At 33.6% G+C, this 70,545-nt stretch overlaps 1 pseudogene; it reads right to left on the bottom strand.

Moving 5' to 3' along the window:
* Positions 1–33,630: 33,630 nt before the first annotated feature.
* LOC120131937 lies at positions 33,631–51,259 on the bottom strand (annotated as a pseudogene).
* Between the last annotated feature and the right edge of the window lie 19,286 nt (positions 51,260–70,545).

Below are 70,545 nucleotides of genomic sequence, written 5' to 3'. Positions count from 1 at the left end.
TATTACCACTCTCATCAAGCTTATTCCTAAATACCCATCTAGTACCTACAGTAGATTTATTACTAGGCCTTTCAACTAATGTCCATACTTTACTTATCTCAAATTAATTTAACTCTTCTTGCATAGCCATAATCCATTGTTCATCATTTAATGCTTCTTTAATATTCTTAGGCTCTATGCAAGAGATAAATGCAACATAATTACAAATATTTCTAAGAGAAGATCGAGTTGTTACCCCTTTTGATGGATCACCTATAATTTCACCATCCTTGACATAGTTGTACTCTCTTGGATAAGATACTTCCCTTTCTTCAATGGTTGGATTCTCAAGAGGATCATGGGTTTCCTCATTTTTTGTTTCTTCCTTTGATGATGGTTCTCCAACTTTATGTCTAACGTCATTTGTATTTATAACACCTACATCATCATTCACGCAAGAATCATTCCTCGGAAGGGGATTATCATCGAAAACAACATGTATAGACTCTTCTACAACTAAAGTTCTTTTATTAAATACACGATAGGCTTTAGAATTTAAGGAATAACCCAGAAAAATTCCTTCATCACTTTTAGCATCAAATTTGCCAAGGTTTTCTTTACCGTTGTTTAAAACAAAACATTTACATCCAAAAGGATGAAAATAACTAATGTTAGGCTTTTTATTTTTGAAAATTTCATATGGAGTTTTCTTTAAAATTGGCCTAATCATTACTCGATTTACAACATAACAAGCGGTATTTGTGGCTTCCGCCCAAAAATATTTTGGCAAATTATTTTCACAAAGCATGGTTCTAGCCATTTCTTCTAAAGTTCGATTTTTCCTCTCAACAACTCCATTTTGTTGAGGGGTTCTAGGTGATGAAAAATTATGACTAATACCATTAGAATTACAAAATTCAATAAATCCAAGATTTTCAAATTCAGTGCCATGATCACTCCTAACACTAGTTATAGAGTAACCCTTTTCATTTTGGATTATTTTGAAAATGTGATGAACTGTTCTAATGCTTCATCTTTAGTACTTAAAATAGAACCCAAGTATATCTAGAATAGTCATCTACCAAGACAAATGCATATTGTTTTCCACCCAAGCTAGTAGTCCTAGTTGGCCCAAAAAGATCTACATGGATCAATTGTAATACTCTACTAGTTGATACGTCATTAATGGATTTAAAAGAAACACGCTTTTGTTTTCTTTTAGCACAAGCATCACAGATTTTATCATTATCAAATTTAAGCTTAGGCAACCCTCGAACTAAATCACCTTGAATTAGCCGTTGCAAAACACTCATACTAGCATGTCCTAGTCTCCTATGCCATAACCAACTATCATGTTCATCTTTAGCAACTAGGCATAAATTAGTCATATCAAAAGAATCTAAATGCACCATGTAAATGTTCCATATTCTATGACCAACAAGCATAATCCGATTAGATCCAATGTCAATGACTTTACAACCATTAATTTCAAATAAGACATTGAATCCTTTATCGTATAATTGACTAATACTCAATAGATTATGCTTTAATCCATTCACATATAAAACATTCTTAATTTGTATGGAAGAGGTATTACCTATTGTACCAATACCTTCAATGTGACCTTTTGAATTATCTCCAAAAGTCACTTCTCCTCCATTTATGGCGTTAAGCTCAATGAACCGGCTTTTGTTTCCGATCATATGTCTTGAGCCTCCACTATCAAGGTACCATGAATTTGAATTTGTTTCTCGTGCCTTGTAGCAATGCTCCTTTCCCTACAAACATAGATTAACTTTTGATTTTTGGTACCCAAATTCTTTTGGGTCCATATTCATTAGTTTCCAAAATCCTAGTCCCCTTAGGTATCAATTTGTGTAGGATATTTTTATCTTTAGTAGTAATGAGTTCTTTAGGAACCCACATACTTCTAACGATTTTTCCATTAGAGGTTCTTTGGGGACCTCTATGATTGTAGTTTCTAAAACTTTTTCTAAAAAAGTTGGATTTTGAATTTCCACCTTTTTCAAAATGTTTTGTTCCAACTTTATCAAAAGAAGTTTTAAGATCATCAATTTTCTTTTGATGATCATCATTGATCTTTGAAAGTAAATTTTGCAAATCTAAATTTTTCTTTTCAAACTCTTCTAGTTTGATTTGCAAGTCTTTGATTTTACTTTCAAGATCGTTGTTGGTTTTGGATATGAGTTTGTTTTCATTTTTCAATTTTGAAACATCATTTTTATATTTTAAAAATAATTTCTCATAATCCGAAGCCAACCCATTATTTTCCTCAAATAACTCATCATAAGATAAATCATCAAAATCGGATGAGTTAGATGCTACCTTAGAATCTTCCCCGAATGCTATCAAGCACAAGTTTGCTACTTCTTGTTCCTCTTCATCGGAACTTTCTTCATCGCTCCATGTAGCTACATGAGCCTTGTGTTTATTCTTTGATTGACCCTTTTTCTTCAATTGTGGGCAATCATATTTGACATGCCCTGGCTTTTTGCATTCATAGCAAATGATTGGGTCCTTCTCCTTTGGTTCATTTTTGAGGCCTTCGTTTCGTTTGAATTTTCTTCCTCGGTAAGGTCTCATCATTTTTCTGAACCGTTTGGAAAACAATGTCATTTCCTCGTCATCATCATCATTATTAGAATCACTCTCATCTTTTGTGGATTTGAGAGCAACTCCAATGTTTTTATTCTTCTCCTTTTCCTTTGGTGTTTCTTCAACTTTATCAAGGTCCACCTCATCTTCAAGCATCATCTCATGAGTGAGGAGTGAACCGATAAGTTCTTCAAGAGTTAAGGACGATAGGTCCTTAGACTCGATGATTGCTGTCTTCTTTGATTGCCATGATTTTGGGAGGGAGTAGACTAACTTCCTCACAAGCTTTTCATTTGAGATGATCTCTCCATATGATTTGAGACCATTGACAATCGTTGAAAATCTATCCGTCATAGCTTTGATGTCTTCATTTGGTTTTATCCTGAAATTTTCATAGCTATGCGTTATAATACTAATTTTTGATTTCTTTACCTCATCTGTACCTTCATGTGTGACTTGAAGCTTGTCCCATATTTCTTTGGCGGTTGTACACGATGAAACTCTTCCGTATTCATCTGGTCCAAGAGCACAAAAAATAATATGGATGGCTTTGGAGTTGAGCTGGAACATTCTTGTCTCTCCTTCACTCCACAACCTTGGATGAGTGATAGGCTTGATGTATTCTTTTTCTACGGCATTCCATGCTCCCATGTCACTTGCTTGAATGAAGTACATCATTCTATTCTTCCAATAGGCGTAATTAGCTCCATTGAAGAAAAGAGGCTTGTTGACGGGCATCAAATCAAGACCGGAGTCGTAATTTGAAGTGGAGGCCATTGATGACTTGGTAATCGATGTAACTCTTCCCGCATCGACTTAAGAGGCGATTAAACCTTCAAATGAGTGAGGCTCTGATACCAATTGTTGAGTTAATCGATCGACGGAATTACCCAAGAGGGGGATGAATTGGCAATTAAAAATTTGGTGGAAGCTTTTGCAGAAAATTGAAAAGATTTGCACAGCGATTTAGAGTGGTTCGACTTTCTCAATCAAAGTCTACGTCCACTACCTTAGCTATCCACACTAAGGATTTTCCAACAAATTCACTAATTTGTTCTTTCTTTTGAGGCCAAAGAGATAACCTTACAATACCCTCAAGAATATACCCCAATTCTTGAGAACACTCTTTTCCCAAAGAGAAGATTACAAATTTGCAAACTTACAAGGAAAACCTCACAAGGTAAGATGTTTGCACAATTCTAGAACAAGAAAAGAACACTTAAAGATAATTACAAATGACCACAAATGGTGTTCTTGAAAGCAAAATGAATATTGAAAGGAAAATTGGCTTGATTTGCACAAACTTGGTGTTTGATGCTTTCTCTCTTGTTTCTCTATAATTTCTTGTTGATCAAGGGCTTCAGAACTTGTTTAAATACACCTTGAATCACTTCTGAACGTTGGGGATGATTAGTGAAGATCATATAGCCGTTTAAGTGTGAAAGAAATTAATTTTTCTAGGTGGAGCGTCTCCTGCATCTATGCATGATCAAGGATGCATCGGTGCATTCGTGTAAAATTCAAATATTTTGACCGTTGGGACACTTAGTGCATCGGTGCACTAAGGATGCATCGGTGCATGCCTTTGAATAATTGATTGAAGGCTTGTTTTTGGTTCAAAATACTTTGTGAAAATTGTTTCAAAAATAGTTTAAGTACAAATCACAATTTTACACATTTAGTAAGGATTAAAATTGATCTTGAAAAACTTGGAGTAATAATTTGATATTCGGTTAATTGAATCGAATATAAATTTGTAAAATCATTTGTAAAATCTTAAAATTCATTTAACTTAATTTATTATATCGAAATATCAAAAATGTTTTCAACAAAATTAATCTTCAATATCAAAAACATAAAAATCCTTAATCAATTCTTCAAAACCACAAAACCTTATATAAACCCTAACTTTCAATCTCAACATATAAGCATCTTCACCATGAAATATTGGTCCCAAATGATAGAGAATTTCATGTAGATTAATTCTCTATCTATTAGCTTAATCCAACAACTAATCATGTAGCTTTAAAAATATAAATGAAATTTCTTGCCTTGGAACCATGTATGTTTCGGCCAAGAGAGAAGAATAAGCTGAAAAATGTTGATTCTTCTTCATTATTCTAGTATTTAATAACTTACACACTTGGCATTTTATAATACAATTCAATTTAAAATTCAATTAATGAAAATTTCCAAAAATATCATTAATGAACCTTGATAATTACCAAATGACATTGAATTTTCTTCCAACAAAATATTCCTTAGTCAAAGATGAAAATTGCCTTTTAGTGACTAAAATTCCACTATTCGATCAAATCTAAAAAAGTACACTATTCTGAGCTAATTTTTATCTGATCTAAAATATGAAAATAATATTTCTAACCATTTTCTAACATCCTTCAAATTTTCGAAAATTTCAGTTCAATCCGATTATCCAATTTCAATACTGAACTTTATTGTTTTATAGCTTTTAGCACAAATCCCATACCAAAAATCTAATTCCCACAAAAATCATTGTTTTAAGCCAAGTTGTTCATTTACAAGCTAAAATATATAATTTTTAAAAATTATAATTTTGGTCCCTAAACTTTTCAAACTTTATAATTTACCTATAAAACTTCCAAAACTTTTATTTTAGTCACTAGAAAAAATTTGAGGTATTACAAATTGGGAGTAAGGTATTTGTGCTTTAATTTTGAACATATGCTATAGCATAATACAATCTTTCTAACTTGACTAAGCATAGATTAGATACAATTATACACACACACTTGCAAAAGACCTTGTCCTAGAGTAGCATTATTGAAATCTTCACTTGTCTAGATGTTGAAACCAATGCACTTATAAGGGATGAAATTTAAACCATGCAATTTACTTGATCTTAAATTTGTTATAGCAATTTTTTGGTTGATTATTATTTATTGCTTGAGGACAAGCAAAAGCTTAAGTTTGGGTGTATGATAACCCTTTAAAAAGGATATATCACGTGTCTTTTCACTTAAGTTTATTGATTGTGTTATGGATCATTTAGATTCATATAGATGTATTTAGGATCATATCATTGCATGTGGTGGAGCTCTTTTTCCGTAACGTTTTATTTTGTAAACTAGTGCTGCTTAATGGGGAATGTTGTGTTTGTGTGTTGATTAGCAGATGAGTGAAAGCAAATGAGAGTAAGGAGATTCGCTGTAGCATTTTTGATTGATGAAATTGTGGAAGAATGTTGCAGTAGTCTGGACAACATTCCTGGGAGTAGAAAAGGACAAAAAAGATGAAGATATTTTTATTAAAAGAGCAGTTGTCCAGCTCATATTGGTCCTCTCCAGTCAACTAATGTGTGAGGACCACCACCATCTTTATACACCCCTTCACGTGATGGGAATGATACCTAGGGTATAAAAGGATTTTTGGCACAAAACTCTAGGACATTGTCATAGTATAAATAGGTAAGGATGCCCTAGAATTAAAGGGGAGTCTTTTTGGGAAAAAGGTGAGGTAGGAAAGAGTGAAAGGCGGCTACAAAGCTTTCATTTTTGTTCCCATGTTCATCTTCTTTATGCTGTCCTCCATAGCCAAGCTTCAAAAGGGTAGCAAATCTAGGCCTTCGAGAGAAGCTAGCTTGCTAAGGTGGTTCATGTTGGCTCAAGAAGCTCACGGCAACACACGTGTTGGGAGTTTCCTCTTACCTTGTGCTTTTATTTCATTTTTATTTTGTGGGTTGTTATGGACCAAATTATTTCTTTGGATGATTTGCACCCCCACCATGAACTAATCCTATTTGGATTAAGTTTACTATGGATGATTAAGGTTTTCTTTAATGAATGTTTCATATTTTTATGTTAATATTTTCTTTGCTCATTGTATTTATTTACTTAGGATTGTAAGAGCTTACGAGAGTGGGCTTTTCTTAAGTTTGATGGCTAGCATTCAAGTGAGCTAGGTTAGATTAACGTGAGCAACGGGGCTTAGCTGCTAACTATGTCCTAATCCATCTTATAGATAAGTATAGGATTTCAACGACTAAAACGGGTAGTACTTAATCGATAGGAAATTGCTACAATTCACGATGAGAGGTATTTCTGTAGCATTTTATTCTGTCAGGTTCCTTACTATAGATAGCCTAAGGACACTTTTAGAAAACTCTATCGAGCAAGTAGGCATAAAAGACTTGAACCATTCAAGAATGCAAGGCTTAAGATTCCTTAGTAAACCTACCAGTTATCCTTATTTTAGCTTGTTTGTGCGAGGTTGTCAACTAATTTACTCATTCCTAGATTCTAAATTTAATTTTCTTTAACATTTTTGAATTATTATATTTTAACTTTCCATAGCATTTCAAATTGTTACTTTGCCACATTGTCATTGCAATTCCATCTTTATACATTTCATTTTGCCATAGCATTCTCAATTGTCTATACCATCATATAGTCATATATTATTATATAGTTTAGTTCTTCAACTTAACTTGTGAATTCCTCATATCCTTGTGGAGTGGATACTCACTCACTCTATATTACTTGTTCGATTGTGTATAATTGTACATATTTTTTTCACGTAATTTATAGCACCCACACAATGTGAACAACAATGGTATAGGATCTCTTTTTGCTCTTCTTCGAAGACACATCTTCCAATCATTTGATGAGCACATTATTTGAAGAGTAGAGGTCATCCTAATAACAATAGAGAACATCATGCATGAGCTTATTCTTGCCCTAACTATTCAAATAAGGAAGCAAAATACCACTAACGAAAAAATTAACGTTATCAGCATACCACAAAATTATTGCAATTTCAAATTTATTCCTTAGTTCTTTTTATAATTTCAAGCTTAGAAAGATGGCCAACTACTTGGTTTTCAATGCATTTTAAATCAATAATGGTCCAACCTAAACCCTTTTTAAGTTAAGCTAAAATATAAATCAAACTACTCTCTTGCTTAGGCTTAAGATTACCAACATTAATAATAGGCAAAGTCTCATTGGAAAACAAATGAACATGCTTAAGTTGTGAAGGTAAGGGCTTTAATTCTAATGTGAATGGGTTTAAAATTGAGGGTTTGGGAGTAGCATAATCTATGAGTTCAATTTTCATACCTGATTTAGCTATTAATAAGCTAGAATGCTACAACTCCCTTGGATATTCCTTGTACTTCTCATCGTTTTCTTCATGAAGATTCAAATAATCATTAGCGAGCAAAAAATTGTTGCAGCAAAATTTTGCAGCTTCCTTTTCCATCATAGATTTCACATCTTGAAGCAATTGATACTCCCCATAATCATCAACATATTTAAGAGTGTTGAAGGCATTGATAGTTACCCTTTGGTCATCCACTCCTACTGGGTGGGGGTTTATCTTTTACTGTGGTAATATTTTACCTGCCTTTATTGGTCGAACTCTTCAAAACCTCATCCTTGTTCTCCATCAAATATGAGTCTACTTGTATCTCTGAATCTTCGTACACAATCTTATGGTCGGATTCTCCAAGTGTCTCGCCCAAACTTATTATCTTTTAGATCTGGGTGTCACTCCTTACGATGAATATAGTAAATTGCTCATTGCCATGAGCCTTAGTGACATCAATATCACTAGGTAAACTGCCATGTTGGCATGCATTCAATGCTGTAGCAATTTGAGCCACTTGAGTTTCTAAGGCTCTTAAAGACGGACTATGACTTTGCAATAATGATAATTGAATTTGTAATAAGACTCCTCATCTCTTAACAGATGCGATGTTGTCTTGCAATAGAACCTTTGTAGTCACTATAAAGTCTTGGAGAGTAGCTTCCAAAGAGTTGATGTTCGATGAAGATATTAAACCTTGTTGGTATTTTTCCACGACATATTTTGTTGAAAACTTATGGGTTCAATCATGCTATACAGCCTATTTAAGCTTCTTTCATTATTTATGCCTTGATTCCCCAAGAAATATTTGGATACTGACACCATCCTGGGTCGTAGGTTTTAGAGTAGGTGTTGTAGTTGCTCCGGTTGAAGTTCTCCACGTAATATCTAGACTCTTGGTTTTCATGGAACTCACTTACATGGTGATTTCCATAGCAAATTAGAAAAGAATAGCTTGCAACTTTGACGTCCTTCACTTTTCTAGGGCGTTGGAGATTTTTCAACATGTTGGTGGTAGCCAAAAGTTGGGCTAAAACGAGTCTTTAGTATCTAACTCGAATATCCCTTGAATTTTCCTCCTTATTCCTAGACTCGAATAAATGAATTGATAATTTTTGTTTGCTATCCTATCAAGGATATCAAATTCTTATTCGAGTGACTTGTCCAGCAAATTACCATTTGCTAAAGCATCCAACATCACTCTCATTGGAGCATTTACACCATGGTAGAACATGATAACTTATATCCAATCATGAAATATGTGGTTCATACAGTTACGTATGATTCCGTTGTATCTATCCCAACAATTATATACCGACTCATCATCATCTTGAAGAAAGATAACAATGCCATAACTTAGTTGAGTGTTTATGCCGGGTGGATTATGCCTTAGCAAAAACTTGTTGTATATATCTATCCATTATTTTATTGAGATAGATAGAACTCCTTTAAGCCACACCCTTACTTGAACTCTCAAGGTGTAACACCCAAACACAGATGCGGGTGACCCGATCCAATTCGAGGTGTCACATTAGGGCCATCAGAGTGATCCATTGTAAAAATCTCGAAAAAATTTAAAATTTCTGTTAAAATATGTAAAAATCATAAAATAAATTATAATTAAAATACAAGTTCAGAAAAAATTCATATCCTACAAACATAATTAAAATCATACACGTTTCAGACTCTAAATAAAAAATAGAACACAACCTACATGCCCCTAGTCACATGTACTGTACTTCGTAAGAACGCCGGTGGAACTCCAATAATGATGTCGATCGCTGCATAGGTTTGATTCTTTTAACCTAAAACAGTGAGTAATATAGTAAGTTTTGGGAAGCTGAGTAATACAGAACTACCAAGTGATGCTAAAAGACAAGAAAATAATAGAGAATCATAAATTTTCCTTGTCGATCCAGATGTTACAAGTTTTTAGCATGAGCTGAGTTTCTACTGATATTTATTCGAATAAAGAAATGAAGGTTACAGTTCCAAGGAAACGTTCAGAAAATCAGGTTCAGGAGATCAAAATAGGGTGTCCAGTGTGTTCCCACAAGACCAGTGAAAAGGTACAACTCTTTTTTTAAACAGTAACAATTTAAAAGGTATTTTTAAAACCATGGCAAAACCCTCCAACCGAATACCAATATGCAGTTCCCCAAAACTACATCCATAAGGACTTACCCTAGGCCCATTGGAGTTACCCTCAAGTCCATAAGGACTTACCCAAAGCACATAGTAGATATGGCACCCTAAGAGAGTACCTTAGGGTCCATAAGGTCTTATCACTAGGCCCATTAGGCATAGGAGCCCACCCAATGGTTACCTTAGATCCGTAAGTAATTACCAGCTCGATCGGTCTAAATCTATATAAGGAATTACCAGTTTAACCAAGCTGAACCTGCAGAAACTTATACAAGATCCCAGAGTACCCCGAAGAAATCAATTTTCAGACAATATATTACATTAACAGAGAAATTAGAGTTCAGACATATTATTTCAGTAGGAACAATATCCAAAGATCACGAATCAGACAGATAGACTTAAAACTTCAGTAACATATAATTCTCGGTAAAAAACATTTTAGAACATATAAAACCATCATATAACACATAGGGAACACAATAGAGGATCCAGTTATTTTCCGAAGGTACTTGGTATTTATCAGGTAGGGAGCCATGAAACTTCTATAAACTGATTAAATTCATAAATGAGATCCCTAAAAAAGGGTTTCGGACAGAATCTGCTGTCCTATTTTCTGACATATCACCGATTAAAAATTTATATTTTTTTTTACACCTCAAAATCAGTCACCGTCTATTTTACACAAAGCTAGATTGCTATATGAATATAGTAGTATAGAGAAGATCATCTTCTAATCAATTATGTATAATTTATGGTGAATTTTTAAACTCACTATTCGAATTCTAATTTCTAGGAAATTTCCTTAATTAGCATCCTTATCTTAATTTCATAGTTTTGTAAGATTAATAAATGAACCTTTAGGATAAAAACACAATTCACATAACATTAGGATTCACTTGTTATCGTAGTAACTCCGTCACTATCCCATCATAAGCCAATGTTTGTACGATAACACAAACACGAATTAAATGCACTCAACTTTGTCTTCCTGTCGAATCTCCTCCTCGATAATCTTCTCAATTTTCTGCACTTTTTCCTTCTTTTCAAGTTACTTGTATCACTAGATTTATCGAGGTATGACGACGTCATATATTAACATAAAATGTTCAAGGTTTATGTTAGTATTAAACTAACATAATCTAAGCATAAATATAAAATTCGATAGAAATAAAATCGATAATTATATCGATATAAAACTAAATTTTACTCCCATCAAAATTTCAAACTTCTCAAAATATTTCCTTAAATTCCAAAAATCTATATTTCCATTATCAACCTTTCAACTTTTAGTAATTGCACAATCAAACCACTAATTATGAATTCTTTCTAGAATTCACTTTAACTTCCCATTAAATTCATAATAGCCTTTCACTATTATGGTCTTGTCACATTAATCACATAAAAGTTCTAGCACCTTAATAAAATATTCAAATCAACACTTAAACATTCAAAAGCTTGCAAATTCATCCCAAACTTTCTTAAACTTTTCAATTTCAACCACCCAACTTGATAAACTTGGAATTCGATCCCAACTCAACATTTAAACTAAAACATCAACACATAAATAAAATTTTCAGCAATTTATTAGTTTACCCAAATGGTAATTTCACATTTAAAAACTTGAAATCAAGTCCCTATATTTCTTAGACTTTTCAAATTCCACCCCTAAATTTTACCTAACTTGCAATTTGGTTCCAACCAACTTTGTGACTTAATTTTCCATCATCTTAATGCTAAATATTATCATTGAATACTCTAAATCTCACATTCATGCTATAATATCCCATAATTCCTAGTACTTATAAATTAGCCCTTTTTCTATTTCAAGCTACCAAATTAATCCAAATTGATCTCCAAATCACATAGAACACTTCCAATAATTCTAAATCATAGAAAAATTTTCAATATTTTCCCCTTATATTATTTTTTATGAAAGAATACCCTTAGTAGACTAGGACTTGATTTTCATTCAATTTCAAGCATGAATTCAACTTCTTTACATCAAATTCATGCTATTCAAACCATAACAACATCAAATTAAACCAAATTCAACTAATATCCTAAAACCCTAGGTATGGCTTAATCATATACAAATCTATACACATAATTGTAAACATCACACATGCTTGAAAATTAATCTTCAACATCAAAAACATAAAAATCCTTAATCAATTCTTCAAAACCACAAAACCTTATATAAACCCTAACTTTCAATCTCAATATATAAGCATCTTCACCATGAAATATTGGTCCCAAATGATAGAGAATTTCATGTAGATTAATTATCTGTCTATTAGCTTAATCCAAAAACTAATCATGTAGCTTTAAAAATAAAAATGAAATTTCTTACCTTGGAACCATGTATGTTTCGGCCAAGAGAGAAGAATAAGCTGAAAATGTTGATTCTTCTTCATTATTCTAGTATTTAATAACTTATACACTTGGCATTTTATAATACAATTGAATTTAAAATTCAATTAATGAAAATTTCCAAAAATATCAATAATGAACCTTGATAATTACCAAATGCCATTGAATTTTCTTCCAATAAATTATTCCTTAGTCAAAGATGAAAATTGCCTTTTAGTGACTAAAATTCCACTATTCGATCAAATCTAAAAAAGTACACTGTTCTGAGCCAAATTTATCTGATCTGAAATATGAAAATAATATTTCTAACCATTTTCTAACATCCTTCAAATTTTCGAAAATTTCAGTTCAATCCGATTATCCAATTTCAATACTTAATATTATTGCTTTATAGCTTTTATCACAAATCCCATACCGAAAAATTAATTCCCACAAAAATCATTGTTTTAATCCAAGTTTTTCATTTACAAGCTAAAATATATAGTTTTTAAAAAATTACAATTTTGGTCCCTAAACTTTTCAAACTTTATAATTTACCTATAAAACTTCCAAAACATTTATTTTTATCACTAGAAAAAAATTGAGGTATTACAAATTGGGAGTAAGGTATTACAAATTGGGAGTAAGGTATTAGTGCTTTAATTTTGATAATATGCTATAGCATAATAGAATCTTTCTAACTTGACTAAGCATAGATTGGATACAATTATACACACACACTTGCAAAAGTTCTTGTCCTATAGTATGCACTTCTTGAAACCAAATCTTACTTGATCTTAAATTTGTTTATAGCAATTTTTTTGTTGATTATTATTTATTTCAATGCACTTCTAAGGGATGAAATTTAAACCATGCAATTTACTTGATCTTAAATTTGTTATAGCAATTTTTTTGTTGATTATTATTTATTTCTTGAGGATAAGGAATAGCTTAAGTTTGGGCATGTGATAACCCTTTAAAAAGGATATATCATGTTTCTTTTCACTTAAGTTATTGATTGTGTTATGGCTTATTTAAATTCATATAGATGTATTTAGGATCATATCATTGCATGTAGTGAAGTTATTTTGTCATAACGTTTTATTTTGTAAACTAGTACTGCTTAATGGGGAATGTTGTGTTTGTTTGTTGATGATTGAAAGAAAATGAGAGTAAGGAGATTAGCTATAGCATTTTTGATTGATGAAATTGTGGAAGAATGTTGCAGCAGTATGGACAACATTCCTGGAGCAGAAAAGGACAAAAAATATGAAGATATTTTTATTAAAGGAGCAGTTGTCCAGCTCACACTGGTCTCCTCCAGTCAACTATCGTGTTAGGACCACCACCATCTTTGTACACCCCTTCACGTGATGGGAATGATACCTAGGGTATAAAAAGGAATTTTGGCACAAAACTCTAGGATATTTTCCTAGTATAAATAGGTAAGGATGCCCTAGAATTAAAGGGGAGTCTTTTTGGGAAAAAGGTTAGGTAGGCAAGAGTGAAATACGGCTACAAAGCTTTCATTTTTGTTCTTATTTTCATCTTTTTTGTGCTGTCCTCCATAGACCAGCTTCAAGAGGGTAGCAATCTAGGCCTTCGAGAGAAGCTAGCTTGCTAAGGTGGTTCATGTTGCTCAAGAAGCTCACGCACACGTGTTGGGAGTTTCCTCTTACCTTGTGCTTTCATTTCATTTTTATTTTGTGGGATGTTATGGACCAAATTATTTCTTTGGATGATTTGCACCCTACCATGAACTAACCCTATTTGGATTAAGTTTACTATGGATGATTAAGTTTTTCTTTAATGAATGTTTCATATTTTTATGTTAAAATTTTCTTTCTCATTGTATTTATTTACCCTACCATGAACTAACCCTATTTGGATTAAGTTTACTATGGATGATTAAGTTTTTCTTTAATGAATGTTTCATATTTTTATGTTAAAATTTTCTTTTCTCATTGTATTTATTTACTTAAGATTGTAAGAGCTTACGACAGTGGTCTTTTCTTAAGTTTGATGGCTAGCATTCAAGTGAGCTAGGTGAGATCAACGTGAGAAACGTGGCTTAGCTGCTAACTAGGTCCTAATCCATCTTAGAGATAAGTATAGGATTTCAACGACTAAAACGGGTAGTACTTAATCGATAGGAAATTGCTACAATTCACGCTAAGAGGTATTTCTGTAGCATTTTATTTACTCATCTTGATTCTAATGTATTGCTTTAAACATTTTTGAATTATTATAGTTTAACTTTCCATAGCATTTCTAATTGTTACTTTGCCACATTGTCATTGCAATTCCATCTTCATACATTTCATTTTGCTATAGAATTCACAATTGTCTATACCATTAAATAGTCATATATTAGTATGTATAGTTTAGTTCTTCAACTTAACTTGTGAATTCCTCCTATCCTTGTGGAGAGGATACTCACTCACTCTATATTACTTGTTCGATTGTGTATAATTGTACATATTTTTTCACGTAATTTATAGCACCCACACAATGTGAACAACAACGGTATAGGATCTCTTCTTGCTCTTCTTGGAAGACACATCTTCCAATCATTTGGTGAGCACATTATTTGAAGAGTAGAGGTCATCCTAATAATAATATAGAACATCATGGATGAGCTTATTCTTTCCCTAACTATTCAAATAAGGAAGAAAATACACTAACGAAAAAATTAACGTTATCAGCATACCACAAAATTATTGCAATTTCAAATTTATTCCTTAGTTCTTTTTATAATTTCAAGCCTGGAAAGATGGCCAACTACTTGGTTTTCAATGCATTTTAATTCAATAATGGTCCAACCTAAATCCTTTTTAAGTTAATCTAAAATATAAATCAAACTACTCTCTTGCTTAGATTACCAACATTAATAGGCAAAGTCTCATTGGAAAACAAATGAACATGCTTAAGTTCTGAAGGTAAGGGCTTTAATTCTAAAGTGAATGGGTGTACAATTGAGGGTTTGGGAGTATCATAATCTATGAGTTCAATTTTCATACCTGGTTTAGCTATAAATAAGCTAGAATGCTACAACTCCCTTGGATATTCCTTGTACTTCTCATCGTTTTCTTCATGAAGCTTCAAATAATCATTAGCGAGCAAAACATTGTTGCAACAAAATTTTGCAGCTTCTTTTTCCATCATAGATTTCACATCTTGAAGCAATTGATACTCCCCATAATCATCAACATATTTAAGAGTGTTGAAGGCATTAATAGTTACCCTTTGGTCATCCACTCCTACTGGTGGGGGTTTATCTTTTACTGTGGTAATATTTTACCTGCCTTTATCGGTCGAACTCTTCAAAACCTCATCCTTGTTCTCCATTAAATGTGAGTCTACTTGTATCTCCGAATCTTCGTGCACTTTCTTATGGTCGGGTTCTCCAAGTGTCTCGCCCAAACTTATTATCTTTTAGATCTGGGTGTCACTCCTTACGGTGAATACAGTAAATTGCTCATTGCCATGAGCCTTAGTGACATCAATATCACTAGGTAAACTGCCATGTGGGCGTGCATTCAATGCTATTGCAATTTGACCCACTTGAGTTTCCAAGGCTCTTAAAAATGAACTATGACTTTGCAATAATGATCATTGAATTTGTAATAATACTCCTCATCTCTTAACATATGCGATGTTTTCTTGCAATAGAGCCTTCGTAGTCACTATAAAGTCTTGGAGAGTAGTTTCTAAAGAGTTGATGTTCGATGAAGATGTTAAACCTTGTTGGTATTTTTCCACGACATATTTTGTTGAAAACTTGTGGGTTCAATCATGCTATACAACCTTTTCAAGCTTCTTTCATTATTTATGCCTTGATTCCCCAAGAAATATTTAGATGCTGACATCATCCTAGGTCGTAGGTTTTAGAGTAGTGGTTGTTGTTGCTCCGGTTAAAGTTCCCCATGTAATTTCTAGACTCTTAGCTTTCAGGGAATTCGCTCACATGGTGATTGACATAGCAAAGTACAAAAGAATAGCTTGCAACCTTGACTTCCTTCACTTTTCTAGGGCGTTGGAGATTTTTCAACATGTTGGTGGTAGCCAAAAGTTGGGCTAAAACTGAGTCTTTAGTATCTAACTCGAATGTCCCTTGAGTTTTCCTCCCCATTCATAGTCTCGAAGAAGTGAATTGATAATTTTTGTTTTCTATATCAAATTCTTATTCGAGTGACTTGTCCAGCAAATTACCATTTGCTAAAGCATCCAACATCACTCTCATTGGAGCATTTACACCATGGTAGAACATGACAACTTACTTTCAATCATGAAATATGTGGTTCATACACTTACGTATGATTCCGTTGTATCTATCCCAATAATTATATACTGACTCATCATCATCTTGACGAAAGGTAGCAATGTCATATCTTAGTTGAGTGTTTATGTCGGGTGGATTATGCCGCAGCAAAAACTTGTTGTATAGATCTATCCATTATTTTTTTAAGACAAATGGAACTCCTTGAAGCCACACCCTTACTTGAACTCTCAAGGTGTAACACCCAAACATCGATGCGGGTGACCCAATCCGATTCGAGGTGTCATATTAGGGCCACCAGAGTGATCTATAGTAAACATCTCGAAAAAATTTAAAATTTCTGTTAAAATGTGTAAAAAATCATAAAATAAATTATAATTAAAATACAAGTTCATAAAACATTCATATGCTACAAATAGAATTAAAATCATACACGTTTTAGACTCTAAATAAAAAATCAAACACAACCTACATGCCCCTAGTCACATGCATTGTACTCCGCAAGAACGCCGGTGGAATTTCAATATTGATATCGATAACTGCACAGGTTCGATTCTTTTAACCTAAAACAGTGAGTAATATAGTAAGTTTTGGGAAGCTAAGTAATACAGAACTTCCAAGTGATGCTAAAAGATAAGAAAATAATAGGGAAGCATAAATTTTCCTTGTCGATCCAGACGTTATAGGTTTTCAGGATAAGTTGAGGTTCTACTAATATTTATTTGAATAAAGACATGAAGGTTATAGTTCCAAGGAAACGTTTAGCAAATCAGGTTTAGGAGATCAAAATAGGGTGTCTAGTATGTTCCCACAAGACCAGTGAAAAGGTACAACTCTTTTTTTAAACAAAAACAATTTAAAAGGTATTTTTAAAACCATGGCAAAACTCTCCAACCGAATGTCAATATGCAGTTCCCCAAAACTACATCTATAAGGACTTACCCTAGGCCCATTGGAGTTACTCTCAAGTCCATAAGGACATACCCAAAGCACATAGTAGATATGCCACCCTAAGAGAGTACCTTAGGGTCCATAAGGTCTTACCACTAGGCCCATTAGGCCTAGGAGCCCACCCAAGGGTTACCTTAGATCCGTAAGTAATTACCAGCTCGATCGGTCTAAACCTATATAAGGAATTACCAGTTTAACCAAGCTGAACCTGTAGAAACTTCGTACCAGATCCCAGAGTACCCCGAAGAAATCAATTTTCAGACAATATATTACAGTAACAGAGAAATTAGAGTTCAGACATATTATTTCAGTAGGAACAATATCCAGAGATCATGAATCAAACAGATAGACTTAAAACTTCAATAACTCATAATTCTCGGTAAAACACATTTCAGAACATATAAAACCATCATATAACACATAGGGAACACACTAGAGAATCCATTTATTTTTCGAATATACTTGGTATTTATCAGCTAGGGAGCCATGAAACTTCTATAAACTGATTAAATTCATAAATTAGATCCCTATAAAAGGGTTTCAGACAGAATCTGCTGTCCTATTTTTTGACCTATCACCGATTAAAAATTCATAAATTTTTTGTACACCTCGAAATCAGTCACCGTCTATTTTACACAAAGCTAGATTACTATACGAATCTAACAGTATAGAGAAGATCATCTTCTAATCAATTATGTATAATTTATGGCGAATTTTTAAACTCACTATTCGAATTCTAATTTCTAGGCAACTTTCCTTAATTAGAATCCTTATCTTAATTCGATCCCAACTTGATAAACATGGAATTCGATCCCAACTCAACATATAAACTAAAACATCAACACATAAATAAAAATTTCAGCAATGTATTATTTTACCCAAATGGTAATTTCACATTTAAAAACTTGAAATCAAGTCCCTATATTTCTTGGACTTTTCGAATTCCACCCATAAATTTTTACCTAACTTGCAATTTGGATCCAACCAACTTTGCGACTTAATTTTCCATCATCTTAATGCTAAATATTATCATTGAATACTCTAAATCTCACATTTAAGCTATAATGTCCCACAATTCCCAGTACTTATAAATTAGCCCTTTTTCTATTTCAAGCTACCAAATTAAACCAAATTGATCTCCAAATCACATAGAACACTTCCAATAATTCTAAATCATAGGAAAATTTTCAATATTTTCCCCTTATTTTCTTTTTTATGAAAGAATACCCTAGGGTATAAGAAGAATTTTGGCACAAAACTCTAGGACATTTCCCTAGTATAAATAGATAAGGATGCCCTAGAATTAAAGGGGAGTATTTTTGGGAAAAAGGTGAGGTAGGCAAGAGTGAAAGGCGGCTACAAAGCTTTCATTTTTGTTCCCATTTTCATCTTCTTTGTGTTGTCCTCCATAACCAAGCTTCAAGGGGGTAGCAATCTAGGCCTTCGAGAGAAGCTAGCTTGCTAAAGTGGTTCATGTTGGCTCATGAAGCTCACGGCAGCACACGTGTTGGGAATTTCCTCTTACCTTGTACTTTCATTTCATTTTTATTTTGTGGGTTGTTATGGACCAAATTCTTTCTTTGGATGATTTGTACCCCACAATAAACTAACCCTATTTGGATTAAGTTTACTTTGGATGATTAAGTTTTTCTTTAATGAATGTTTCATATTTTTATGTTAATATTTTCTTTGTTCATTGTATTTATTAATTTAAGATTGTAAGAGCTTACGAGAGTGGTCTTTTCTTAAGTTTGATGGCTAGCATTCAAGTGAGCTAGGTGAGATCAACGTGAGCAACGTGGCTTAGCTGCTAACTAGGTTGTGGGCGAGTGACCCAACCTTCTGTTTTTTTAGGATCTAACATTAGAGCGAGATCCACTTGCACTATATGTCCATTCGTCTACTTCTCATAAGGATCCAGTTACGCCATTGAGATATCCTCTTGTCTTTGAGCCTAAGTATACTAGATTAGGGTTTCATTAATAGGGTTGTTTATCGTATGTTTTAGAGAGATGCCAGAGCTCTAGCTAATATGTCTGATGTGGATATATCTACATCTCTTATAGCTACTAGAGTAGATCTATTTAAGGGAATATATGGGGGAGCTCCAAAGGATGGGGAGCTCCAAAGGATGTCGAGCATTGGTTGGATGACATCAAGAAGATTATGGATGATATGGATCTAAGAACCGAGTAGAAGTTGATGGAAGCACTAGATTTTCTTAATATAGAAACATTAAGATGGTGATGTTCGATTGCCAATAGTGTCCTGGTGGATCAATTAACTTGGTATCTTTTCAAGGTACGTTTTCAGAGTCATTACATCGGGGAGAGATACTTAGAGGAGTAACGTCAAGAGTTTCAGAGTTTGGAGTAGATTGACATGTCTGTTATGGATTATGAGATTGAGTTCATCAGGCTAAGTCGTTATACTCCATGGTTGGCGGACACCGAGGTGGATTCGTGCTTAAGGTTCAAAAATGGACTGAGGTATGAGATCAAGGATCCGGTTACTACCCACCAGGAGAGGAAATTTGATACCTTAGTAGAGATAACTAAGACTGCTAAGGAGATTAAGCGAGTGGGTATGGAGCATAGGAGAGACCGAGATAAAGGTAAAGACTGATTTAGGAGACCTTATGGATATAGTGATGTTTCTACGCATCCCCTCAAGAGAGGTAGGGGTGAGTCTTCTTAGAGAGGTGGTACGAGTTTGAGGCCTACAACGTCAGTCACTCCAACTGTTCCAACTTCTAGTCATAGTGGTTCTTCAGGAGTACCGTATATGCCCACTTTTGAGTAGTATGTGAGACTTTATTTTGGAGAGTGTGAGAAGAGGATGGGGATTTGTATCAGGTGTGGGTCTGATGACCATTTCTTGAGGGATTGTCTAGAGGCAGCTCCCGCCTCTCAGACATTAGTTCAGACTCATGCTTGTACTCAGAGTACAATACAGACTCTAGCTGGGACTTATAGTCAAATATCTGGGTCTGCTAGTAGATGATGGCCTTCTTAGAGTAGGGATATAACTTTAACTGAAGCTAAACAGGTTTTGTTAGTGTATGCTACTAGAAGTTGACAAGATCACAATGAGCCTGATTGTAGGTATTGTTGCTATTTATTCAGTTCCACACTTTGCTTTATTTGATCCTGGATCTACATGTTCCTATGTATCGTATTCTATATCTGGGGTCTTGACATTACGGTTGGTAATAGCGAGAGTCATGTGATAGTTCTGAGCCTTATAGGTTAGCTCATTTACATATACCAAACTTTTAGAGGGTTCCCTATAGAGATCCATGGGGAGGTCTTTTTGGCGAATCTGATGGAGTTGGCATTAGAAGAGTTCAACTTGATTCTTAGCATAGATTGGCTGGATGAGCATCGAGTTAATCTCCATTGTGAGACCAAGAGAGTTATTCTGAAGACTCTTGATAATAAGAGGATAATGATGATCGAGGAACGTCGTGGATTCATGATGAATGTCCTATCTTCCTTGGTAGCTGAAAGGATGATCAGGATGGGTTTTTCTATTAGACTTAGAAAGAATCCGTAACATTAAAGAATTTCCTAATATCTTCCCCTACTAGTTTCTTGGATTGTCATCGGATAGAGAAATTGAGTTTGAGATTGGATTCTATTCTAGTTTGACTCAAGTTCGATGGCTTCTTACCATATGGCCCCTAAGGAGCTTAACGAACAAAAAGTCTAACTCCAGGAGTTATTGGATAGGGGATTCATTCGTCCTAACGTTTCACCGTGGGGTGCTTTGGTTCTCTTTGTCAAGAAAGAAGATAGGACATTGAGACTATATATTGATTACAAGAAGCTGAACAAGCTCAGGATTAAACAAAATACCCTCTGCCCAAGATTAATGATTTGTTTGACCAGTTCCGAGGAGTTACTATCTTTTCAAAGATATACTTGAGATATGGTTATTACCAACTCAAGGTGAAAGATTGTGATGCCCCCAAGACCGTTTTCCATACTCGATACATGCATTATGAGTTCTTGGTGATGTCATTCGGGTTAACCAATGCCTTTGTTGCTTTTATGGATTTGATGAATTCGGTGTTTCAACCTTATCTGGACTAGTTTTTGTTTGTGTTCATTGATGACATATTGGTGTATCCCCGGACTAAAGTAGAGCATGATGAGCATTTGAGGATTGTTTTGCATACCTTGAGGGAGCATAAGTTGTTGGCCAAGTTGAGCAAGTGTAAGTCCTGTCTCAGCAATGTGGCTTTTCTAGTACATATCGTATTTGCTGAGGGTATTTGAGTGGACTCAAGTAAAGTAGAGGCTATTACGAGTTAGAAGCAACCAAAGAACGTCTCAAAGATTCATAGCTTATCCGGTTTAGCTCGTTATTACCATCGTTTTGTCGAGGGTTTCTCCATCATTACAGCTCATTTGACAAAGCTGTTGAAGAAGGATGTCCCATTTGTCTGGTTCAATGCTCAGCAGTCTAGCTTTGAGAAACTGAAGATGGTTATGACTGAAGACCCAATGTTAATTTAGCCTGAGTCTTGGAAAGATTTTTTAGTTTACATTGATGCTTCTCACTCTGGACTTGGATGTGTTCTGATGCAGGATGAGAAGGTTGTAGCTTATACGTCTTTACTCTGAAGATTTGGAGACACTATCTTTATGGAGAGAAATGTTATATATATATTGACCATAAGAGTCTAAAGTATCTACTTGCTTAGAAAGAGTTGAATCTGAGGTAGCATCGCAGGTTGGAGCTCCTGAAGGATTATGATTATGAGATAGAGTATCATCTGGGCAAGGCCAATGTGGTGGCCGATACCTTGAGTCGTAATGAAGTATCTGATCTTAGAGCTTTGTTTTCCATATGATGATGGCAGTCTATTAGCAGAGTTGCAAGAAGTGAAGTTGCTTAGCATGATAGCTCTTTGCTTTCTATTATCGAGCAAGGTGAACATGGATCGAGTTTCGAGCAAGTTGAGCAGGGATCAAGTTTAGAGTATACTTTTAGTCATGATGGTATTCTATGCTTTCATGGTCTTTATTGTGTTCCTAAGGATGATGAGTTAAGATAGACCATTCTTCAAAAGGCTCATAACAGCCTTTATACTATGCATCCTGGTGCAGTCTTTATTGTGTTCCTAACGAAGAGCATCAGTTTCTGTCTGGTCTGTTGTAGCCCATTATTATACCAGAGTGGAAATGGGAGCACATCACGATGGATTTTTTGACTGGGTTACCTTTAACTCCTTTTAAAAAGGATTTTGTGTGGGTGATTGTTGATCGGCGCACCAAGTTAGCTCACTTTATTCTTGTTTGGGTTAATTATTCCTTGGTCAAGCTATCTAGGTATTATATCTCTGAGATTGTCAGACTCTATAGTGTTCTGTTGTCTATCATTTATGATCGATACCAAGATTTAATTCTAGATTCTGGAAGGCTCTACATGAGGCTTTGGGCATTCATCTGAACTTCATTACAACTTTTTATCCATATACTGATGGTCAGTCTGAGAAAGATATTCAGGTTCTTGAGGATATGCTACGGTGTTGTGTGATTAACTTCCATGGTAGTTGGGAGGACTTTCTATTGTTAGTCAAGTTTGCTTACAACAATAGTTACCAGGCTAGTATCTATATGACATCGTATGAGGCTCTATATGGACGTAAATTTTGCACTTCTATCTGTTGGAATAAGTTACGTGATAGGAGGATTTTGGGTCCAGAGTTAGTCCAAGAGACTGAGGATACTATCAGATTGATCCGTGATCGCTTGAGAGAAGCCTTTGATAGATATAAATCTTATGCTGACCAGAGGATAAAGGATATCAAGTTTGAATTTGGGGATCATGTATTTATAAAAAGTATATCTATCGAAGAAGGTGCTGAGATTTGGACGCAATGGCAAGTTGAGTCCGAGATTCATTGGGTCTTACTGTATTCTGAAGAGAGTCGATCTTATTGCTTATCAAATTGAGTTGCCTCTCTATCTTAGTTGAATTCATGATCTTTTCCATCTATCTATGTTGAGACGGTATCATCCAGATCCGAGCCATGTTATTTAGATCGGGGATGTAGAGTTGAGACCTTATTTGTCCTATGAGTAGGAGCCCATTAATATGTTGGATTAGAATGAGAGAGTTTTTCGGGACAAACGTATCCAAATGGTCAAAGTTCAGAGGAGCAATCGTGGTCCCAAAGAGGCTACATAGGAGACGTTGGAGTCGATGGAGGCTCAATTTTTGTATCTGTTTAGACAGGTAAATTTCGAGGATAAAATTTCTTTTGAGGGAGAAAGTTGCGTACCTCAAATTAAGGCTTAAAATTTTTCTTAATTTTAATTTCAATGACTAAATTGAAATTCAGTTAAATTTGAGGACCAATATGAATTTTTAAAATAATTTGGATCCAGATTAAGAAGCAACCAAAGTTGGAGGACCTATGGAATGATTTTGCCTTTCTTAAATTTTGGGTGCTTAAAATCACCCCAAAGCATCAAGTTTCCCTCTTTGGAAACTTGTTCTCTCGCTCTCTGCAACTTTACCTTTTAAGAAAACTTAAGCCAAAATTCTTTCAACGTCATTTTACGCCAATTAGTTCTCCATTTTCGACACCGCCCTCATCATCAATTTTCTTGCATTGTCCCGAGTCTAACAGTGTTCACCTTGTCGTCAAAATCGTCAGCGTGTGAAAGGGTAAGCATAAATAAGTTTCTGGTGAAGCGTATCGAGCTCTCCACCTTTCATCATTATGAACTGATTAAGGCAAGTGCCCTAAAACATTAGAATAATTTTTCAAAATTTTTAGAACTTTTCTCATTGCCAAACACCACCATGCGCACCCCTACCTGCTGCCGCTACATGTGGGGATAGTCCACCGCCTGGTGGACTGCCTGAAAGTGAATCAACCAGACCCGCTGTCCTGACTCGTACCTACCCACTCACCTGACACGTACCCAACCCATTACTCAATCTTTACCTAACCCATCTGGCCTAAGCCAAACTGAACCGAGCCATGTCGAGTCATCGCCGTTGATTGTTGACCATAGTTGACTATAACCGTTGACATGCGTTGACGTTTTTTTGAAAACCTATCTCTTTATGTTTTTCGACATCTTGTGTCATATTTTACGATCCGCTCCATCAAATTCTAACCTAAAATCCCCGAATCAAGCTCGTTAAACCTAAAATGCTCAGTGTTTTTATCATTTATACTTATTTATCTGGGATTTTATTATAGAATTGATATGGGTTTATTCGTAACCCCTAGACTTAGCCTATGTGTTATGACCAGATCCAACGGACTATGATAAAGCTTTCCAAAACATTTTCTATAATTTAAAATCATATTCCGAATAAACATCTTAAAAAATAAATTTGATAATATTAAAATTCAATTCCAGTAAATAAAAGTCATCGTAAGGACTAAATAAAAATAAAATATTCCAACATCAGTATCAAAGGCAATATAAATCATAAAACCAACATTTTCAAAATATAGGCACAAGTCACCCAAAATAAATACAACTCGGAAGATAAATACATTACAATAAATTGTCATTGTACTAATGTGTCGATCCTCTAAGTGCAAGACACGGTCGGCCTATCCAAAATATCTAAAAGAGAAATATTTAAGGAAATGAGCTAGAAAGCTCAATGTGTTCCAACATTGTAGAAATAAAACATACGATTTAGATTTCAAAACCAATTCATCAATAAAGTCATGAAACGTCGGTAGAGGTTTCAAAATCAGTTTAATTCCAAATTGTGAAAACGTTAATAATGGTTTTAGTTCACAATTTCATAATCACCCTCCAACCAAACACCATATGCAGATCTGGCAGTTCCCTAAAACTATATCCATAAGGACTTACCCTAGGCCCGAAGGGCATAGGTGCCAACCTAAGGGAGCACCTTGGATCCATAAGGTCTTACCCTAGCCGAAGCGTAGGTGCCCACCTGAGGGAAGTGCCCTCATGTCCATAAGGACTTACCCAATGCACACAGTAGAGGGGCCACCCTAAGGGAGTACCTTAAGGTCCATAAGGTCTTACCACTAGGCCTAGGAGCCCACCCAAGAGTCACCTTATGTCCATAAGGAACTACCAGCTCGATCAGTCTGAACCTATACAAGGAATTACCAATTTCACCAAGATGAACCTGTAGAGACTTCATACTAAATCCCAGAGTACCCCGAATAAAAATATTTTTCAAGCAGTAACCAGTGATAGTAGGAAATCATAGTTCAGACATATTTATTTATCAGTAAAAATAGTAACCAGAGAACAAGAATCAGACAATCAGGCTTAACCATTAGTAAATTATAAATAAGACTTTAAATCAGATAAATCATACGAAATCAAGTCAAACAGATAGTCACGTTGCAAATCAGATAAAACAGTCATGTGCACATGAAATTTCAAATAGGTATTTAAAACAGATATATAGCACACAAGGAACACACCTCGCGAAAAGAAACAGTCTGGTAGATCTAACGAGCACCAGTTTCGTTACGCTCTTTTGCTTAACGAGAACCTAGGTTATATCATAATAATAATATTATAATCATAGTAAAAATACTAAATTGAATATATAATAGGGTTACAAAACTATATGAATATTCACGAGCTCTCACGAATAATCGGATAGGGAGGAACCAGGTTGAGCAGGCGAACAGTCAGGTGATCCACGAGTACCTTAAATATTAGATAACATTAATTAGTCCTTGATCCTTCAGTAAAATTTGATGCATTGAAATAAATACTAAATTTACATATGCATATTTGGGTTTAAGGGTCAATTTGGAGGCTTTTGGGCTCAAATTTGGCAAAATAGACTTTAGATTCAGACTCAGAACGTCCAAAAACATAAAATATGACTTTTCAAAAAATTTAACTTTTTGGTCAAAGTCAACAGGTCATGTCAAAGTCAATGGGTCGGGTCAAAGTTAATGGGTCAGACCGGTTTGGGTTGACTTAGATCAGTTCGAGTTGACTCGGTTCGGTCCGAGTTGACTCTGACCAGTTTAAACTAGTTCGGGCCGGTTTGGTCCACTTGCACTGGTCTAGGAGAAACCAAAACTAGGGGCGAGCCCACGCGCACCCGTTGATGCGTGAACCAATCGAAAAGGGTCTGGTCGATAGTTGATTACTCCCACGAGCACTCACACTAGGGATGGAAAACAGGCGGGTCGGGTGCGGATACGCCCTCCCTATCCCCATACCCACCTAATATTTTCAAATTCACCACCCGCCCGCCACCCATGATGGGTAAAAAATTTCAAATCCACACCCGCCCACGTGGGTACATTCTCAAATCCATCCTCACACCCACTACCCAAATGGAGACGTACTCGACTAGACTCGCCTAACAACAACCTTAAGTTATACATAAGCAACAAACATAAAACAAACACGTCCATTAAGAAACATATAAAATAAACCAAGGATTATAAGTTATATCTTATACAATATTAAGATTAGTCTTTAAAATTATACCTAAATTCATAATAGTCCAAAATTTAATGGGTATTTAGTGGGCGGGCAGATGCGGGGCAGGTAAGGTCTCAAACCCATCACTTGCCCACTACCCGCGATGTGTACCACTTTCTAAATCCACACCGGCCCACTACCCACTAAAGTTATACCCCTCCCCACCCCAATTGGAGCGGGTACAGTACGAAATCCATGAAATTGTACTCATTTTTCATCCTTAACTCACACACCAATATTGACCCAACTCGACACACAATCAAGCCAAAATAATGCGAAAATCAATTAATAACGCCGGCCAGAGATTTACGCACGACCAACAGATGAAACGAAAACATCAACGCGACCCGTTGGCTAGGTTTTAGTCGCACAAAGCTGGGGAGTTCGGTGCTTGGGGTGGTGAGGCGAGTTGACGATCAAGGTGGCCGAAATCGAGTAAAACTGATACGACGGGATGAGGGTTTTGACGGACTTTCAACTCTTCGATTCGCGACGATCTTGACTGATTTTGGTGAGTGGAATGTCGGGGCTAAGTCATCGAAGGATTCTGGATCGATCGGTGGCGATGGAGCGCGGTAATGTCGGCCGGATCGGAGCGAAATGCAGATGAGAGGTGAAGGCTAAGGTAAATTTTAGGGAATTAGGGTTGATTCTCAAATAGGGAAAATAGGGTTCTAGTTATGGGTATTAAAACCCAAAAATAAAATAATTGAATTATATATTTATTATTTTAAACTCAAATAGTGACCTAGGTCGATCAATAGGGGCATGGCCGGCCATACCCTATGTCACGTGTTCAAGCCTGGCCAACCCCTATCTCCCTTTTTTTTTTACTGTCAAATGAGTATGGGTAAATTATATGTCTGGTCCATGAATTTCTTAAACTTTTGAATTTACCTCAGAAGTTTTTAAAAAATTTGTAGTTTAGTCCTAAAAACAATTAATTAATTTTAAATAAATTTTGGGGTGTGACAGTATTTACATGAAGGTACTTGTGAGTCCCCTGATCAAGGGTCGACTAGATCCAATGCTTCCCGCCCGGTTTCCTTTTTTGTTATATTTTGGTGACACTTATTTTACTACCGCTTATGTATTTGTATTACCGATATTTTGTTTTTCGATGTTGATATCCCTATATATTTATTGATTAGACTTTTCTAATCGTTATATCAACACTTAATTGTTTCTTGAATTTTATTTATTGAAATAGATTTGGATTGTGTTTTAAATATGAAATGGACTTATGTATATGACATGTGAGCGTCTAGATTCGGTTGAAACTCTTAGGCCAGGTCTAGGGGTTACATTACCAAAAGTTAGAGAAAAAACGTGCCACAAAGATAGAGAAATAAACATGCCACAAAGACAAAGATAAATGTGTCACAAAATTAAAATTATATTTATTTAAAAAATTTAAAAAAATAAATAGAACAAATAACTAGCAGTCGATAACTATCATCAAAATCAGTACCAACTAAACAAAATCAAAGGAAAAAAATTGATATGATCACCTTTTGGCCCCTTCTAAGTGTTAACCTTGAAAAGCATATTCATATTACCTTTTGGCCCCTTCTTAGTGTTAACCTTGAAAAGCATATTCATATTTTATAGGCATTAAGAAAGAATATAATTGATTAGCAATGAACCATACATGAGTCCACTCATGATCAGATGTTAAGTACTGAAACTTGTCTTTTCTTTAAATTAATTAATGGAAACACAAGAGATATATAAATTGATAATCTTGGCCTAAATTTTAAACTCCTTTTCGGTTAATATCTTTTTCACAAATTGCATGCTCACCTATACTTTATCAATCGTGGCCTCGATTGAGTTGTGTACCTGACACCAGCAAGAGTAGTGCATGCTTTCCTTTATTTTAGCTCCATCACGGTTGAATTATATATATATATATTAAACATAAAATAAGCGATTTTGATTATTAAAAAGATATTTGCTATATTTAGAGATTTTGAATTCAAATACGATATTTACACATATATTTTAAACGTTTATTATTAAATAATTGAAAATCTTTCGAAAAATATTATCTTTTAATCACTTATTGTCGGTGGTGGATGTACACGTGTGAGAATGAGCATGTTCCCAGCCTGAAATTCTATGGAGTTCGAATTGTTTCTTAAAATTCGAAGTTTTTTCTCTTAACATAAGCATGTGCCCACCCTGAAATTTTATCGTGCATACCCTGAAATTTTATCGTATCTATATAGAGATATAAAAAATTTATATTATCAATATACTTGTGTATATCCTTAAAAAAATTTAGATCCGCCACTACTTATTATATAGGTGAGAATGGGTAGATTAAATTGTATAGGATTTTATGTATCAATCAGGATAACGATCTGATTACTTGCTCATGGGCCATGCACCAAGGTGATATCATGATGAACAATTTGCCTCTTTAGCTGTTCACGCATGATGCTGTTGGCAGGCCATGCAATAACAATGAAACAGAAAACACAAAAGGGGTGATCGTGGCTAAATGGATAGACGAGTGAGCAAGATTGTCTTTGTATAAATTTTAATTTCTCAAATAATTTAGATATTTTTTAAAATTTTATTAATAATTTGTTTTTATTTTTTAAAATTTAATAAATATATTTATTAAAATTTTATAAATTAATCGATTTATATAAAATTATACGTCTGATTTTGAATGATTATATAAATGCATAATGATTGCACGACGTGGGACTCTCGTACCTGAGCTAATACACATTATTTGCTTGCTGCATATATTAGTGGCTAACTTTGCATTGTTAAGTCCCCCCCCACCCCAACAACAACCGGCATGGGACAACACGGTTGTGTAATCATTTATGCCCCCACTCCTCTTTCTCCTATCACACTCTCATAGTTGATTAGGTTCGGGAAAAATAATAGGATTTATAGTTTAAATTGACTCGACAATTTTATAAAATCTTATTAATAAATATTAGATTACTATAAGAAGGGAAAACTACATGTTTAGTACCTCAATTATCACTTTTATTTCATTTTAATCATCTAATTGTTCTTTTTCAAAATCACGCATAATTTTATGTTTTGGTATTTTGGTCACCTACCGTACAATAAAATTAACAGAACTATTGATGTGCTATTTTTTTATTTTTCTAATAATGATTTGATATTTTCTTATGGTGACACATTAATATCACCTTTGATTTTTTAATTATGGATGACCAAAATTAAACAAAATGTTAGGTAAAATTTTAAAAAATATAATTGAATGATCAAAGCAAAACAAAAATGATAATTAAGATACTAAACATATAATTTACCCTAAGAAATATTTACTCTGAACAAGAGTACAATATAAAATGATAATTATCCTATTCTCGAACTATGATCTCCTTGATACCTAAAAAAGTTATTCTTGTTCTGGAATATTAAAATCATTTTGTTTTTAATTTTTCTTCATTGAAAAGACCTTAGTGCTAAACTGATATATATTTAGAAAAAGCAAAGCCCATGCGAGTTTAGAATGAAGGGTTTTTATACTTTTTCCTTTTCTTGTCACTGAAAACATAAGCAATACCACATAGCTATAGATAGTGCAGAAAGTTGAGTTTCTTTCGTCGTCAAATAGTAAATAATTAATGGCCAAAAAATGTTATAAAATATGAATAAATAAAACAACAGTGATATGCATACTTCTCCTCCCCTTATTTGAATGGAAGATTAGTTTAAATGCAAAGATTGCTCCTAATCTTATATTTTAATCCCCAAACATGGCGGCTCATCTCTTTTTTTTACTGAATCCTTGCTTTTCATAATCATAACACAACTTATGCGCATTAGTAACATATCCATAAATTTAAGAATGAATCCAAAATTTTATTTTTTTTATATGGGTATGCAAAAAAGTTTTCTTTTTTTTTTTTTGATGCATTAAAGTTAAATTTAACAATTTTCCCAAAATATTAGGATGCACTTGGCCCCTATGGGGCTTAGTGCATCCGTCACTGATACATACGCACCTTATAGACATAGTTACTTAAACCCAAAACTTCTAGCGAGAACAACACACTCTTTTACTATTGAAACCACTCAAAGAGCTCAACCATGCATCTACCCTTAAATCTACTAGTTTATGATTGTAATCATATTATTAAAACATACAATAATACACAAACGTACTGTAAACATTTTTTTTATTAATTTAGGGTAAGTACAAAATAATGTCTGTTTAAAGATAAGTCTCGATCATTTTACTTGAATATTCACACCCTTGATAGAAATTGGAGCGTGTTACCTTAATAATCACGCGACGAAAAAAAAATTAGAGATTAGAGCGCGTTACCTTAATAATCACGTGACGAAGAAATAATCAGAGATTAGAGCGCGTTACCTTGATAATCATACATCCTAAAGAGATAATTCATGTATAGCAATAATAGTAATAAGAACTCATCAACTAGTATAAGTGATAAAAGGGAATGTTGTTCTTTTTAGAAATCTTAGATTCGAACAACTACTTCTACAAGGTGTGTGTTATCAATTGGGTGATAATGTTTTGAAAGATGTTATCTTGTAATCTCTCATACTCTTAAAAAAGGGTAAAATACATAAATAGTCCCCCGACTATAGGGCACTATTTTATTGAGTCCCTCGACTATAAAAGTTATAAGACGTTCACCCAACTATTTCATATGTTTGAACTTGTCATTTTCCATTAAAAATTTGGCGGTAATTTGGATGGTCGTTTTGTAACTTTTAATAGTTGACGGACTCAACAAAGCAATAACTTATAGTCAAAGGGCCATTTTATAACTTTTAATAGTCAGGGGACCATTTGTGTACTTTATCCAAAAAAAATGATTAGATTAATTTGAATTTTATAGAAGTATTTTTTTCATTTGATTTAAAATTTGATTGAGTTTTAAAAGTTTAATGAGTCTAGTGTGATTAAGAAATAATTGGATTTTAATTTTAATGAGTTTGAAGTTAAAAAATATATGTAATATACAATATATTAAATATTTAATTTTTTAGGTTAATTGAAATAATCTGATTAATCAATCGATTTCGAATGAAATTAATCGATAATCATATTATAATTGTTAATCGACCTAACACCAATTAATCAACTAAATTTCAATTTGGTCCGTTAAAACCGAACAAGGAATACCCTATCTGCCCGAGTTCACCATTACATATTTTTGTTCCTTTTCAAATGATCTCATAGGGGTTTCAACTATTTTTTTAGATAAAAAATTACCTAAATATATATTTTTAAATTTATAATTATTTACAGAGATAATATTCTACTGTATATATATGTATTAAAAAAATACATTGATACAAGATTATGAAACAGAAAAAAAAAATATTTATACTCATCAAATGATCTAAGATTAATGTATAAATTTTTAATTATATTTATTTTTTTAAAAAGAGAACAGCTTTTAACATGTCAACAATTTTTTTACATGTTTTATTTAGAAATTGCCAATTTTTATAATATTTTATAATGTATATTTTATTTAACTATATAAATACAAAAGATTATATAACTACTCAAGATAAATGGAATTTATCGTTTGCAATTTCTGTTTAAGGTTAAAATTTGAAATAAATTAAATTGGAAATAGTTGAAAAAGTGGGACTTAAAAGGTCGATACAAGAATTACATATTTTTCCTTATTGAAAAAATATATATTTTTAAAAAAAAATCATAAAACCTTAGTTTTTTCTTATTAGTGTACCGTCAGCATTCTTTATTTTTTTCATATTGTATCTTTATTTTCTTTTACTTTTTGATTTTCAATAAGTTTATCGGTATGATATGTTTTTATCTGTCAGTATGACACGTTTTCTTGTTTTTTTTTTGGCATGTCTTTCGGTTATTTAGTCTTTTTCATTTAACTTTTTCTAAGAGTTGATTTGACATTGCCACGATTGATCAGAATGTCAAAAAATATATTAAAAATATAAAATTCTTAGTATGAATTAGAACAAAATTGTACTGAACTCTTTATTTCCTCGTGACGAGTTTCAATTATTTATTATATTTTATTAAACTCGTCACTCCTTCGTGACAAGTTTCACGTGTATAGTAACAAATGGTCAAAATATCAAATTAATTCTCAAGCACTTTTTTTTTAAAGAATCTCGTCTGCATTATTTAACCAAAAGAGTCGAACAGTTTTAATTGTGAATTATTCATAAAATATATGAGAGAGAGAGAGAGAGCGAGCAACGGTGATTATAGTATAATAGTAGCAGAGAGATTAAGACATGAGGAGGGATTTTTAATATAATAGTCGGAAAAGAGCAGAAGTGATATGTTAGAAAAACATGGAAAACAGGTTAAGTGGGCAAAAATAAATAGAAAATGGTGAAGATGGGAATACATAAGATATGCACCACTATCCAAGTTTCCAATAATTGACCCATTATTACCACCTAAAAGTTTCCTAATGCCTAACCATATTTTCAATACTAAATTTACTAGGGGTACAAATGCCAGTCCCATAAGGCTTCAACTAGTCTACAACTTAGCTACACTAATCCCCACCCACAATCAATGGAAAACAAATACTACCTTATTCATGTTTGAATTACACCCACCAGCACAGGTAATGTCAAAATTTCATGAACTCTAGTTTTGTACCAAGTTTCAGAAAAGGCTTCAATTAATTGAATGGTAACAAGTTAGTCAAATCACTTTTGTCTGCCAAGTCCAGAAAGAGGTCACACCGAAGATGCAGAGCTCGTTGGTAACTACAGACACAGAAGTTGAGCTATATGATCAGTTTGCAAAGCTTCAGTAGAAAGTAGTGGTACCTTGAACCTGTCATCAGTTCAATACGGACTCTTTTACATAGGATCTGCCACCTGAACTGCACGAGTGAAAATCAAAATGTTGATGAGCCACCAACAGAAGGAAGGCTAAACCTTTAGCTTAGAAATAATATACTACTGTTACTCACGTGTACTTAAGATGAATATTCGTAAATCGACGGTTTTCTTTGCTTTGAGGTAGTGTTAGGGATCCTTCAATGATTTGATCTTGTTCCACCTCTATTGGGTCAAAAAAGTATATCATTGTCTGCAAAATTTACATACTAAACGTTAAAAAGATTACATTACAGAATAAAACGAGTACCTCCATGCAAGTTGCTAAATGTTAAAACTAGGAAACTCCATAGTTAAAAGTAAAGTTGACCACTTAGACTTTTATAATGCTCAGACCAAAATAGCGTACTTCCTAACAGAATCAAACCACTCTTATGTGCAGTTGTGTAAATGTCTGCAAACTCAGAATAAGCAAACTAAAATTAGTATGGTACCTGTTGCCAATGTGTTGGAGGATCTTCTGGTGCTGTTGAGAGTACAAGTGCTTCATTGGGATTGGAACGTTTCTTGCTTGGGATACCATCAACAGGACTATTACTTGATATGCCGATAAGTAGGGATTGGGTAGGATTATTTGCAGGAGAATTTGCTGGCCCACTGAATTCAACATCAAACCAAAATCCAAATCCATGCAGAGGAGCTGGGAATCAAGAAAGTATGAATACTACCCTTAAAATGAATAGACGCATAAAAACTGCAAGGACCAACTGTGTAAACAGCATGAAACAAAAGCCTACTTAAAATGATAAATGGTGTGTAACAACTATAAACCCAAAGATCTTGACAAGAGAAGATAATTTTGATTACATTATAGCATGGCATCTCAATTGTATGGTTGACAACACGCACACAATGTAAATCCTTTAACAAGCAGTGTGTGCACAGAAACAGAAAGAAGACAACATATGGCATCTATAAAAAGACAGATATCAATTGTAGGGTTTACCTCGCATCATTGACTGGAACTTATATGTTGTTGATACAGATTCTAACTCGTGGAGTTGGATCGTATAGCAGTCTACGTGCTTAACCTGTTAAGGATAATAAATTTTAATGCCACTTGATGAACAGTCTTTAGAAATATACAGTAACAAACAATCTATTAGAGCTCATAATTTGCTCATATAACCTGGACAAATGCTGCAGGTATAAAGAATGTCCCAAGCAACAGAATGTCAATATAATGAAGAAGCCATTAGTTTGCCACATAAAAACCATTGGTGCACTTGCGACTAATGCCTGGGTGTTAGGTAAAGAGGCATAACTGCCATGACACACATAACACTTGTTCAGAATGATTATTGCAGTGCCGAAGTTTTGGGATGCACCAGATGGAGAGAATATAATATTTTTTGGCTTGAGGGTCATTTTGTCCCCGTAGTAAACCTAAATCAGCAATTTTATATCAACTTTTTTTATAATATCAATTTTTCCCTCGAACACATTTTATTGCAACATTTTTTACAAGTGACCACCGTTCACCGTTATGATGCTGGTGTGGAAGTTAAGGATGTAGACGTGGCGGTCTACTATGCTGACCATGATGCTGACGTAACCTATGTTGCACCGATATAGATACGGGGACGAGAAATGGAAATTTCTAAAATTATAGGGTACGTGGACGATAAGGGTACAATACGATATATAAAAAAATTTAAAATTATAAATAGATGTAAGTAATCATAAATAAATTCAATATTTCTTATAAAATTGGTGTAACAACCTAATTTAAATCTAATTAAAATCCTAACATTTGAGAAATTTTTTCTAAATCCCTAAATTAATTTTGGTGGTCAATTTGAAAATAATGAAAAAATTGTTTCCATATTCAAAAGGCCTAGAAAGCTCATGGATCAACTGGCAATTAGACCAAAAATTATTTAAATACTATTATCACTCTTCTTCCCCCACCCCGAACTTCCTTTTCTTTCTTTTTCACAAAACCGCCCCGCTCATTCATTCCTCACCGCGCCGTCGCAGTTCGTAGCCTGTTGCAGTCAAAATTACTCCCGGGGACGTCCCCGAAACGTCCCCAAATAAGCTCTGACCGTCCCCGAATTCGATCAACCGTATCCAACTACCGTGGTACATCCCGGTACGTATCCCAACCGTCCTCCGTACTGTCCCCGTGCCGGAAACGTATCAGGTACTTGAAATGGGGCTCCTTTGCCGTCCCCGTGCTTTATAGGACGTAATAGTCCACGTATGAATGATGACATATCACAGAGGCTGAATTGATTTTTTTTAACGGAATTCAAATGCATAACTAAAAGCTTAAGGGGTAATTTTACCATGAAGTAAACTCAAATCAACAATATTGTGATTCATGGTGTTGATATGACAGCTTCTACCATGTCAGCATAGTGGACTACCATGTCCACACAGTTAATTGCCACATCATCATAACAATCAACGTCGGTCAATGGAAAAAATTGATGTAACTATATAATATCGAGGGAAAAATTTATTCTATTAAAAAGTAGGGACAACGTTGTTGATTTAGGTTTACTTTAGGGGCAAAAAGACCCCTTAAGCCTATAAAAAACCATAGGCAGGAACCAAATGTAATAAGGTACAACCGAGAAATTTAAAAAAAAAAATCATATATTTCTATTTACAAAAACTAAAATTTGGTCTTTCCGATTTCAGAAATAGATTGGGAAGCTAGAAGGCAATAAAGCAAGAGAACTAGAAGACTCACCACATGTGGCCATGTTATAACATTCTCCCCTGTTATTGTCTCCACACATGGCTCTTCAAATGCACACTGTTTTGCTAATTGTAACATTGCAGACATTGCAAGACAAAATGAAGTCATAATTCACAGTTCCACACAATCAACACAGAAGCAAGCTACGCGCAGAAGGCGTGAGAGCTGCAAGTTAAAAGCAGATCAGTAGAATTTAATTTCACATATACTGCATAAATACAGATTTAATTCAGCATCACACTCATTATCAATTCCATAGACATTGCGCCAAAACTCAATGCTGTCTTGGTATCTGACAGGATGTGTGATTGGTGCCATGTACAACTGCAAGCAGTAAAGAGTGAAATAAACACTAAAATAAATTTTCATCATGAGAAACAGATTCAGCAACACAATAAAACTTCATAGGACTCAAGATTCAAGAGAGCATGGAATAAACTACCAGGTTCAGCTTGTAGCAAAGTAAAATTGCACTAGACTAGCATTAAAATGGCACAAACCGTAGCATTGCAAGGAAGAATAAGGCCTCCACATTTTAGCCATCGATCTCTAGCTGTAATAACACTTCCCAGCATGCTCTGGAAAAATGTAATGTGGATGATCACAATATATATACTTGAAATGCAAGAAAAACAGAAGTAAAAAGAATAAGACATAAGAATCAATTGCATGAATAAAATATTAGTTCTCATATCAAAACCTAAAGGAGTTCCCGGATATCTCTTCAAATAATTTAGATATGATGAGGGATTTCAACAATCACCTCATAAAGCAGCATGTAGCCCATCCACTCTGAAACTATTACATCAACCTCTTCATCAATTTCAACATCAAGTAGAAACAATAACTAATATAAACTTCAAGAGGAGACAAATCAGTCCAAGGAAAGTAAACACATTTATAAGAACAGTGTGAAGCACATGGCTTTCCACCCCTCCCCAATCTCACTCACCATCAAGTATAAGTTTATTGCAGATCTAGTCTCTAAACATGAATGCAAAAAAGCCCTTTGATTCTTCGTATTAAATTACATAACTCGTACTTCTACACTTGTGTACTCTACAATAGCCACTGATTTACTATCTCATCCAAACAAAGATGCCAATAGCAGAAATATGCTGTCATTTTTCAAGAACTAATCCATGAATTTATAAACCTGGGTGTTGAAACCACGCCAATATGAAAGTGGGCAACACACAAAACAATGTGTGTCAGTTACAAATAGGTGCAAGCTTTCACCAATTATGATCTTATGATCACCATGACAATGAGTGGTGTGTATATCAAGTATGAAAAATATGTGACTATTTAAACAAATATATCTCTACAAAGGGTACTACAATTGTAGGCATTGGTTGTGGTCATCTATTAATGCTAGCATCCAGAAGTTGGTATGGCAATCATTTCTTCTAAGATCCACATTTACATAAAATTTTCCTCATTTTATAATGAGATTTAAACAAAATCACCAGTATCCAAGCTATGTTGCTTGGATATGGGGACATGAAATGGAAATTTCCAAAATTAGAGGGAATGGGTACGACAAATATAAAATAAATTCTAAAATGAAACATTCATGCTGATTTTTTCTACATTTTGTTTTAAATTTTAAAATTTATTTTATATTTGTTGTAGATTTGTCATATTCGTACTCTAAAATTTTGAAAATTATTGTTTTCTGTCCCCGTATTTATATCCATATACATGCAACATAGATTCTCACTAACTTTCACAAGTTAAAGAAAGAAAATCTAACCCTGAGTTGGCCTACAGGTCGCTAGTTATCCCTCCAATGAAAACTAAAGTTTAATAATTCAACTCTACTGCCCAAACCATTTGTGGTCATAGAATTCAATAAGCTTGGGAAGAATAAATCTACAAGTTTGAGAGGAAAAGCCTACCTCAACTCGTCCATGCAATACAAATGACCCTTTCAGCTAAGTTATTTGCTTTCACCACTTCATTGACATGCAATCAAACAACAAATATTAATATAAACCAAATAGCCAGTTTCATTCTAAACAAGAACGCAACCAAAGAAAGGTCCTGAGAAGTAAAGAATATATACAATTCCACAATATTGATTGAAAAATAGTATGCATGCTCTAATAGTTGTGTAGACAACTCATTTTCCACTTACTGCTCCACTATATTTCACACACTCCACCACCACTTGCCCATTTCTTTAATATACTCATGCTAGCGCTCAAGCTCCCACCATTCCACTTCAACGTCCACCATCTCCTATTCCACTTCAACACCACCATTTTTTTCTCGTGCCACTAAAAGGGATGGTGCAGATCCAAATAATCATCCAACTATTAGTAATATTTTATGTAAAAATTCGGCTATAAAACCGAATGAAATGTAAGAGCTCAAAGGGGGGAGCTCGGGGGGTAAATTTTGGAAATAGTTTACAAGGTAAGAAACCTTTTTTACTTTTCAAAAATTTCAATTTTCAAATTTGAATGAGAAACCTTTATCATATTTCGATAGACATGTGAAAACATCCTGTCCAAAGGTCTTATGGATGGTCCTAATGACTTATCATCTTGCTTGAAAGACTTACAGATGACCGGAAGGATTTAATCATCATGCTCGAAAGACTTAATGATGGCCCAAAGGACTTATAAATTTTTGGAAATATTTTACTAGGTAAGAAACCTTTCTTACTTTTCAAAAATTTCAATTTTCAAATTTGAATGAGAAACCTTTCTCATATTTTCGTTTGGAAGATCTGTAAAAATCAAATGTTTATGTGTGAAATGTGAATGCAATGCATTTTCTTTTATGTAAATGATATTTTCATGCATGTGTAAATGTTGATTCAGTTTTCCTTTATCTCCAAAGTGGGGAACCAGGCCTTCTTCCTCTTGATCATTCTTCTCTAGGGTTTATGCAAACATCGACGTAGCAGCTTGCAACTTTTGAAGATCTGCCCAATCATCTTGTGGTCTTTATTTTATGTCTTCATTTCTTGTTGCGGTCAGTAATATGATCTTGATGTCCCTTTTCGTCTTTGGCTCAAATGCACTATCAGAGTTGTTTTTCGAGACTCTTCCATTAATTGATGCTTGTTTGAATTACTTTACAAGGTAAGCTCTACTCATATCCAGGGTTTGCCCCTGACACTTCAAGTTGTGAGATACATTCTCAATTCTTCTTGGTCTGAATCTTGATCTGGGTTTCTGGTCATGCTCCAAAGTGGGCATTTTCATGGCTCCTCCCCACTTGGGTGCCAAAATTCATCCTTGACTGATCGCATTCTTGCATTTTTGTTATATGTTCCATTTTCAAACAAGGCGATCATTTGTTTCTTGATGGGTTACCGACAAAATCATGAGGAAATGTTATAAGTTCTATCCTCCATTCATTATGATCTCTTGGATCATTTGCTATCAAGATTGTGGAATACTTCATGTTATGGCATTGTTTATTCAATAGAGGTAGAATGGGCCTCACCTACTTCAAGGACATTTCGCATTTGAGACCATCCTGTTTGAAAATATTTTTCTCCTTGCTTTTTATTTTAGAAATGTGAAAAAATGTTGAATAAAATTAAAAAAATGTTGTCATTTTCTTCAACCTCACAATCAAAACAAATTGTAAAACAAGAGTTCACTGAATATCAAATAAGTCAAATTTTCTTTTAATCCTTCAAAAATTATATACATTTGAAAAATGTAAAGATTAATGCTGCTAAAAGGCTTAGGTTGACTTGGGAAGGTAATGTGTTTCAGGTTAGCTTCTTGCGTCCTTGATTCTGGCGTTTTATTGATCTGATGAGGCAACCATTATGCCTTTCTTCTGAAAATGTCCACTGGTTCTCATACCTCATAAGCTCCTTTAGATTATGCGATGCTTTATCCAGAGATGTATAAGATCACCCTTCTGTGCAGTGGTTGACAATCTTCATGTTCAAGTTATATTTTCAGGTTTCCAACTCGAATTCTCCTTTCGTTTCAGGACGTCATCTAAAATTTTACGTCTTGAACCCTCATTTTATTGTTTACTATCATGCATTAAAGATTTTTAAAAAAAAAACTATTTACAAATAAAATTAACCCTGAGGGGCGAAATGAAAACTTAAGATAGTCTATCCACTTAGAAATCCATGTATGATCAGAAAGGACTTTTCAGGTACGTAATATAGGCCAGGGCTCATGGTTATGAAAGAAAGGGATAAATAGGCACAAACAAGTGTTTAAGGGTGATCGAACCAAAGATCAATTCGTTCTGCTGTCTTCATCCTTCCTGCTTTACTTGACTTGGATCTGCTTTGCTACTTATATTTCACCATTTCTTTTTCTGGATCCCTCTAGACTGCCAATTTTTGGGTTCATTTCCATTTTCTTATATCTCCAACATTTCTTGCGCTTCTTGTTGAATATGAATCTTTGAACTTATTGCACTTGATCAACTTTGTAACTTGAGGTTCAATGAATCATCCATCTTAATTCAATTTCTGACCACAAGATGATTGGGCAGATCTTCAGAAGTTGCAAGCTGCTGCGTCGATGTTTACGTAAACCCTAGAGAAGAATGATCAAGAGAAAGAAGGCTTGGTTCCCCACTTTGGAGATAAAGGAAAACTGAATCAACATTTACACATGCATGAAAATATCATTTACATAAAAGAAAATGCATTGCATTGCATTTACATTTCATACATAAACATTTGATTTTATAGATCTTCCAAACAAAAAGATTCATGGTATTAAAATCACAACAAGTGAAAGCTAGAATTCAAACCTCAAAAACAGGGAATCATGTTTAAAGAGGCAGAACCTGAAGAACAAAGTGGGCCAATCCATATAGGAAACATTAATTTGAAGTGGGGCATATTGCCCAACCATTAAGTCATTTTATAAGTGAAAAAATTAGAAAGGTTTCTCATTTAAATTTGAAAATTGAAAATTTGAAAAGTAAGAAATGTTTCTTACCTAGTAAACTATTTCCAAAATTTATAAGTCCTTCGGGCCATCAGTAAGTCTTTATAGCATGATGTTTCGGGTCATCTATAAGCCTTTCGAGTAAGTTGATAAGTCATTCGGCCATCCATAAGACCTTTAGGCAGGATGTTTTCACAAGTCTGTTGAAAATGAGAAAGGTTTCTCATTTAAATTTGAAAATTTTGAAAATTAAGAAAGGTTTCTTACCTAGTAAACTATTTCCAAAATTCATAAGTCCTTCGGGCCATCAGTAAGTCTTTCGAGCATGATGATTAAATCCTACGGGTCATCTGTAAGTCTTTCAAGCAAGATGATAAGTCCTTCGGGTCATCCATAAGACCTTTGGGCAGGATGTTTTCACATGTCTATTGAAATATGAGAAAGGTTTCTTATTCAAAATTGAAAATTGAAATTTTTGAAAAGTAAGAAAGGTTTCTTACCTAGTAAAAAATTTCCAAAATTTATAAGTCATTCGGGCCATCAGTAGGTCTTTCGAGCATGATGATTAAATCCTTCTGGTCATCTGTAAGTCTTTCAAGCAAGATGATAAGTCTTTTGGGCCATCTATAAGACCTTTGGGCAGAATGTTTTCACATGTCTATTAAATATGAGAGGTTTCTCATTCAAATTTGAAAATTGAAATTTTTGAAAAGTAAGAAAGGTTTTTTACCTAGTAAACTATTTCCAAAATTTATAAGTCCTTCGAGCCATCAGTAAGTCTTCTGAGCATGATGCATAAATCCTTCTGGTCATCTGTAAGTATTTCGAGCAAGATGATAAATCCTTCGGGCCATCCATAAGTCCTTCGAGCAGGATGTTTTTCAAATGTCTATTAAAATATGAGAAATGTTTCTCATTTAAATCTGAGATTTAAAATTGTTGAAAAGTAAGAAAGGCTTCTTACGTAGTAAACTATTTCCAAAATTTATAAATCCTTCTGGTCGTCAGTAAGTCTTTCGAGCATGATGCATAAATCCTTCGGGTCATCTGTAAGCTTTTCGAGCAAGATGATAAGTCCTTTGGGCCATCCATAAGTCCTTTGGGCAGGATGTTTACGCATGATTTTCCAGAAAATGAGAAAAACAATTTCCAAAAGTTTCTCATTTAAATATTTTCTATAAAAAAGAGAAAATAAATTTTTTAAAAAAGTAACTGATTGAGCTCGGGATTGATCTCAGGTTCAGAGCTATGATATGCAACAATCCTATATAATTCCACAAAAGTGTAAGCATTAACCAGAGAGAAATGTGTTTTTTTCTTTTTTGAAATAACATAATGAACTGTAAATTAAATAAGATCGAACTTGTAATTTCCAAATAATAAATATAGGGTAACCAACTCGTGGCTTGACTCTCAATTTGTTTAAAAAAAAGTCCCCAGTGGAGTCGCCAAGCTGTCGACACCATTTTTCACCTGGGCGGGGAAATACTGATACCGACTCGGGGGTTTTCTCTTTGAAAATCATTTCGAAATGTGAGGAGTTGCCACCAATCATTTAAGGTGAGATTGGAACACCGTAAAAATCGGGTGATTTTAATAAAACCTTTTATTTTAATAAAATACCAAGTTTTAGGGTCTCTGAAAATCTAGAAATTAGGTTCGAGAGTCAGTTACGCGTGGGGAAGGATTAGCACCCCCACAAGCGCCCAAAAATTGGTACATAGTTGATTACCCTATATTTAAAATTGGAAATTTTGAGTTCGATCTTTATTTAATTTAAAAATCATTAAGGATGCAAAGTTGAAAAGGGTATTCGTTTATCGAGACCGATAGCATTCGCCCCCGAGCGTAAATACGGGAGATCAACTATTGTGCCTAATAACCGAATATTGCCTCATTTTTAGAAAACATGATGTGATTTTCTAAAGGATATCGACTTATTTAGGGAATTACCAGTAGTCACCCCTTGAGCACGATCGCGAAGGATATACTATTAACTCCTTAATAAGCGAACAGTGCCTTAAGTTTTAAAAATAATGCAATCAAACAAAATTTTATTTAATCCTAATTATACTAAAAATATATTAAGGTTTTTTCTAACCTACGGTGTAAAATTATGATAATTAAAGAACTTAGGGGCTCAAGCCTAAGAACGTAGGCTCTAGTATTAACCTATTTTTAATTTTAATTAATTATTGAATCGAATAACTGAAGTGGTCCCTCGAGCTTTTAAGTGAGAGCCACTTCGGATTATCCCCTAAATTAAGAGACTAATTTGAAATCTAAGCTAAAATGGAGGCTCTATTTAACCTATTTAATTATGTCAATATTTAAAGTCTAATCGAAGTTTGGGGATTAAAAGGGTAAAGTCCTAAAGGATCGAGTTCTAAAAGATTTAAAAGTCTAAGGACCTAAATAGGCATTTTCTAAAGCTAGGGAGTAATTAAAGCCTAATTATTATCTAAATTATTATACTAAAATTTTAAAAAATATTAATTATTAATTAATTTTAGAATCGAACAATCGATTAGAGTAATCGGGCGTATAATGTGAAAACTCAACTCAGATTGCTCCCTAATTAAACTAAAGTGTCGTCTTAATTTCTAAGTTTGATTCGAGTATTAATCTAATTTAAGAACTAACTCTAAAGGTTTAAACTACGAGATAATCAAACAATTAATAAGCCTAACTTAAAATTAATAAAAATAAAAATAAAAACAGTAAAAACAAAATAAAATAAAAAGTAAAATAAACACAAGTACAAGGATCTAATTGTATAAAATAAAATAAAAGTAACTAAAATGCAAGAAAATAAAAGTTAGTAGTTAAATCAGAAATAAATAGTGACCGGAATGCAAAAATTAAAATTGTAGTAGCTAAATAAAAAATTAACAATGACTAAAATGATAATAATCAAAACATACGACTAAATTAAGAAAAGAATGAAATAGAGTGCCCAAATCAAAATAAATAAAATTCGGTGATTAAAGTGTAAAATTATGCTAAACATACAGGGACCTGAAAGTAAATTTACCAACAAAAAAAAATAAAACATGAAATACATGAAATGTGATTAGACCTTTAATTTTGATGCCAAAACCATGAAATACAAAAGAACCGAGGGACCTATTTTCTAATTTACCCAAACGTAAAACAATTAACCCCTTTTATTACTCAAAAGCACGTGCAAAGCCATAATCATTCCCCCTTTTCTTTCATTCTTTTTTTTAGAATTAAACTTCATTCCCCACATCCATGGCTCTCACAAAATTTCAGCGCTTACCACCTGAAAATTGAGGCCGCTCTCTCCCTCAATTCCGACCGGTAAGTCCTAACTCTAATATGGTAACAAAAGACTCTTTTTTATGATATTTCCTTTCAAAATGAGAAGAGATATTTGAAAAATGGTTGCTGCTAAAAATGAAAAAAAAGAAACATTTTTCAGTATTCTCTTTGTATTTCTTTCGAATATAAAGGCTTACAATCTATTCTTTCTTCTGAATTCCCCTAAGGAGAAAAAGAAAATACCCCCTGTTACAAAGTTATCGAGAGAAAAAAATTCCCCCCAAGCTCCCCCCTTTGAGCTCTTACATTTCATTCGATTTTATAGCCGAATTTTTACATAAAATATTACTAATAGTGGGATGATTATTTGGATCTACACTCATCCCTTTTAGTGGCATGAGAAAAAATATGGTGGTGTTGAAGTGGAATAGGAAATGGTGGACGTTGAAGTGGAATGGTGGGAGCTTGAGCACTAGCATGGGCACTAACATGGGTATTTTAAAGAAATGGGCAAGTGGTGGTGGAGTGTGTTAAGTATAATGGAAATTTTGTTTAAAGTAGATTTGAAACCTTAAATACAGGGAATCATGTTTAAGAAGACAGAACCTGAAGAACAAAGTGGTCCCAATCTATAGAGGAAACATTACTTTGAAGTGGGGCAAGTTGCCCAACCATTAAGTCATTTTATAAGTGAAAAAATGAGAATGGTTTCTCATTTAAATTTGAAAATTGAAATTTTGAAAAGTAAGAAAGGTTTGTTACCTAGTAAACTATTTCCAAAATTTATAAGTCATTCGGGCCATCAGTAAGTCTTTCGAGCATGATGCCTCGGGTCATCTATAAGCCTTTCGAAACAGATGATAAGTCCTTCAGGCCATCTATAAGACCTTTGGGCAGGATGTTTTCACATGTCTGTTGGAAATGAGAAAGGTTTCTCATTTAAATTTTAAAATTGAAATTTTGAAAAGTAAGAAAGGTTTATTACCAAGTAAACTATTTCCAAAATTTATAAGTCCTTCGGGCCATCAGTAAGTCTTTCAAGCATGATGATTAAATCCTTCGGGTCATCTGTAAGTCTTTCAAGCAAGATGATAAGTCGTTCGGGCCATCTATAAGACCTTTGGGCAGGATGTTTTCACATGTCTATTGAAATACAAGAAAGGTTTCTCATTCAAATTTGAAAATTGAAATTTTTGAAAAGTAAGAAAGGTTTCTTACCTAGTAAAATATTTCCAAAATTTATAAGTCCTTCGGACCATCAATAAGTCTTTCGAGCACGATGATTAAATCCCTCCGGTTATCTGTAACTCTTTCAAGCAAGATGATAAGTCCTTCGGGTCATCCATAAGAGCTTTGGGCAGGATGTTTTTTCATGTCTATTAAATATGAGAAAGGTTTCTCATTCAAATTTAAAAATTGAAATTTTTGAAAAGTAAGAAAGGTTTCGTACCTAGTAAACTATTTCCAAAATTTATAAGTCCTTCGAGCCATCAGTAAGTCTTCCGAGCATGATGTATAAATCCTTCGGGTCATCTGTAAGTCTTTCGAGAAAAATGATAAATCCTTCGGGCCATCCATAAGTCCTTCGGGCAGGATGTTTGTCAAATGTCTATTAAAATATGAGAAAGGTTTCTCATTTAAATCTGAGATTTGAAATTGTTGAAAAGTAAGAAAGGCTTCTTACCTAATAAACTATTTCCAAAATTTATAAATCCTTCGGGTCGTCAGTAAGCCTTTCGAGCATGATACATAAATCTTTCGGGTCATCTGTAAGCTTTTCGAGCAAGATAATAAGTCCTTTGGGCCATCCATAAGTCTTTCGGGCAAGATGTTTACGCATGATTTTCCAGAAAATGATCCAAAAGTTTCTCATTTAAATATTTTCTATAAAAAAAGAACGGAAATTTTTTAAAAAAGTAATCGATTCAGAGTCCCAAAAAGTGAGAGATTCAACTAACACTCAAGTCTAGACAAATTATCATATTCGATGGATGCAAGACAAATTTACACAAAAAAACCAATCCAAATCTTCAAATGTGATCTTTCAAATTTTCAAACATATACTAACAAAGGTTAATGTTTAATTTTCAGGTTCGATCCCAATCAATGGATCAACTTTCCAAGATCTGATATTCCCTTAGAAGAAGCGGAACAAATCCCTCTCTTCCAAGATTTGATATTCCCTTAGTGACATCTGAACAAGTTTACCCTGATTCAATGGATCAACATTTCAAGATTTGATATTCCCTTAGAAGAAGCGGAACAGATCCCTCTCTTTCAAGATTTGATATTCTGTGAGTGACAGCAGAACAAGTCTACTCCGATTCAATGGATCAACTTTCCAAGAACTGATATTCCCTTAGAAGAAGCGGAACAAATCCCTCTCTTTCAAGATTTGATATTTCATGAGTGACAATGGAATAAGTCTGTCTCAATTCAATATTTCCTGGGTGACAAGGGAATGGATCAACATCTCCAGATTTGATATTCCCCGAGTGACAGTGGAACAGATCCTTTATCATATTTCAAACCATGAAGTTGACCGGGCAAAAATGTATTGTCTCTTCGTCTTTGCCCTATTCTTGATTGACACAAGAATGGGCAAAGAGGGGCAACTGTAGACAACTTATTTTTCCACTTACTACTCCACTATACTTAACACACTCCACCACCACTTGCCCATTTCTTTAATATACCCATGTTAGTGCCCATGCTAGTGTTTAAGCTCCCACCATTCCACTTCAACGTCCATCATCTCCTATTCCACTTCAACACCACCATTTCTTTCTCATGCCACTAAAAAGGATGAGTGTAGATCTAAATAATCATCCTACTATTAGTAATATTTTATGTGAAAATTCAGCTATAAAGCCGAATGAAATGTAAGAGCTCAAAGGGTCGAGCTCGGGGGGGATTTATTTCGATAACTTTGTAACACGGGTTTTTTCTTTTTCTCCTTAGGGGAATTCAGAAGAAAGAATAGATTGTAAGCCTTTATATTCGAAATAAATACAAAGAGAAGCTTGAAAAATGTTTCCTTTTTTTCATTTTGAGCAGGAACCATTTTTCCATATATATGTTCTCATTTTGAAAGGAAATAGCATAAAAAGAGTCTTTTGTTACCATAGTAGAGTTAGGATTTACAGGTCGGAATTGAGGGCGAGAGCAACCTCCATGTTCAGGTGGTAGGCGTTGAAATTTTGTAAGAGACATGGATGTGGGGAATGAAGTTTGATTCTGAAAAAAAAATGAAAGAAAAGGGGGAATGATTTTGGCTTTGCATGTGCTTTTGAATAATAAAAGGGGTTAGTTGTTTTACATTTGGGTAAATTAGAAAATAGATCCCTCAGTTCTTTTGTATTTCATGGTTTTGGCATCAAAATTAAAGTCTAATCACATTTCATGTATTCCATGTTTTATTTTTTTGTTAGTAAATTTACTTTCAGGTCCCTGTATTTTTAGCGTAATTTTACACTTTAGTCACCGAATTTTATTTATTCTGATTTTGGCACTCTATTCCATTCATTTCTTAATTTAGTCGTATGTTTTGATTATTATCATTTTAGTCACTGTTAATTTTTGATTTAGCTATATGATTTTAATTTTTGCATTCTGATCACTATTTATTTCTTATTTAACTACTAAATTTTATTTTCTTGCATTTTAGTTACTTTTATTTTATTTTATACAATTAGATCTTTGTACTTGTGTTTATTTTACTTTTTATTTTATTCTTTTTTACTATTTTTATTTTTTATTTTTATTATTGTTATTTTTAAGTTAGGTTTATTAATTGTTTGATTATCTCATAGTTTAAACCTTTAGACTTAGTTCTTAAATTCGATGAATACTCGAATCAAACTTAGAAATTAAGATGACACTTTAGTTTAATTAGGGAGCAATCCGAGTTGAGTTTTCGCATTATACGCCCGATTACTCTAATCGATTGTTCGATTCTAAAATTAATTAATAATTAATATTTTTTAAAAATTTTAGTGTAATAATTTAGATAATAATTAGGCTTTAATTACTCCCTAGCTTTAGAAAATGCCTATTTAGGTCCTTAGACTTTTAAATCTTTTAGAACTCGATCCTTTAGGCCTTGACCCTTTTAATCCCCAAACTTCGATTATACTTTAAATATTGACATAATTAAATAGGTTAAATAGAACCTCCATTTTAGCTTAGATTTCAAATTATTATCTTAATTTAGAAAATAATCTGAAGTGGCTCTCACTTAAAAGCTCGAGGGACCGCTTAAGTTATTCGATTCAATAATTAATTAAAATTAAAAATAGGTTAATATTAGAGCCTACATTCTTATGCTTGAGCCCCTAGGTTCTTTAATTTTCATAATTTTACACCGTAGGTTAGAAAAAGCCTTAATTTATTTTTAGTATAATTAGGATTAAATAAAATTTTGTTTGATTGCATTGTTTTTAAAACTTAAGTCATTGTTCACTTATTAAAGAGTTAATAGTATATCCTCTGCGATCGTGCTCAGGGAAGACTACTGATAATTCTCTAAATAAGTAGATATCATTTTCAAAACCACATCATGTTTTCTAAAAATGAGACAATATTCAGTTATTAGGCACAATAGCTTATCTCCCGCATTTACGCTCGGGAGCGAATGTTATCGGTCTCGATAAATGAATACCCTTTTCAACTTTGCGTCCTTAATGATTTTTAAATTAAATAAAGATCGAACTCAAAATTTCCAATTTTAAATATAGGGTAAGCAACTAGGTACCAATTTTTGGGAGCTTGTGGGGGTGCTAATCCTTCCCCACGCGTAACTGACTCTCGAACCTAATTTCTAGATTTTCAGAGACCCTAAAACTTGGTATTTTATTAAAATAAAAGGTATTATTAAAATCACCCGATTTTTACGGTGTTCCAATCTCACCTTAAATGATTGGTGGCGACTCCTCACATTTCGAAATGATTTTCAAAAAGAAAACCCCCGAGTCGATATCGGTATTTCCCCGCCCGGGCAAAAAATGGTGTCGACAAGTTGTGTTAACCAGATCTTATAATCTCATTGTGAAAATGGCAATAAGAGAAGGAAATATTAGCTAAACTATAGCATTCTCAAAAGAGGAGGTAAAAATTGCCTCGTGTAAGCATTTAAGCTCTAATGCAACAAAATACATGCACTGCAATATCACTGGCATCCACTGCATAAACCTGAAAATACATAATTACTTCAGATATTAGACAGTTGTGCTTAAATGAATCCATAACCATCACAAGAATATAAATTTGAGGCAGCAAGAGAATTCTAAAAAAAAAATACTAATGAACAAAATTGAAGTTCTATCTATAATTTCTCTTGGTCAATAGATCAATATAAGCCTACTGTCTTCTTTATGATAAAATTATAAATTTAACAAAGAAAACTAGTTTGAGAAAACCTAGAGGGAAGTAAAGGGGGGGGGGAAATAAAGTTAAACACAATTTAGCTTCTAGCAATCACCTGCACTTATTAAATAATGCAGTCTTCAGAAACCGGTTGAAGCCAGTATCACATTATATGCAAAACAATTGATATTTATTCAATCCTCAAATATATGTGCCATATAACATTGTTATAAATATGTTAATCATGCAATAAGAAGGTCAGAACATATACCCGTTTTGCACCAGCTTGAGCACAAAATATTGAAAGAATGACTGTGCCACATCCAACATCCATTACAACCTGTAAGCATGACCAAAAGTAATAATGAGGAAGAGGAACAAAATGACTAAATAGAATTTGAAACAATTCTTAAACCAACTAGGTTGTTTGAGAGCCAGCTACTTTATATATAATATGTCCCAATTAAACACAAATGCGTTTCACTTTGGCATGAGATTATAATCTGTAAGGTATAACATTGTGACTTATAAAACCTGGTATTACAAAGAAAGAGATCAAATATTCAGTGGTTTGTCATGCATTTCTATTATTATTAGTTTAAAGGCAAAAGGTTATCCAATCTTGCAACAGATACCGGCTAGCAACTTTGCCAAAATTATATACAATTTACCCAAACCTGGATAAAATGTACAATAATGCAATACTTTTGGTCACAAATGCAAGATTCAACCTTGCTTAAACGAAGTCAGCAAAGAAGCAAAGATAAATGATAAGTAGTATCATTTCTTTCAACAAAGAGAGTGAGGACATTTAAAAACAAAACAAGTAAAAAAAGCTCACACAATACATCAAGAAGTAACACCAAAACAAAAATGAACCCAGTTAAGGACTAATATTAAGATAGAGAAATAACAAGAAAAGAAAAGAAAAGACCTTGATCATTTCTTCGTGGATGCCAACGTGGGCATAAGAGTGAAAGTAGGCCTTGTCGAAGTTCGTACAAGGAGGATTGATTTTATGCTCTTTTTGATCGTCGTTGGTGGTGTTTTGGGGATTTTGGAATTCAAAAACCCTAAACCCATAGGGATTACATGGCCTACGACCTCCACTCCTCCAACGACCTCCACCTCGCCTCTCTTCTCCGCCCGATGGCTACTGATTGTTTTGGTGGTAAGCATTATTGAATCCCGTACTTCCGTACATGTTTCCTTCTCTTGATGGATCACCAGAGCGCAACAATTCAGGGGGCACGTTATGAGAAGGGATACAACTGCGAAGTTCTCGTTGGGGTTTTTGTCAAAAACCCGAGACAAGGAATTTGGATTTCATTACTATTTGTTGACGGACCAAATCAAGAAAAGGGTTACGGGCTTTCGCAGTGCGTCTGGAACAGTTGTTAATGAAATGATTAGAGCACTAAACTAATCCATTTTGATCCAAACCCAAAAAAAAATCATATGTTAACTTTTTTTACGCGCTCGAACAAAAATATATCGGGACAATATTCTTAAACAGTAAAAATAGTATATCCAAAAATATAAAGAAAAAGAAAAATATTTCTTTGAAAATAACATCTAAAAAATTTAGTAACCTTCATAGAAGTTATTTGTCTATGTCAAACTGGACATTTTGAGAAGTGATAAAGGAATGATGTGCGAACTTAACTATCTGACAAGCTGTTTTACAACACAATTCTGATTATATTTGCAAATAAAAATTTACCAAAGAAGATATGACTATATGTGACTACTGATAAACCAATAAAAAAATAAATGTCATGAAGGTCTATCAACAAACACCGAAATGACCAAAAGTCATAAGAATCGTAACAAAAGTTATAAGAAACATGTCAAGAGAGCAAAAAAATGTCACAAGAGCAGAAAAAGTATGTCACAATGACATAAATATTTATTTAAAATTGGAAGAAAAAACTAAAAAAAAGAACAAATGATATAATAAAAAATAAAAGAACTAATAATTATTGACGGTCGTTACCTATTATTAAGATGGATGTTGTTGTTGGTTAAAAAAAAGAATGTGACACTATATTGTTGAGAAAAACAATGTAAGCTAGAGAGTGGCACAGTGACTTAAATTTAATAAATTCAAATTAATCTCATTTAGTTAGAAAAGTCAATAACTAATCCAAACTCAAAAATGAATTAAGCTTGGCGCGAACCAAGCTTCCTCTATAGTCAAAGGGATGAATGTTGTATTTAGATATCTTAGATTCGAGCACCAGCACTTATATAGGTCTTTGAACGTTCATTGTCAAACGATTTAAAATATTTAGAATATATATTATTTTGTAATTTTAATATAATAAATAAATTAAACTTGAAATGGCATAAATAATATGAAATAATTTAAATTTTAAGACTTTTTTATATATATTACGTTTAAATTAAGGGTAAACTATGTATTTAGTCATCCACCAATTCTCATGGTCCATTTTGGTCACCTAATTTTTCTTTTTCAAAATCATATTTAACGTTATGCTTTGATTTCATTTTTGGTCATATGCCATTAAAAAAGTAATCATGACGCTTACGTGTCACTATAAGATAATATTATGTCATCATTAAAAAAATATTATATGTTTCAATCACTCTTGATGTGATTAAACACAAAATTTACCCTTAAATTAAATATGTTTCAATCACTCTTTATGTGAAAAAGCATTATTGCGTGCGCATATAATATGACTAAAATATTAATTATGTACTAAAAATATTATATGTATACGTCGAATGAGATAAAATTAAATCATAGATATGAAGAAAAAAAATTAAATTGACTAGATTTAAAAAAAGATTGAATACATTTGTCTTTTTTATCATCTAAATGGTATGCATATGGTTATATGATAGATTATATTGTTATTATGTCATGTTAGCAACATTAAACTCTATAAATTATCATCCTAATATCATAATGGTTAATGTCACGTTTGTTATTCAAAGGTTCAGATTGAGTTTTCCAGCATTCAATTTAAAAGTTATTTTTAGTATAAAATAAATTTGTTTTATTTTTCAAAAATTTAAGGGTTTTATGTACCTTTAAGTATTTTTTTAATTAGTAGGATTTAGGGATTATTATATCTTTTATGAGTGATCATGTTGTAATTTTATGTAATTTTTTTAGTATAAGATTAAATTTGTAAGATGATTAGAGATTTTAAAGCATCAAATTTGAAACTGTAAACACAAGATATAAAATTTAAGTTACAGTTTTTCTATTGAAAATTAGTTGAGAGGACTAAAGTTACAAAGATTCACTTAGGGTCATTTAAATTTAAAGTGATTTAGGAATTTATGTATTTAAAAAGTATATATGCATTGTTTTGTTCGTTTATAAAAGATATCGTTGGACTTTAATGAATGGCAGAATTAGGGAAATAATCCAAGCGGGCCTTTTATTTAGATCAATAGGGCATATTGGATTTTATTATAGGATTTATGGTAAATACTGCAGTGGACATGGAACTCTTCATGTCGGCGTGATGAGTTCCATGGGAAATATTTTTTAATGGGTTGTGGGTTCTACAGTCCGAATTATCTAATATATATTAAGGGACTCATCATGCCCGCGTGACGAAAATTAATAAAAAAAATTTTTTATTAAATTTTAAAAAAATTGTAAAAAAATATAATATTTTAATGGATAGGAAACTCGTCATGTCGATGTGACGAGTTTCAACGGGTATAAATTTGAAGTTTTGGACCGTTAGGGTGACCGTTGTTGAACGGATAATTTTTTTTTAAATTCAATGGAACTCGTCGCGTCGGTTTGACAAGTTCCAACAGGTAAAAAAATTTCATCTCTTAAAACAGTGTACATCATCTTCAATCTCTTACACAACACACTCATTTCATCTCTTACACAACACTCTCCTTTCATCTTCAATCTCTTACACAACACACTCCTTTCATCTTCAATCTCTTACACAACACACTCCTTTCATCTAATCAAATACATTTCAAACAATGAGCAACAAATTCTTCACAGTTGTCCATTATAATGGAAAAATTCTACAAACTGATGTTGGTGTTGTATTAAGTCACACAGACCCATCAATATGATGTTCCCTATAGATGTATCTCATCGCCAAAAGAAGCAAAAATTGAGAGAACTTGGAGCTTCTGTTTCATGTTTAAGTTATCAGTACCTAATCTCCTCAAATCTAAATACATATGGAAAAGTACAGCTTGATGATGATGATGATGACAATGTCATTGTTATGGTTGGACTTCATCAATCATCAAATAATAATATGGTGGAGATTTACGCTGAAACCATGATTGCAACTGATATTCCGACCCCATCAGTATTAGCTCGAAGAACAGAAGAAATAGGACCCTCTGAACCACATGCAAGTGATGCTGATGATAACCTTGTTGGACGGTTCAGTGAAAGTCTTACTGAATTTAGAGAGAATGATGAAGATATTGTTCCGTTTCTAGATGATGACGACACACCATTAGTTTATGATTATGATGTTTTTTAGGTTGCTTCAGAGGGATAAGGTTTGGATGTTAAGGTTGATGTATGGGAGGCAACTCTTTCATGATGTTAATGATTGCAGAATGCTCCACATGTTTGGGTAAAAACACACCCTCAACCTAAAATACGTCACCATGATTTGCCTCAATATCATCATCCAGTTACGATGCATGAATTAGCTACGATGCTATGTGGAATCCTGAAATATAAGATATGCTAGAGTTATGTGCTTCCCATTGGGGTTCTTCAGATGAACGTTCATCTGAGTTGGCCATTGGGTATCAATTTGAAATAAAAAAAGACACAACTAGCAATAAAGGAGTACTGCATCAAAGTTCATCTCCAATTCTATGTCGCGGAGTCTGATCAAAAGACTTATTTCGTAAGGTGTATACACCATGATGTTGGTTGTAAATGGAGGATACGAGTATCATACCTACAACGGAAGATGTTGTGGGAAGTCACATGGTTCAATGCACAACAAGCATGTACAATGACATCCTTGACACAAGACCACAAACATTTAGATTCGGATGTCATATGCTCCTATGTCAAGCTATTGGTGGAAAAAAATCCAAGAATACTTGTTTTTGTGTTAGTGGCATCCATTCGGAATACATTTGATTATATTCTGACTTATTACAAGGCATAGATGGCTAAACATAAAACAATGACCTTGTTGTTTGGTGATTAGGATCAGTCATATAATGAGTTACCACGTCTGCTGCAAGCAATGGAATTTTTCATCCCTGGAACCATTGTTAGGTACTATACTCTTCTTACAGTCATGTATCATGGAGACTTATCCCCGAGAAGATAATTTTTTGTGGCTTGTTCTGGGCGTCTAAGTCAGCTATTGAAGGGTTTAGATTTTGCAAACAAATGATTCAAGTCGATAGGACTTTTCTGTATGGGTTCTACAGACATGTCTTGATGGTATCCATTGCACAAGATGGAGACAAAAATATTTTCCCCATTGCCTTTGCCATTGTTAATAATGAATCAGAGAAAACTTGGAATTTCTTTCTCTCCAACTTGTATTCCTATGTTGTCACTCAATATGGGGTTTACATGATCTCAGATCAATCGCCTGGATTGTTAAGCACAATTACTATACCCGAAAGTAAATGGACGCCTCCCTACGTATATCTTGCATATTGTATACGTCATATTGCGTCGAATGCTATGAACAAGTTTAAGCAGAAAAAGATTAAAAAAAAAGAGATTATCAACATGGGTAAGTATTATATCATTTCTCATTAAATATTTTTATTTGATTTATGCTTTTTATTTTTCAATAACATTTAATTTAATTATTTTTAGGTTATGCTTTACTCCAACCAAACTTTTGTGCACAGCTTGAAAATTTGAGAAGATACAGTCACAAACATATGATGTTGAGGGTCGACGTTATGACCATATGACTACCAATCTTGCTGATTGTATCAACTTGGTGCTGAAAGGGACTCGACATCTCCCGATAGCAATTATTGTTAGGGATACTTACTTTAGGTTGGGTAGAGTATGAGAAAAAAATTGCACAAATTGGTGCCATGATCAGTGATGGGAGAAATTGGACTTCAAATTTAGAGAAGGCAATGCAAAAGAATCAAACATATGTGACATCAATGTTAGTCCATAATTTTGCCATACTTTATTCTAATTCCGTTATCCAAGCACTAGTTCGATCACATGAGGGAGGTAATTCTACAACATACACTGATAATATGAATAGAAGATGGTGTGATTGTGGTCGATTTCAAGCTTTTAGGTTCCCATGTGCTTACACTGTTGTTGCATGTATGCACCTCAATGTTAACCCATACTTATATTCTGATGACTATTATAGCTTGCACACTATGCGCAACATTTACAGTTGTGACTTCAAGTACCTCCCAAATGAAGCATACTGGCCTACATGCGTAATTTCTAAGGAATGGTTGCCAAATCCACAATTGAGTAGGAAGTTACAGGGTCAACCTGAATCTAGATGAATTCATACTGATATGGATGATTCTCTAAGAGAGCCAGGTCTACCCAAACTTTGTGACCACTACAGAGGTGAAGGTCATAACAGAAAACATTGTCCTCATCTTTTAAAATATCGAGTTGGACGCTAAAATAGGCGTTAAAAAATATTTTGTTATCCTTTTACTCTTTTAGCTATGTTTTTCACTTGGTTTTTAGTTTGTACTGTAAATATGTTTTTTTAAACTTGTACTATTTCCACTATATTTATGAGTTTTTTTTAGTTGAACATCATTGCTTCAACTTTTCACTTCAAATTTTATATAATTGCAAACTATTACTAAATAATTCATCCAATAGTTAGTTAATTAATAAAGACAACTTCATACATAAACTAAACCATACAAATCAATATTTGTACATATGTCATTTTCTATTTTTTTAGATCTCTCTACAATTCGTTCACTACTTCGGATTATGACACCATCTTATTTGTCTTTCTTCGTCTTCTTCTTCTCAATTTCCATACTAAAATTTTTAATTTTTTTCTTCCTTCTCAACGAGTCGTTTGCTACGACTCTTCAGTAAATTTTCCCATGACCAGATTATTTAATATTCTCAAATTTTTCTCACTTCTCATACATCATAACCTTCACCCTAAACCCCTATTTATACTAAAAGCACCAAAATAGCCGTTGGAACTCATCACACTGGCGTGACGAGTTCCACTGAATTTAAAAAAAAATTAACCATTCAACAACGGTTACCCAACGGTCCAAAACCTCAAATTTTATAAACTATACTAAATATTAATGACAAATTTTAAATATTTTTAAGGGTAAATGCATATATATTATTGATATGAATTTTTATACAATTAAATATCGAGTACAAAAACCTAAATAAACAAATTTATTACTTATATTTGCCTAATTCTTGTTGATGTTGAGGAGTGGTAGAATAGTAATGACGTGGTGCTCGTCAATTTCGTCGTGGTCATCCACCTTCGTCATTTTTGTCTTCTTCCAGTTTTGGGTTACTCAACATTACTCTACCACTTTGATTTACATCTTCGGGTGAAAATGATGGAGTATTCAAAGTATTTGGTGCCATCATTGACGTCATCGACTGAAATTGCACACTGAAATTGCTACGAGATTTACTATATTGAACAAGATAATCCAATGGACCTCTTTGTTCTGATTCTAAGGAAAATTGTTGTGAAGGTGACACTTGATCCCACGAACATCCTACCCACATCGCTTGACTCTCCATCGATAGTTGATATGGAGCATATCCACCATAACTTTATTGAGATGAATAATAATTGGTGGAAGCATAAGATGAAGATATTGATAAAAATTATGATTTTTTTGCATATTTTGCCTTAATTTCCTCTCAATCGGACCGATCTTCCGGCTTTGTCAAGTATGGTTTCCCATTTGCTTCATAATTTTTGAGGTAGGAAGAAACTGTGAAATCAAAATCTTCGGGTTGTACCTCGGAACGATTAGGCAAATGTAAATGTCTATTTTGCCATTGATGTATGAATATAAATGCTTCATCGGCCAATCTTCCCTATGCTTCCCACGCGCATCTATTTTATGAAATTTGTCCATATTATATATGAACATTTTCATAGGTTTGTGAAACTCAAATTGTCGCAAAACTCTATCAGTGACATGGATCTCAACCATTGCAAAGTGGAGCAATAGTGTTATGACACACCATGTCTCCACTCCTTGAAAGAAAAATGGCGACAGACACCGTTGGATCTCCGACTCACAATAACGCATCCAATTAATTTGTAAAACCTATTGTGTTAGTATAATTAAACAATTAATATTACAATTTTCAAAGTTAATGCACAAATTATTATTATTTATGTAACACCCCAACCCGTACCCGACCCAGATACGAGTCTGAGGTGTCACATTGACCTTTTAAAGCTCGTACATTTATAAAAACATAGTAAATTTAAATTTTTGTTAACACAAAAGCTATATTTACATAGTTAAGTTCAAAACATTACAAAACTTGATCAGAGCATTCGTAAATTACACTTTTTTGCATGCCAACACCTTTGACCCAACAAAATACATATTGTGAATTTACTTATGATCTGATCTTTGAGTGGAGATATGTTAATCTGCAAATTCCTATTCTTGATCCTCTTGCTCTTCAGAACCTACGTGTAAAAACGCTTACACGCTAAGTCATAGACTTAGTGAGGCATAATAAAATATATAATACACTTTATAACATGTAATAATGTATGCATACTATATTCTATCATGTTATCCAAACTCATTTCATTTCATCACATCATATAAAATCATCTCAAATTACATATCACGAAATAAATACCTATGCATAGATCATTATTAACCTCCTTATCTATTAACCACATATTTTTTTACCTTTTATAACATATTTCTAATAGTAACATATATTTATCATTATCTCTTTATTAATTCATGTGCATACGTGATTCAATACAAGAAATAGTAACATGATAACATACAATTATACTAACCCTTTTTCATGTCTTTTATAGGCCCATGTACATTACTGAGAACTTAAGGTATGCGAGTACATTGAGGTTGTGCACATATGTTGTCACCACAGCTCGTATAAGGGTCCCACTAGGGGCATGTGAAATCTTGTCCCGAAGGACCTATGAATATTCGAAGGATCTCTGTATGTCTCAAAAGAACTATGAACCCTGGACTCTTGGCATGCCAACTATACCTATGGTTCTCACATCACATAACATGGGCATTATTTTTATGTTTATCATTTATTTCTATCACATAGGCACATAACTCATAGCTCTTTATCACACATCATGTAATACTCTTATAGAGTTTCATATCTCCTTATCATATGTTTCATTTCACATGTTCTTGTTTCCATATGATCACATAGCTCATTTCACTTAATCTTTTATATTCACATATCACATTCATATCTCATAGTCATATAAGTTCATAAATTTATATACATATCTATATCATGTAACATTCACTATAACATATAAACACATATGCTCATACACCCATATGAATCATAACCAACAAATACTTCTATCTATGAATTCATGCATTTTATCATCGGAAATATACTTATCGCAAGTCTTATTTCCATTAAACATCATATGCTAAATAATATGCACTCAACTTAGCCTTGCTTGCTTTGATTCGATCCTAATTCTTTAATTGTTCCAGAACCAGATTATGTTCTATATCTACATAATAATACATTGGTATATATCAGTATTCTAATTAGTATGATATAATTTTTCATTTCTTAAACTAAAGGAAAGGCTATTTTCATTTCTTATTTAAGGTAGGTATTGGTACACTTTATAGTGTATCAGTACACTCCTTAACGTGTGTATCGATACACTACCTATGTATCGATACACAAATTACATTTGATGTTTTTCATTACAAGGGGTGTATCGATACACTTCCTATGTATCGGTACACTTTGAATATTTTTTTGCATTTTACGCTTTATGTATCGGTACCTGTTGAATATGTACTGATACATCCTGTCCAGAAATCACATTTTGAACATGAAAATCACTTCATTCTAGCTCAATTGTATCATATTTCAACTCCTTTCATATCCTTAACTTATCTACACCTACTTAAACAAATTAATACTCATCAAATACCTCTTTAACTTAAAAATCCAATCATCCCCATAGCATTCAAGAATCATACTCAAATTTCAACATGTTCTAAATCCACTTCTACACTTTATATTCCTTAATCAGGTTGATGACAAGTCAAATCCAACTTCCAATTCTAATTATGAACTCTATTCCAATATTTCATTAAATAGCTCCTAATCTTTAATCTCTCCTGTAAACACCAATTTTTATCCCCCGTGATGTGCCATTTCTCATACCCCACTCCATTATCAATCCATTGAAAATAAATCAGCCAAAGTCAAAAGAAGAAATTATATTACATACCCTAAACCTAAATATGTCATTATCTTACCAAACAACAAAGAAAAAATGCAAGATGATAAGGGGATTCGGTGGAGAAAAAAAAAAGAAATAAATTAGGGGGATTCATTCGAAGCACCAGGGGAAGGAACTATTTTTAGGGGAGAGATTCGAACGGTGGGGGTTCAACGAAGTAAAACAGAGAGATTATTAGGGGGCATTCAGTGTAAAGGGGGAAACATTCAAAATATAAAAAGAAAGAATAGAGGAGAGAACCGATTGGGTTCGTTGGAAGTTGTGGAGCGCCAAAAGTCATAGTTTTTCGATTCTGTCGAAAGATAAATCTATAGATCTGAGGTGTTCGGTTAAGTTTTAAGCTACAGGGAGGCTAGATCTAGGTTAAGGGTGATGAGAGGAATGTTTTGAGAGGTTTAAATTCCTCCGGCCGCCGCGAGCTCTGCCGGTGGCGGCCACCTCCTCTCTCTCCGACAAGAGAATTTATCTCTCTTTCTCTCTCCTCTGATTTTGGGTAAAATGAAACAAATGAAGTTTGGCCAAGTTTGGCCTTGTTTTGGGCCTTATATACTTCCCCCGAAATGACATAGTGTGAGGGGGACTAGTGTGCAATTTTACTTATGGTATAATATCATATTGAGTCATTACTTCTTTGTAACTTTGCTCGTTAGTCAATAATGAGATTTCATGATACTTTGTTCTAGGCATATATATTTTATTTGGTTATGTTTTAGTCTCGTTTTTTTACATATTATGCATTTTTTAATATTCAAATTTGGTCCTCAGATTTGTTTATCTTTTGCTTTGGTCATTGATTTGATATTAAATGTTTTAGTTTAATTATATTTTAATCATCTATGTTTCATGTGTATTTATTTTGATCACTGTAATTTATATATATTTAATTATTTCGATTTTTAGCATATAATTTTAGATATTTGTATTTTAGTCCTTTAAATTTCAATTTGTGTTATTTGATCTTTAAAATTTATGTAATTACTATTTTAGAACTTAAAATTTCTGTCTGTTCCATTTTAGTTCTTTAACTTGCTATTTTTTTATTTTTGATCCTTAAAGTTTTTGTTTTTATCTATTTTAGTCTTTATAAATTTAAATACTTATTTTTGTTATTTATATTTAGGTTTGTAATATTTATTTGTTTTCATTTCAGTCCTTTGAATTTCCTCCTTTAAATTAATTAATTCGAAGCAAATTAATGTTCAATAATTGGATCATATTTTAACTTTATATTTGATTCAGGATTTCCACCATTACGACAACGTGTAAGCGATACAGTACCAATTTTGGGCACTGAAGGAGTATTAATCCTTCCCCACGCGTAACCGACTCCTGAACCCGTTTTAATCGAATCTTTGGTAAACACAGATCAACTTTTTGTCTTTAAAAATGATTTTTCTTAAAATATTTTTAAAAAAAAATCTATTTTTAGGTATTCGATCTACCTAACTCAAAGGTCGATAACGACACTATCCAATTTAATTCAAAATCATCAATTTTCAAAATTAAAGTTATAATTGTTTTTAAAACAATAAATAATTGTTCCACCTAAAAAAACGGTTATGACAGGTTGGCGACTCTGTTGGGGACTTTTTAGAAAGTCAAGCTGTAAGTTGTTTACACATTGTCGTTGTGATAGAAATTATGAGTTCGAGTTTTTAGTTAATTTATGATTCATTTATTGAAGTTTTTAATTGCTTCATTTTTTTATACAAACATTTTGATTTTTGCTTTCAGATCTGTCCAAGTTTTTATTGAGTGGTTTCGTTTTCCTTGAGTCAAAGGGTTAAATGTTCCTCCTCACACACATCAGGGGCATTTGCATAACATAAGCTTTATACCCAAGCTCCGAACCCTTTTTAAGTAGGGGCAAAAGCAATACTTTTGTGAGAATTTATTCTCTGTATGGGCTTAGCAAGTAACCTTCGGGATTCATATACTTATGTCTTCGTGTGAATTTATTCTCTGCATGGGCATAAGGGAATATATCCTCTTGAATTGAACTCGATCCGCTTAAGCCTAAAATGGGTGAGGATTGAGGGTTTGGTAGCCCAAGGGGGCACCGACATCAAGGATAATTCGAGTACCTTTTCCTCGTTAGAGCCGAAACCATGTATATAGTGAACTGTAGAATAGTCACCATAGTTATAGTCATACGAACCTCTGTCCGTCGGTAGGTAGCCAAAGTAAGTGTACACAAAGGAGGAGCGTTTCTGAACCTTTCTTTTCCTTTTGCTTTAAATTATGTTGAATAACAACATGCAAACTAAATACCATGTGGTTAGGATTAATTTCTTGTAAATGCATCATTATAGGTAGAAAGCATGTCTGGGTAGGATTACTATCTAATAAAAGCATGTTCGGGTAGATATCATGATGGGGTAGGTGTTATATTCATCTTTGAATAGCATTTATCTGTACCGATTGTCTTACCTGTACAACTGATCTTTTTCTTTTTATTTATGTACACTAAATTATTTCTTTCGTTTGTGTCATTTTTCATCTTTCGTTGCATTGCACTACATCATTCAAAAAGAGGTGTTGATCCATAAAAACGTGTTCATTAAACATAAATAATTTGTATTAATGGACAAATGGGTTATAATACAAGAGATGAAAAACGTAGAGGACAATCTGCATGGTAACTATGTCTCATATTCAATTAAGAAGACATGATTCCCCTAATCAGAGCCTTAGTACAATTCTGGAATCCGGGGTATAGTTGTTTCACCTTTGACTAGTAGGACATGGTGCCAACAATTGAAGGGTATACCACTCTACTGCATGGTGAAGGACTCAGAATGGATCGGGTCTACATCAAGCACAACAAAAGTCAACGTTTCAAGAACGGACTGGAAAAGGCTGTAAGGGCAAGTTGAAGGTTATTAATCTGGAGAGTATATTCAAAGACAACAAGAACAAGATGGCAAAATGATAGATGAATTGGAGGACATTGTTGACAAATTCATGAAACAAGCAAATAAACTTCAAATAATCCCTTTGATGGAGGATTTCAATGGCGTTTCCGTTAGGGAATGGACTCAACAGATAGTGAACACCAGAGATGCAACCATTCGAGACTTCTTGGGACAAGTATAAAAAGTAGATTCGAAAGGCCGAAACGGTTCGACGGCTATTTAACCGGTGAAAAAAGAAGGCAAAAGACTAGTCAACATGTCAAAAGATGTCATGATGTTTTTGTCTCTTAAGAAATAACACTTTTGTCCTAATAAATTTTATTTTAAATAATATACATTTTTTCAGATCAATACCTCGAACATTTCATGCATTTTACATCTACATTTCATTTTTAAGCATTTTCATAAACATGAATTTTTTTCATGGAAGATTCAATGCAGTGTTCTTAATCATATGACACCACATGGAAGTAAGAATTTAACAATTAAAGAAAAAATTGAAATCAGTACAGTGGTAGCCTGATCAACTGATTATGGGACTAAGCCTACCAGGATGATCTGAGAAAATAGTCCCCATATCATAAGGACTACGATGTTGAAGCTGTGTGCAGTTACCACATAGGAAGCTCCAGACATTCCTCCAAGAACTGTATGGCACTGAAATGCAATAATCAAAATCTGATCGATTCAGGGACATTGGCTTTCAACGTGTAATAGGGTATTCTGATCAGGAGTTGATTAGGGTTTCCAACAGGAGTTTTGTTGCCTTCTCATGCATGTTATCTTGTTTGAACTTGTTTTTCTTTTGTACTTCTTATGTGTGAATGTTTGTTATTTGACGTTTAAACATTTTTGCTTCCTTCTGAAGAAATGAACAATGAGCAAATTCTAACATTGAATTCTTTGAATATCACCTTAATTAAAAGCTTTTTAATAATTGAGGTTGTAAATCTTGGACAAATGACTAGATTGAATCCCTACAAAACAATGACCCATTTGATCCAGATCATATACTAGAATACATACCCTTCTCTTACAGGAATCCAACTAGCTCTCTCCTCGCACGAACAACCAATCAAAGGTTTGGTATTCAGGTTTGTGTTAGGAGCGAACAGAATGGGGCAACTAGTACATGATATTTCAAAACTATCTGTTTGTGATGCTCAATGATGATCATAATCTTTTCAGATGGAATGGCCAAGTGGGTGAATTTAGTTTAGGTCAGTTGCTTCGGAATTGAACTCTAATGATAAGATTTTCTGACCTTCAACAAACACCTAGACTATAACAAGTTCTCCTCAGCGAGCTTAAGATATAGAATCTGGTTACTCAACAAATATATATATATATATATATATATATATATATATATATATATACACACACAATAAAACCGAGCTATTCCACTAAGGTAATTGGTTATAGAGGAAACTCGAAAGCCCTGGCTTTATGAATATATTATATTCAAACCATGACATTGATCGGGTACCTGGCAATTCGGTGTATGCTCCACTGTGATTGTCAAGTCAAATACTTTGTGATGACATGAAGCCTTCAGCTAGCCTGATAAAGGTGATTATAATATATATATAATAAAGCTTGAGTTGTCCCTCTAGAGCAATTGGTTAAACGCCCCGGCTTTATGGATAAAATTCATCTAGCCAGATAATGACAAATTAAATCAAATTTACTAAATAAATAAGTTTCGGTGAATATTGACTAAGGTAGTTGAGGAACACCTGTTATAGTCAACTTCACACGAGCACTCAGAAATCTCATTTTTAGATCGATATTTCTGCACTACCTTGACTAGGTGAGTCTACAAAGCTTGAACAAATGGAAGATTTTAGAGAATTAAAAATAGAAGTGTTCTGAAAGGTCTAACTATTGATTATGCTAGTTGCGTCATTTTGTTCGCCTTCGATTAAAATGCCAAAGCAAGAAAGCGAGGCAAGCCATGACCGAATTAAGGAAACAAACCTTAGGATTTAGGTAGCCCACCTCTAAACCAACTTTTCAATCTTAATATTTGTCTAAGATTCGCAACTATCAAAGATTAAAAGAGCATTTGATTCTTTCGATATCTAATAAACTCATGTTTTATGATTTGCTTCGACTGTGAAACATAGAATTAGGCAATATTTTTCAAAATTCCTTTCGATAATTTTCAAAATTTTGAAAATAAGAAGAAGGAAAAAATTTTCAAACAAGATAAGTTCTATGGAAGCATATCTTGAAAATCAACGAATACCTCTCCGAAGCTCAAGATCAAAGCTAGGGCAAGAGAAGCTATATTTTTGGGGTAAAATTTTGTGGGGAAAAATTTTGTGGAGAAACTAAAACAAATTATCTCAGGTAGAGGTTTGCAAGAGTACACCCTGGTGGAAATGAAGATAAATTGAATCAGGGATAAAATGAAAACTGCTCACGCAACCATTCCCTTCACAGACCAACATTATGAACATCATATTTAAGCATGTTGAAGAATCCAAGATCAAGAATCAGAAATTGAAGATTCCAGAATCAAGAGTCATCAAGAATGATAACCAGAGATTGAGATTTCTCTCTAAGTCCTAATATAACATATCTCACATATATATTTTAGGCACACACAAGAGCATTGCATCCATATCATCGCATATGTGCATAATCTTACAGGTTCATGCTAGAGTCAATTTCAACGTCACTGCGAAGGATATTGGACTCAAAGTGACATAATATTCGAGATTGGATTTCAACTTCACAACGAAAGATATCCAACTCAAAGCCAATTTTGTGAAACAATACTTGGATTTCAACTTCACAATGAAGGATGTCCAACTCAAAACCAATTTGGTGAAACAACCATTGGATTTCAACTTCACAACGAAGGATATCTAATTCAAAGCTCAACTTCACAACGAAGGATCCATCCACGATTTTAACTTCACGACGAAGGATGTCCAATTCAAAGCTCAACTTCACGATGAAGGTTATCGAACCCGCAAGCAGCATCTATCTCTAGATTGGATTTCAACTTCACAACGAAGGATATCCAATTCACAGCGAATGAGCTTTCCAGTTTCATTCATAGCCAATTTCAACTTCACGGCGAAAGATATTGGACTCGAAAAATTGCAATTTACACAATATTGGATTTCAACTTCACGACGAAGGATATCCAACTCAAAACTTAACTTCACAGCGAATGAGCCATCCACGATTTCAACTTCACGATGAAGGATATCGTACCCAAAAGATTGACCCAACTTCACGATGAATGAGTCATCTGTGACACAACAATGAAAAACCATTTTCATTCAGAGTCAATTTCAACTTCACAAAGAAGGATATTGAACTCAAAAATGATACAATTTACAAGATTGGATTTCAACTTCACAAACATCCAATTCAAAGCTCAACTTCACAGTGAAGGAGCCATTCACGATTTCAACTTCATGACGAAGAATATCGTACCCAAAAGATTAACCCAACTTCACGACGAATGAGTCATCTGTGACATAACAATAAAAAAAATCAGTTTCATTCAGAGTCAATTTCAACTTCACAACGAAAGATATTGAACTCAAAAGTGATGCAATTTACAAGATTGGATTTCAACTTCACAACGAAGGACATCTAATTCGAAGCTCAACTCCACGACAAAGGAGCCGCCCACGATTTCAACTTCACGAAGAAGGACATCGTGCTCAATGGATCGACTTAGTGTCACAACAAACCTTATCATCCACCGGCTAGATTTTCTCATCACGCCCAAAAATGAAGCCATTACAAGAAGCCCAAATGGTGGCCCAATGCACAACTCACATGGAAAACCCATCAAGTTTTTGCTTCAGCTCCAGTAGCCCATCAGGACCTAACTGATCCAAAATTGACCAGACTTCCTTAACGAGAAGGAACAGTGTCATCTTCAGCAAATTATTTACTTAAAAGCGGCCAGATCTCTTCAACGTAAATAAGCAGCGTCTTTTTTAGCATCAAAATTACCTCCAAGAAGAATTTTGTCAACAAACAATGATTATTCGAAGAAAGGGGAGATGATCAAAGAAGAGCTTCCTCAACCTCAACTGATGCCTTTAAAGAAGAGTGAATAGTTCATAATAAGAAGAATTCAGAGCTCGAGACTTGTTGACAGTCCAAAAATTGTTGTTTTATTTTTTTGATCTATTCATGATTCATAATAATGAGCAAAGAGGGGCAGCTGCAAACACTAATTCCCCCCCCCCATGATCTGTCATTTCCCATACCTCATTCTATCATCAATCCACCGAAAATAAATCAGCCAAAGTCAAAAGAAGGAATTATATTACCTACCCTAAACCTAAACTTGCCAATATCTTACCAAACAACAAAGAAAAATGCAATAGGATAAGGGGATTCGATGAAGAAAAAAAGAAATAAACTAGGGGGACTCATTCAAAGCGCCAGGGGAATGAACCATTTTTAGGGGAGAGATTTGAACGGTGGGGGTTTGATGAAGCAAAACAGAGAGATTATTAGGGGGCATTCAGTGTAAAGGGGGAAACATTTGAAATATAAAAAGAAAGAATAGAGGAGAGAAGTTACCGATTGGGTTAGTCGGAAGTTGTGGAGCACCAAAAGTTATTGTTTTTCGATTCTGTCGAAAGATAAATCCATAGATCTGGGGTGTTCGGTTGAGTTTTAAGGTACAGGGAGGCTCGATCTATGTTAAGGGTGATGAGGGGAATGTTTTGAGAGGTTTAAGTTCCTCCGACCGCCGCGAGCTCCGCCGACGGCGACAACCTCTTCTCTCTTCAACGAGAGATTTGAGAGAATATATCTCTCTTTCTCTCTCCTCTGATTTTGGGTAAAATGAAACAAATGAAGTTTGGCCAAGTTTGGCCTTGTTTTGGTCTTTATATACTTCCCCCGAAACGACGTAGTTTCGAGGGGGACTAGTGTGTAATTTTACTTATGGTATAATATCATATTGAGTCCTTACTTCTTTGTAACTTTGCTCGTTAGTCATTAATGAGATTTCATGATACTTTGTTATAGGCATATATATTTTATTTGGTTATATTTTATCCCAGTTTTTTTTACATATTATGCATTTTTTAATATTCGAATTTGGTCCTCAGATTTGTGTATCTTTTGTTTTGCTCATTGATTTGATATTGAATGTTTTAGTTTAATTATATTTTAATCCTCTATGTTTCATGTGTATTTATTTTGATCATTGTAATTTATATATTTTTAATTATTTCAATTTTTAGCATATAATTTTAGATATTTTTATTTTAGTCCTTTAAATTTCAGTTTGTGTTATTTGGTCTTTAAAATTTATGTAATTACTGTTTTAGAACTTAAAATTTCTGTTTGTTCCATTTTAGTTCTTTAACTTGCTATTTTGCTATTTTGATCCTTAAAGTTTTTGTTTTTATCTATTTTAGTCTTTATAAATTTAAATACTTATTTTTGTTATTTATATTTAGGTTTGTAATATTTAATTTTCATTTCAATCCTTTGAATTTCCTCCTTTAAATTAATTAATTTGAAGAAATTAATGTTCAATAATTGCATCATATTTTAACTTTATATTTGATTCAGGATTTCCACCATTACGACAACGTGTAAGTGATACAGTACCAATTTTGGGCGTTGTTGGGGTGTTAATCATTCCCCACGCGTAACCGACTCCCGAACCCGTTTTAATTGAATCTTTGGTAAACGTAGATCAACTTTTTATCTTTAAAAATGATTTTTCTTAAAATTGTTTTGAAAATCCATTTTTAGGTATTCGACCTACCTAACTCAATGGTCGATGGTGACTCTATCCAATTTAATTCAAAATCACCAATTTTCAAAATTAAAGTCGTAACTGTTTTTAAAACAATAAATAATTGTTCCACCTAAAAAACTGTTATGACATCTCCTAACTTCACCATCCTTTGATTTTAAGATAACTTAAGCTTTCCTTAAGCTTAGTTATCATCTAATGATCATAAACTAACTTTAAATTCATCAAGAAACTTACTAACTAGAAATCTCACCTTATCAAGCTTAAGCTCACGGTTGGAAGAAGATGAAGAAGAGAACTCTAGAAAGCTTCCGTTTCCCTTCCTCTCCCACATGTAACATATATATAACTCCATTCAATAATTATCTTACTATCAAATTACCATTTTACCCTTCCATTTTCCTTCTTTGAAATTTAATCCTATGCTAAAATTTCAATATAAGTCCCAAATTTTTTCAATTTATCTACTTTGACCAACAAATTCTGAAATATTTCAATTTAGTCACTAACCCGATATTGAGGATGTTACAAATGTCCCCTCCTTTTTAAGAAAGTTCATCCTCGAAGTTTCACTGTGCACATTGATAAAAACATATCTCCTAATGTTCTCATACTGCTTCCTTTACTTAATATTTCCTGTCATCGTCAGAAACTTGCCTTTCCTTCCTTTAATTTTTCAACTACCTTTCTTTTTTATACCTTCCCCTACTGTCACTTATCATGTAAACAATAACATCAATTCTTATTACTCAAAATCATAATTCGATCAGAATTCCTTATCAATATTTAATTGACTTGCAATAATAACCAAACTTTTTATTCCATCATTACTTAACCACCTCATAAACTTCCTTAATAGATATAAATTATTCTTTATTTCGCTAACCACGTCTTCTTAACTAAGAAACATAACTTTAAATTTTTATCACAGATGATTACAACATACACTTTGTAGAATCCAACAATCTCTTTATACAACCTTACATACTTTTCTTATTTCTAATTAAACTTATAATCTGCACCCCAAAATAACTCTTATTGTACTGGATCCTTTAACTCCCTTTTTAGTTTCAATCTAACTATTCTTCCAGAAACCAAAATCCTCCTATAAAATGGATCATATCATTTCCTTCATACTCATATACTCTTTTCATATCATTTATACTTATCACTGATCACCAATCTTTATCGTATTTTATAACTATGAGAGTTAGCATTACTTGCATAAACCTTATTATTTGCAAAATCCTTATTCTAATCATAATACACCTATCTCTTTTTATCATCTTAACCTTTCTATCAATCTTTAATTTCCCTTATCATACGAATCTATATCTCCTTTACT

This window comes from Hibiscus syriacus, unplaced genomic scaffold, assembly GCF_006381635.1.
Source record: "Hibiscus syriacus cultivar Baekdansim isolate YM2019G1 unplaced genomic scaffold, ASM638163v2 tig00001713_pilon, whole genome shotgun sequence".
NCBI lineage: Eukaryota > Viridiplantae > Streptophyta > Magnoliopsida > Malvales > Malvaceae > Hibiscus > Hibiscus syriacus.
The sequence above is the reverse complement of the archived record's forward strand: the minus strand, read 5'-3'. Positions and strand labels throughout refer to the sequence as shown.